This window comes from Stegastes partitus, unplaced genomic scaffold, assembly GCF_000690725.1.
Source record: "Stegastes partitus isolate 25-593 unplaced genomic scaffold, Stegastes_partitus-1.0.2 Scaffold630, whole genome shotgun sequence".
NCBI lineage: Eukaryota > Metazoa > Chordata > Actinopteri > Pomacentridae > Stegastes > Stegastes partitus.
The window spans coordinates 281,249-353,337 of NW_007578361.1; the positions used below are offsets into that span (position 1 = coordinate 281,249).

A 72,089-nucleotide genomic window follows, 5' to 3' on the forward strand; every position below is an offset into this window, starting at 1 on the left:
TTTATCTGACCTGTAAATGCTTGTTATTTGCATTGCATAATGTCTGAATACAATGCAGCTTTGCTATAATTACTATACACATTGCATAATATGTATTATTTGGGAGTGCAGATGAAAATTGGCCTTTTGGGGTAACTCAGGTACATTAACATTTATTTGAATGTTGATTAACGTACACTGTCCCTAATCAAATAAATAAATAAACTGGGGAAAAAAACAATATCTAAGTGAGTGGGTTGGGTACATTTACATGAGCAGCCACAGGCTGTAATATTAATAGGTTCCATTCTGCAATACCATGGAGACAAATAATTAATTGTATGAATTCCGTATTTCAGAGGACACCGGAATGAAGCTGCAGAATATCCCTTTATGAAAACTTTGGATATCGCAGGAGATCCTCGTCTCCAAAGGGAATTAATGTCACTGCAGTGGGACGGCTGTTTGTCAGCCAAGAGCCTCTCACCCTATCAGCCTCCCATTCATTATCTTGAACCCTAAATAGCATTTAAAAATTATTTAATATTCACTCCGCACAGTGCCATGGCAACAGCTGTTTCTCCAGTGGCATTAACACTGCTCCTCCACTGAAGTCACATCCACAGACGCTGCGTGTCGGTGCTGCGTGGGCTCCACCTAGTGGGGTGAAAGAGCAGCTTCAAGAGCAGAGCTGCAACGCCGTCAGAATGGGCAAATGATCAACCTATCGATCAATTAATCCTATAATCTGCTGTAATGGCCCATCTTTGAGAAGAAGTCTCCAATAACAGCGCCTTCAACACTCTACAAATCAGCTGTTCTCATGTGCTAACGAGCAACCGCAGCCTACGATCAATTTCAGATAAAAACGAGCTGAACTATAACCCTATGACGTGAATATACAAGTTGTTTAAAAGATTTTTTAAAAATACTGGATTGCAATATAGTCATCTCAAAACACACCCTGTAGAAATTTATTTCCCAGTACTAATATAAATAATAATAATCAAGGTATTCTCGTACTTTGCAGTCACTCATGCATGCCTGGAAATAACTACCTTTATTTAAACAAGCACAAATCTAATGGAAATGTCAAAACAGAGCAGCAGCATATCTCGAAGCATCACGCTCTCTCTTGTATATTACACATTGTTTGATCTTTTCACTTGATGTAGTCACCATCAAAGAGCAACCAAGAAACAACTCCTGAACTGTAAAAATCAAAGCTCAGAGTCTGCATTAAGGTAAATCAGAGGTGATATCTGAGGTAAACGCCGCAGCCGCTGTTTGATATTTACGATCGTACGCAGAGGATGACGCTGAGGCCGCGACACAATGGACAAAGAGGCTTTTCTGCAGTTCAAAGTAACAAATTTATTTAAATTAGAACCTATTTTATCAAAAAAGTTTCAAGTTTTCAGGACAAACAGCAACAGTGCAATCAATGACAGATGATTCTCTACAAACAGGACACACACAGAAAACTACAGTCACAGACAAAAGGCCACAGTTTCAAGTATTGTGAACATCAACATATATACACACACACACTCATGTAAAGCAACACAAAAGGCATTTTATATTCTTTACATTTCAATCCAAACTATACTATACAAAGATCTAAAAAGATTTCATTGTATCCCTGCCAGCACCAAGTGAACGTAACTTTTCTCAGAGTGTGGATGCTCCCCAGAGAAGAGGGAACATATTTTATAGGCTGCAAAGGTAACCTATGAACAGAATGCTTCACATGACACTTTGCAGTTGATGTTAAAATGCCATGTGAATAAATAAGAGGTTTTTATTGCATTTCCAACCATTTAGAAGCTGGTTTTCATTACCTTTACAAACCTGCATTGTGTGCCACTTATTCATTTTGCACTTGCGGCCGTGCCCTTTGGAAGAATACTGGAGTGGGGTTTTCTTTTTTTTCTCCAAACAAACACAACCATGTAAAATGTTTTGGTTGGCCCATTAACACACATAAATCACTGAGCACACTTTTCACTGGGCTGAATCCAGCTGCTGAGGTGCTTTCTCGTATCATTTTGTATCCATGGATGAGTCATCGCAGCATCCCATAATCCTCTGCAACTCCTGAATACAGGGAACAATTGACTGGCTATGCAGCTGAGCCATCTTCAACCTTGAGGGAGGAAAAATAGCGGCGCGATTTGTTAGTCAGGTGTGATCAAAAAAAGCATCGACCTTACTATCAATAATAATGCAGCATCTGTGCTTTCTGACAAACTGATTGTATAAGAAAGGAGGAAGTGATAGAATTATCTTCAAGTGGCCTATCTAGCTCATCAAAACGGTCAGCAGTGTGCTTCCACGGACCATACATTAGCTGCTACCTAGTTTCTAAAAGAATTACAACAACAAACAAGCATATTTCAGGACACAAATGCATCCCAGGGAGAGCTTAAGTAAAGGCATAAGTTTGGGAAACTTGTAGGAAGGTAAACCCACCTGTGGTGCAGGGGCTGGTGTGCCAACCCAGGCCTTTAAAAGGTGTGCAAGCTTAGACTCAACAGGTGCTAAGATGGGACTCCAGTAGGATGTCCGTGCTGCTTTGCGTCAACTGGATATTGGCAACTTGATGCTAACCCATTAGCAAAGAGGTTGTGGTAAGCGTAGCGTGAGTCGCGATAGTATATTTCTGAATGTAGTCAAAAACGGTAAATGCTGCTGTCGCTTGATTTTCCCAGCAACCTGAGTAAAGCTGCTTTGTTTTTCAGAGGGATGCAGGTAGCACACACACGAGTTAACCAGTGTACACAAACACTAAGTATCTGGTTCACTGTGACCTTTCAGATGCATGTATATTTAAAAAAAGAATCAGCAGAATGGGAGTGTTATTCTGGCAACTGCTCACATCGCAAATTCTTTGTATTGCCTTAAACTGATTACTACACTGAGTGTGCACGGTGGCAAACCAACTGTATTAAGTCTGCTCATGTGGCATCGAGAGCTTGACGTACCTTCTGAGCAGCTCGCGTCCTCGGTTTGGTTCGTAGTGCTTGAGAGCGGTGAGGCTGTGGGCTGCCAGGATGCTGTAACACTGTTCCCGGAGAGCGTTGTGGTTCGCCGTGTCCCACTGCGGCAACTCGCTGGTGTATCGCCACGCCATCAACGAGTGCTCCAACACGGCGTCCCACTCTTTGTTCCTCAGAAGAACTTGGCCCCACTCCTGACACGAAACCTGAGGGGGAGGATGTGGAGGTGACAGATTAGCATGGCACAATGAAACACTCGGCTTACGGGGAGGCATCCTGTGGAGCAGGGCTTAATCTATGTGACAAAAATGTCCTTATGCAGACGAAAAAAAAAGAAGAGCTCAATTATATATATGAAAAGAAGAGATGTGTTTAAAAAGAAAACAACTGATTTTGTATTTTAATACAAGACCTTCTAGCAAAACAAATTGGACAGTATACAAGAAATTGTGCACATGTATAAACAACAGACACTAGGGAAACAACTAGTGAGTGTTTTCATTGTCATTATTCGACTTATTTACTTGTTCAATTATTAGTTAAAGGCCAAAGATAACAGGCTCAAATGGGTTGTTTTGTCCACAACCAAAAGCTATTCCTGTTACTGTCATAAAAGGAGTAAAGACACCAGAAAATATTTTAACTTAACCTGGAATCAGGTCATTTTGACTGGTTTTTCCTCTTTAAAAGAAAAAATGACTCAAACAGATTAAAAGAGACAAAGATGTACTCAGACAACTCATCAGTTAGTCACTGCAGCTCAGCTACACACCACCGATACTCACTTTGAACGCCACCAGATGAGGATAGGCCTTCCTGTAGCAGTGAGCGTCCCTGTTGGAGCCAAACCGCGAGTACGGTATGGACCTGTAAACATTTGCCTTCTTTAGCTGCAGGTCTTCCTGAATATATTTCAGGTCTGAAGCCATGGTCCTGGGCTCTTGGCTCTGGAATAAAATGCAGCGAGTTATATTATATGCAGTGGTACATTTTATTTTAATTTGTAGAAGTGTGTCCATTTCATTAACCTTTATTTAAACACTGAGGGCCATTGAGAACCAGCTCTCTTTTACAAGGACGCCCTGATCACAATATATAAAACACTAAGAGCACACAAAGAGGTAATGTCTATGTCAGGGGTGTCCAATCCTGGTCCTCGAGGGCCACAGTCCTGCATGTTTTAGATGTGTCCTTCTTCCAGCACACCTGATTCAAATGATCAGGATCGTTATCAGGCTTCTGCAGAGCTTGATGATGAGTTGATCATGTGAATCAAGTGTGTTGGAAGAGAGAAGCAACTAAAACATGCAGGACTGTGGCCCTCGAGGACCAGGATTGGACACCCCTGGTCTATGTCAACACTTTGTACAACAAACAGATCAAAATAAAGGGCAGCATCGATTCAAAGAGACATTGACACTGGTCTATGTCAGTCAAAAGGGATTTGAAGTGATCACAAAGTAATGGCTTATCTAATTTTAGTAGCTTCAGCAGTCTGTTCTACTTCTGTCGAGCGTAATAATTAAAAGCCAATTTCCCAATCCCAGCATTAACATTGTGATTCAAGGACCAAATACACTTGAGACCTATAACAATGGAAAATTGATCTACAGTTAAAAAGACACGAGACAGCCCTGAAGTGTTCTACGAGGTGCGTCAGGGATAAATAAAATGCAGTGCTGCTCTGAGTGCTGCTGCCAAACTTTGTCACATAGAAGACAATGCAACAATCATCCATAACATGAATTTGCTTTTTTTGTATGAATGTATTTTTAAAGACCCAATTGTCATCAAGCCAAAAAAACAAGATTCTTATGAGATGACATGCTTTCCAAAAAAGTGGCCACATTCACCTCAGTGTAGTCACAACCAGTTTTCTAGTAAAGCACATATATTTTGTTTTATCTGACTTCAAGAGTATTTTAAAATCAAAAAGCAACATGTGCATTTATTGCCCCAAAGACTGTCATCATGCTAAACTGGGTGCAAAATTCTCTCAAGATAAAGCACATTGAGTGTTATATTTAACTGGACAGTACCTGTTCAACTGAAATAAGGGATCTGATTAGTTGTACAAGCTGCTGATTGGAGAGCGGTGTATGGTGCTCGTCCATCTTCTCGCAATGCTCTTCGATGCCTCCTCTCCACACGCCGCCAATGGACAAGTCCACTGCAAAACAAACAAACAAACACAAAAAAGATGAGATGAATAACAGACCACAGGAAACAGGTGGGAAAACAACAATCACTGAAATGCTTGCAGCTCCAGCAGCTACATGCATGTAAATGGGACTAGAGATCAGTTGGCAAATATTAATATTCATGTGCGTGGGTTTTGTTGGAACATTCTCCAGCATCAAAAACAACATTTAATGCACCCCGGTGAGTTTTTAACGCAGCAATTTGCACCTTTTCTTCTTCAATTTATGGTGGAAATGTATTTATTTATGTAAAGGAAAGAGACAAAATTCAAGCACCAGGTGGAAATCAAACACAAAGACACACGTAGGATGTTTTTTACTCTTCTGTTGATATTGGTGTCTTTTGTTTGGGGAAGTAAGCTCTTTGAATGTAATATTTGTTGTCCAAATATTGATTTCCCAAGTCACCCCTTGAAAAGTAAACCTATGGTGTCACCCCAAATAGTTTTTTATTGGACAGGTAAATAGAGGAAAAGCTTTTATTGCTTTCAACATTGTTATTTGTTTTTTTTTAGTTCACTGACAGAACACTGAATGGCAAGGGAAATGAATGTGGCACTAACACACCCTTTCCGTTGTCATACTAGATTTCTTTGGCCATTTTGCTTCCTATAGGGGCAGCTCACAAAACCAGACACACCTTAGCTTTGCTAGTAGAGCTTTAATGCTTTAGCATTTGTACTTACATGACTGTACACGCTTTGGAGCTGCGTTTCTCCCTCTTGGAAGTGGAGATGGAGCCAAACGTGCACTTAGAATTTCCAAGTAAGACCTCCTCATTCGGGCTGTAAATAAAATATGAACATTAAAACTTCTTCAGTCCCGCTACAAAGTCATTTGCTACTCGCTGCATTAGGCAAAAACACTAAACAGACAGCAAAAAGAGCTTTAACTCAAATGCATACAACTTTGCAAGCTGCAAACACTGGGTGCTAAATGACTGTTGGGGCGCGCGCGGAGATAACGTTAGCATGATAGCAAAGTGGCGCCTCCTGCACAAAGAGTTACACAAACTCAACACAACGCTGTCATATTCGACACTTACCTGCAATTTTGGGCTGTGGTGCAGGTATTTCCACCAGGACACGTCGCGGCTGGCACACAGCTGCCATTGTGAGCCGACTAACAGGTGAAGATAAGAAGCTAACTACCTGCTACTAGCTCGTGTCGCTAGCTGAACTTTAAACCCCACGGGGCGCCGCGAACAATAACTTTTCCACGGCTGCAGTTTGCTCCTGTGGGACTCGTCAGTCTTCTTCAGAGGCGTCGGTGCACTTTGTCGTCCTCGCTGGCATCCACTCTCGTTTTACTTCAACTCAGCACGACAAAAAAAAAAAGAGCTTCGTATTTGCGCGGCGAAGAGAAGCAGAAAGTTGTAACTTTTGTTTGCAGCGCTGCTGGTACTACACTGATGAGGCGCGCGACACGAGTTGCCGCGCGGGCGTGGTTTGCCGCATGCGTCGTTCTGATTGGTCGAGCGTCGCGGCGTGCGTGGAACAGGCGCCCAATATGCAAATGAGGCGTTGGCGGTCCTCCCCCGTCATGTGTCCCCCATGTTACCCCTCTGCTGCTCGGAGGAGGGGGGAGAACACGCGAATCACGTATGATCACGTAGCAAACGTCCACAGGAACAGCAGCAGCGGCAGATCTCACCTCACTGCAGTGTTTAAGTTGTTTCAGAAGCATAACAGAATCCTTTAAACTCAGATAATAGAAATGTTGTTTTCATGTCATGGTGTAAACTACATATGAAGAGTTCAATTGCAAAAACAGATAACATAACTTTTTCTGTTGTTTGCTTGAGATAATAGTAATCAAACTGAAGCTGAGTGGATTTGACTCAGTAGAAATGACATGACAAAAATAGAGATAAGTTTGATTGGTATTGTCTCAGGTTGATGATGGAAAGGTGGGTTTTCTGAAGGTTTGTGAAGGTGGATTTATCTGTTCTTGCAAATGAACTCTTCTAATATAATCCAATATTCACTGCTTGCAATGTTCATACTGTGTGTATTCTGTATATATACTGCATTTACATCATTGTGTACACTGGTAATACAGTTTCTACCACGATTTGTCCCCATCTGTACAGTTAGATGATATATTTTATGTTGCATGCACATCTATATATTCTACAGTAAACACCAAACTGCATATCATGTAATTTACTGCTACTTTTACAAATCTAGTAAACTGTATTTGATGTCTTAGTACTTGTACTCTATGCAGTGGCAATAAAACTGAAGCCAATCTAATCAAATCAAAGTTTTTTTTAACATGAAAATAATTCATTCCTGCCTTAAAAAGAGCTTATGAGTCATTCCATCTCAAATCATTAAATTTTTAGAACAGCTCCTGCCCAACCACCTCTGATTTGACTGAAACTTTTAGAGCATTACATAGTGATATTTATGAAGATATTTGTGAAGTTTTAGTTTGACATATTAAACACATTTTGAGATTTAAAAAAATAATGTAAACATTGTCCATAGACCTAGAAAGAAATAGTCCATTGTTATATTTATAGAACTCCACAACGCTGTATTACTCAGATTAGGCCACCTACATTGTAGTTTTTGTGGTACAACTTGTCATATATGCTCAATCAGGTCTGAAAGTTCAGCAAAAATAACTCCTTTTTTTGTGATAAAGCATTTCATATTAAAAAGTATTCTATATTGTGACATGCAACTGCATTTTTTTCTTAATTCAACTCACTCATCATTGGAGATTATTTTAACTACTTGTCCAATATAGAAAGCAATGACATGAAGAGAAATAACTGATTTTATCGTTAATAGTTTTTGAGACATTGTTGTTCAAACATGGCCTCGAATTTCATTGTTTGAAACAACGTGCTAAAAGTGGGTCAACTGGCAATTTCTTTAAAAAAAAAAAAAAAAGCACAAAAACAAACTCAAATACTTGACATATCAGTCTAAAATGTAACACACCATTTTATATGTCTGTATTTTATGATTTTTAAAAAAGTTGAGCTGGTCGAGCAAAAGGTCTTTTATGATTTGAGGTGAAGTGGCCCTTATGCAGAACTCTGTTGCTTCATTTAAAATGTGCAGATCTATGAAGTTCCTGCCTCTCTCTCTGTCTCTCTCTCTCTTTCCACTCACCCGTCCCCTAAATTTTCACCACAGGGGGTCTTTAATGCTCGCAAGCCAGCTTGGCCCAGGTCAATGATAATAGCGTTTACGCAGAACTATCAGAATGTTACAGCTTCGCCAAGTTGTCCTTCATAAAAGACATGAAGCCTGGACTGCGAGACCATCTGCAGCTTTTCAGCTGCCATCCACGCTGATATAGTGCCGTGAAAAGGCCAACTGGATCCTCCTTCCTGCTGTGTGCGGAAACATCTGGAACTTAGCAAAGGAGTTTATAGATGCCAGTCAAAGATAGTTGTCTAAATGCATGTCACTGTTGAAAAAGTGGATGTTTTGAATCACAAAGTGTTGTGAAAGAATGTTAAACATGATCATTCATATGTAAAGACTGTCTTGAGTCATTGATTGAACCCCTAAAAGCTCATCTCTATGCATCAAAGTCACACACTTAGACGTGTTTTCCATGATTATAATCCCTTGCTGCCTTAAAAAACGACTTACATGTAACCCTACACTGATGCTTACCTTGCTAGGATGTGCAGATCTATGAAGTCCCTGCCTCTTTTTCCTCTTATGCCTGCAAACTAGCTTGGACCAGGTCAAACTGGACCAGGGGAATGCTGAAACCACATGATCCTCAGGTGGAATGACTTAATTTGTATGTTGTTTAGTGTGCAGAAGCATCTCCATCTGAATAAAGGTGATAAATAAAGACACTGGTCAAAGAAAAATCAAGCTTCTGCAACATACATCAGTGACACACGAACTTAGAAGTCTAATCAAAATGCTGTCTCAATGCACGTCATGCTACTCTAGGGTGCATTTTATTAAACATTTGTTAAAACTATTGGCTGTTGTGTTTTTATTCTAAGATGAAGTACCTCTCAAAACACATTGGAGCTGATTGTCTGTCACAGTAAAGCAATCAAACCAAAACACACACTGAATAAGACATTAAAAAAAATATCTGTAAAATGTCTTTTAATAGGTTGGTGTATTATTGAAAAAAGAAAAAACAGGAATTGAATTTCTTCTTGAGACGTAACAGCGTCTTGATACATAGTGGTGGAATAATAAATCATTCAAGCACAAAAACTTATTCCAAAACAGATGATAATAAAACACACAAACTTAAAAAGTCGATATAATGAACACAGTGGTCAATCTGAAAGACTTCTTCAAGTTTTCTGAATTGTTAATATAATAGTAGTATCATCTTATATGTATTTACCATTTAGGGAAATAAATTACTATTTACTGCTTGTTAATTTTCTCTGAAAATAGTCTAGGTGGTAAAATATGAAGCAGTGGTAAATGCAGTGCAATTTTAGTGTCCCTGTATTTTAACCATTTCTAACAAATGTTCCTTTTGTCTTGCAAAAAAGAAAAGAAAAAGAACTGCATTGAAATGCGACAGGGTTGAAATCAGTTCACTTTAAAACAGTCATTCAGAAATTCGACCTAATATTTAGCACGACAATATGATGCAACTGTTTCCCCACTGGACTGACCATGTTACTGACACTTCTACAGGTAAATTATCATCGATATAATTATAAATATCTGTAGTAAAACTGCACTTCATGAACTGATTGAACTGAAAGTGAATTCACTCCAGCCCTGCACAATATTAAAGCAAATGATGCTGAATACTCGATGGCTTCTTGAAACTGCTACGGCAAATAATATAATTATATTGTGTTTATGTACATAATATACATCTTTTAAATAAGTTACATAATGCACAGGTAAAAGGGTATAGTATCTATTAGGTACATATCATATTACAAAGGTCTGAGACAGTATGGCTTTGTAAATATACATTACAATATTGTCATCAGAAAAAGCAAGTGCATTCAGAGGACTGTCTTTTAGCATCTTGCTCATCTTTCAGTGTGAATGCCATTAATTTTAATAGTAAGTCTAACTGCTACAAGTCTTAAACTGTTTTAAATTTTGATATGGAGACCTTATATGAAAAATATATGACTCTTCCAGCAGACTCAGAAACAACAAGATGCTTGAAAGACAGACGTCTAACTGCATAGGCCACACTACAAAGCATAAGGAGTAGCCTCTACTTGCTAAGCAGCGTTTTAAGGGAGCGGGTGAGTGCGTTAGCAATGGCCGACATGGTACTGGAGTGGCGGACCAGGGCTTTCACGCTGTGCTCCCCTGGTGCTCCCACGGTGGCAGCCTCAGCTGCTTTGAGCAAACAGATATAGTTCATGACGACCTCGTCAACCTTTGCCACGACCTCTCTTTGTTGGTGTGAGGCCGAGGGTCCGAGCCCCCGAACCAGACACATACAAGCTTCGCAGAGACAGCATAGCACCTGAAAGCTACAAGTTACAGCGAGCAGCATTTCCTCAGGACTACTGTGGGCCTGTGCCATCCTCCGACATGCCCGGCCCAGTTCCTTCGACTCGACAGAGAGGAGCGTCTTGTACTGGGATACATCCTGGATCGGCATCTGGACCCCGCGATCGCAGCGACCTATGCTGGACCTCACCAGTGCAATGAGCTCGCTGGCGTCACGGCGGACATCGCTGAAGCCAGATGGGAAGCCATACATGCGGTCCTTGAGGGCGTTGATTCTTGCCAGACGGTCGCTAAAGCTCATGTTATTGAGGACCTCCCCGTACAGCTGCTCCCCGGCAGCATCCACTGCTGAGCCGCAGGGTAATATCGATGATGCAGCAGCATCATTAAAATCATTCCCACCTCGGCTTCTTCTGGGCCTCTCCCACTCAATGTCGTCCTCTTCGCCCTCGCTCTTACGTTTGAAGAAGCAGTAGCTAAAGGGCCCATTGCATCTCCAGGGGCTGGTGTCCAATTTTTGAGAGCCCTTCATGTGTTTTGCATCTTTCTGTAATGGAAATGCTACAGATGCTCTTCTACTGTCGACCCTATTGCCTGTAGACCAGCATGTAGTGTGGGAAGATACAGAGCCTTGGGAGTAGCTCTTGGAGAGCCGCTTCCTCGTTGGTCTTCGTTGGACTTTGGTGTCACCTTGCTGGGACACAGATGGTGATAAGGGCTGCTGGCTCCGGCTTCGGGTGGGTTTATCAAACAGAACTTCCACGCTACCAGAACTTGCGGTGATATTGCTCGTGCTGCGTTTGAGCTCCCGGCCACGTTGCAGGCTATTGCTAAAGTGATCCGTCTGCGGCAGGGTCGGGGTGACAGCCTGAATGTGGTTCTGATTCTGCCGGGACTGAAGGGGATGGATGGAATCTTGTGGGCATCCTGAGTTGCTGGAGCTGGTGTTGGGCAGAGACAAAGGAGGAGGTGGTGGAGGTGGCGGTGGAGGAGGTGGACATTGGGGGTTTGGTGTTGGAGATGTAAGACAAGCTCTGCTGCCAGTAGACGCCTGCCTGATAAAAGCTGAAGGGTGATCTCCTCTTCCAAGTGAGAGGGTGTTGAGGTCCGCCCGCTGACCACTTACACCGGGGACGCCAGAGAAACAATCATTCGGACGAGAATGAGGGGACTGACGAACCGCATGTTTGGACCTCGGTTCTGATTTGAACCAGTCCTCTGAGCTGCTGCTTGGTTGGCTTCTTGACCGAGGTGGCTGCCTGTTCATGGTACCTCCACCCTCACGGTTTCCTCCTGTGATGATACCCCCGTCACGACCAACGCACCCCTCTCTCTTATAGAGCGACAGGAAGTGCTCAGGGTCCATACCGCTCCTCTCTAACTCACTTTCTAGGCCAGAAAAGGAGCTCCTCCTCTCAGAAGTAGCTGGCCTGAAATCTGAACTGTCATTTGGCCTCTGAGCATGCATGTCAGGACTTCTCTTGAGTTTGGCAGGAAGTGTGGCAGAATGATATGAACTTGAATTTCTATTAGACATCTGCATGGCAGCTGCGTTAGGGTTTACCATATTTGGGCTAAGAAATGGGGATGATATGGATGAAGGCATACATGGACAACGAGCAATGGTGTTCCCCCGATTCTTAACCATTTCAACAAGCTGTGGGTTGCTCGTGATAAAGCGCCTGGTGTCCTTTTTCACTGCCCCGCCCATGCCTGCACTGTGCAGCTTCCCTCCCTGATGCATCTGGCTGACTGTTAGATAGTTAATCAGCTGTCTGTAGGCCTCGCTGCCTTCCTTCTGGTTCAGACCCTTCAAACAGGCCTGTTGTTTCGCGAGCAGATCATTGTGAGACCTCTTACTTCCGGAACCTGACGCCTCTTTATGCTTAGATGGCGTGGCTGAGGAGGGTCGGCTCTGCTCGGCGGGGGCGTGAATATTGGGCAGCATTTTCCGGAGTAGGGCAGGGTCTGCGTGAGGGTGGAGGTCTTTTCCCTGAGCGCTCTGGCCAGCGATGCCGAGAGGGACTCCAGGTTTGTTATCTTCGTAGTTTAGCACCCTGAGTAACGAGGAGGAGGAACTGGAAAGCGGGTGCCTTTGCAAATGATGGTGTTTTGATTCAACCGCACCAGGGCCGAGTGGTGAGTCTGTTGGAGTGGCACAGGCACTACTGTTCGTGCTGCCACCGGCATCCAGTGATGAGCACAGAGAACCCTGCAGTGAACTGTGGGCTTCTCCTTGCAGACTAGAAATCCTCTTTGCTAGATGGTACTCACATAACCGTGCAACACTTTGTTGTCTCGAAATTGGCTGATGGTCACTTGGTACATCTGAACCCTGGTCAGACCCCCCAGATCTGGATTTTTTTGTAGGGGACAGCAATGATGCTACGACTAAATGTTCATCTTGCTCTGCAGCTGCGGCTCCATTATCTGTACCACAATCCCCTAAGTTGGCAACGTCCAAGAGGCGATCAGAAATAGCAGAGGAAGGGCGGGGACTTCTGTGGTGGTCACGAGGGAGGCTGTTCACTCCAAGGCCCTCGGCCACAGAATTTTCTGCCAAAAAAGAATTCTGTCTTCTCTGACTTTCTCCTTGCTCGCAGAATGAAGTGCGCTGGTCCAAGTCAAAATGTCTGCGGCTGTCACCTCTTTCAAATCGATGTCCGTCCCTTGTGCTGAAGGTGTTATACTTTCCACTAGAGTCTGCAGATTTTTTATGGTGCTTTCCTCCTGGCGTGGTGGAACTTGGACGCTGGAGAGTAGCTGAGAGATTAGTCTGGGACCTTATCTCCAAGCTTCCTGATGATGTAGTGTCCAACTGGGGGCTCCGCCTTGGAGGAACTGCAGGAGGCTGAAGGTGCCGTGTTGGACTTCGGGCTTTCTTCTGTATTGTTCCTCCTGTGCTGGGGGAGACGGGGAATTCTGTCTTCTCCTCAAGTAAAGGTTGGTAACCTTCCCTGGTAGCCACCAGAAGACGCATGTGGCTCTCGGTCAACCTGTGGGTAGCAGCTAGTTCAGAGATTTCAGTCATCTCTGAGGAGTTGGTCTCATTTCCAGAATCTGAGGATGACTCGGGGCTAAAGCCACGAGATGCGTAAACACCTAGAAGACAAGAGATACAAAATTAAATATCAATCGCTCAACTGAAAGTTAATTTCTGTGCACCAAAATAAATGTAATACAGATAAAAATGTGCATTATATGAGGGATGGTCAAACATTTTAGATGCTGTTAGTAGTGCAGGCTTAACAATCCTGTTTTTGTGACTTCTGGCAAAATTAAAATCAGTTATGGTTTTTGATTTTTATAGGTTGAATTTTTTTGATTACCCCTCGTACAAATGGTTTTTGTTCTAAAGTCATTGATGTGTTTTGGGAGTTTACTCACATAAAGAGGGCAAGAGCTGAAAGTTGCTGGGAGAGAGAAACTGCTTTTTTTCTGATGAACCAACACAAATGAAGTTGTGCACATTTTATGGTCTGAATGATCAAAAGAGAATTAAACAATGTCGTGTGAAGCTCCCTGCTTATTTAGTGAGGGTTAGAGTGAGTACAAATGAGTAAAAATCAATGCGAGACAAAGACATAAAAGACGGGGATCAAACATTATTGTGCTTGCATTGGATTACAACAGACCTGGATTGTTACCGCCGGGTGGAGGAGGAGGGGGCGGCCTGTGTTCAGAGACGGAGAGAGCCTCCAGTGCTTGAAGAGTATTCATGGCCGCATTCTCCCGCCTTCTCTCCCCTCCCCTGCTGCCCTCCCCCTCCCCGTGTGTGGGAATGGCATCAATCAACGACACCGGGATATCGTCATTTTCACGTGTGCTTAGAGGCCTTCCCTCAGGCGCCGCGTCCTCGTCTGAACTGTCCCGAAAGCCAGGCGGTGGAGCTGCGATCGCGAGGTTGAGCGTCTGCAGCAACGCGTCGTCTTCGTCGTCGTCGACGCCGTCGTCACCCTCGGGGGGAGGCAGGGAGGTCAGGTCGATGATGTCATCGGTCGAACCGGAAAGTGAGAGGAAGGTAGCTTTGCCGGCTGCTGTGGGTAATCCTCCACCTTGGTTTGCACCTTGTCTCTCGTCGCCCACAGGTGTCCCCCCGGTGGAGTCTTCCTCGCAGGAAGCATCGTCGTCATCTTCTGCGTCGTCCGTCGTGTCGCGGTAAAACAGATCCCTAAGCAGCGGCTCCTCGCCACCTTCCTCGCTTATAATGTTACTATAGACGTGTGTGAGACCGCTGAACTGAAATGGCACTCTGTCCTGTTGCCGAAAGTCTGTGTTGTTGTGCAAGTAGGGTGGTCTGTGCTCGGGCACCTCGGGGCTCTCCAACAGTCTTTCGTAGCCTAAGTTCTTGGGCTTGTTCAAAGGCGGGTTCCCCCCAAAAATAAACGACACTTTGGAGCTCCGAGGTGAGTCTTGAGGTTTGTGTCTGGTGGCGGGGGGAAGAGGAGGCGGCAACGGACTTCTTCTTGTCCCAAGGTCTCTGTCAGGGTTTTGGGGTTCGTGGAAATAAGGAGAGATGCTGTTCTCCCTCTGCCCATTATCGGAGTACTCAGAGTCTCTGTTGTAGACGTCTCCTTGGCTGGGTGACGGCTCCTCGTTGTCCCCCAGAGATGTGCTGTATGGCCACTCCAGGACACGATCCTGACCTGCAGGCAGCAGCAGCAACGCAAGACTTTTATTACTTTATGTGTTTTATATTTTATTTTGATTAAATTTTAAAGCATTCTCTTCATCAGAACTCTGAGTGCTCTACTTCAACATGTTTGAGGTTTCACGCTGCACTGTAAAGCATCAATTTTTAAGTCTTTTTCTTCCACAATGTGTCAGAGTCAGAGTGATCATCAACTTCTCAACTTTTTTTCAGTTTCATAGGGAGTTTTCTGCCAGAACAAAGATCTTGCTACTGTTTCAAATGCACTTTTTGAGAAATGACCAACATAAAGTGTCCTAAACTAGTGACTTAGAGCGATTGATGCCTTTATATATATATTTTTTTAAATCTGTAGTATCTTGATTACACAATGCACACAATATATCATAAGAACTCACTATTGTCGTCCCCTCCTGTGCTGTTGCAGTGGGCCATGCTGAAAATAGATCTCCTTGAGTCCACTAGGAGGCGATAGTAGCCTGCTGTTAGACAGGCAAGGTTCATTGCATCACTGGACTCCATGATAAGTGTGATGGGCTGTGAAAAAAAAAAGAGGGAAGGAGGCAAGCAAGGGCAGAGGGAAAAAAAAAAAGAGGAAAAAACAACAGATGTTAAAATTATGCAGGGCAAAGTGGTGTTTTCTGGCACTTCTGTTTTCTGCGCTCACCCTGACATCCAGAACATGCAGCTCCAGTCGGACGTTGGTCTCATCCTCAGTGAGAATCTCAATGCGGTTGACGTGGCTGAAGTCGGCCAGCAGGGCCACGAGGTTGGTTCGGGCGTTGATGACGTGGCTGATGCCGTAACGTGGACCCACTAACAGCGTCACCTCTGTCTGTTTCTCACCTTGCTGCAGACAGGAGTGTATATGCATCACACAGTTAAAAAGGATTTATCGTCCAGAAAGTTGCCGGACAAAACTGAAGTTCATTCTCAAACTTTTGCAGATCCTTTCTGGAACTAATGTCCTTACCAAAAGTATTGATTTGAACTCCCTCCCTCCGTAGAGTCTGAGTTCACTGAGGTACCTCAGGTAATGCACCTTGGCCTGCAAAGCAGTCAGCTGGGCAGAGAGAGGTGAAATACATTAGTAGGCATCTAAAACAAAATTACTTGAACAGATGCATTTGTCTTCTAATGTCAGGATGTAAAGCACTCTCAAGCCATTCTGATCTGGACCACTGGTTTTCCATTATATTCCATCATATCATTTAAATCAGATCAGAATCTGAGGAGCGGCTCCACTGCAGCGCTCTGTGGCTTTGCCAATGTGGATGTGTGCCTCTTCAGTCATTTAGGGCCAAGAGGAGTTTCAAAATTTAAACGTACAATCTTTTTCAAATTACCGATGTTATCACCTGAGTGAGATGCGATTGTGTAGGTGACCTTAAGTTTTATCCCTTCACTCTTAAGTCTTTACTACACCGCCTAATCCACAGTAAAAACCCATTGATATTTAACTCACCATTAATCTCACAAACAAAAGGCTAATGGGATGTTTGACCTTGTCGGTTAAAACCTGACGTCTGCATTACAAAATGTGTGTTTTTGAAATTGTTGCTCAGCCATTTTTTTGTGTTGTTTTAGCAGAATAGAGTCTACTGATGGAGGCTGAGTGATAACTTCAAGACTGTAATGAGAAAGGTGACTTGGAGCGTCAACGGTTTGAATTGAATGTCAGTTTATTGATGCTGCTTGGCTGTATTTCTCCCTAATGAATAGGCAGGACAGTAACCGCCACTGTGCATACAAATGATTAGTCAGCGCGTCATGCTGCTCAGGCCACAACATTAAAACCGCTGGAAGGTGAAGCGAATAACATTGATCACCTTGTTACAATATTCTGCTGGGAAACCTTGAGTCCTGGCGTTTATGTGGCCGTTACTTTGACATGCACCACCCACCCAACAGCACTCCCCGAAGGCAGCGGCCTCTTCCAGCAGGACAATTTACCCCACCGCACAGCAGAAATTGCTCAGGGACTGCTCACGGAACACAACGAAGAGCCAAAGGCATTGACCTGGCCTGCAAACTCACTGGATTCCAATCGCAGGAACACACCCCCTCCACTGAGGCCTCGCTCCGCAAAGCACAGTACCCAAAGGATCTGCTGCCAATGTCCCAGTGCCAGACACCACAGGACACCTTCAGGAGGTTCTGCGTCCATGCCCGGATGAGTCAGAGCTATTTTGGCAGCACGAGGGGGACCTACAGAATATTAGTGATTGTCGTACATAACACAACCTCAATGTCCTCATTTTTCAAATCTCTTGAACTCCACTGAACGGACGGAACATTATTCTTCCAAGCAATACTTTCTTCCTTTGGTGTTTTGATGATGGAGACGCTGTCTAACACATCCGTCTAAAGTCTCCCATTGGTGTCCATTCGGGTTGACTGTCAAGGCCACGGCACATGATTTACATCGAATCATTGTGGATGGGTGTGGTGTCATCCTGAAGTAGATAGAAATGCATCATCACAGGATGAAGGTGATCACATAGAATTGCTTTGTATTGATTTGGCCAAACGATGACCTCCCGTTGCATAACGGAGCCACTGAGTCCTTCCATGTAGGGGTGAAAAGTTCAGAGTCTTTTCCTAAAATTTGCCCCCGAACATAACGTATAGGTGTGCTTAACCTTGACTACATTCCTTCATCTGCTATGTAAAGCTGTATCACGTAGATTAACACGGAGCAATGCCGTTTTGCATGCCGACATCCAGCTTCAGCGCATGCTTCATGGCTCAGAGGCTGCAGCCATCATTTCCCGGATAATAAATAAATATATTGTCACTATAAAGCAACACATTAGACTATGATGTGTATCGAATGTGAGCCATAAAACCGACAGAGGACATAATTTAATTTGTAGTGACTCTTTCACATTCTTGTCACATTTATTCTTTTTTTTTTTTGGAATACTTTGTAGAGAGTAAAACAGCAGAGTTCCCAGCAGAGCGCTCAAAAGAAATATAGGAACAACATGAGCGTACATAATGTTCAGTCAGGATTGGTACACAATATATATGTTTGTTGTGATGAAGGAGCGTGTGTTTGTAATTGTTTTCTGGAGCTCTCTGTCTATCATTATTGATGTTTTAATGGGATTTGTGGACAATAAGAAAAGCATCTTGAGCTTAATCTTTGAATTTTGTGGCCTTATTTGTTGCTTTAGTATGTTTTTGTGCAGCGTGAGAACTCAAGAACACAATATCTCACGTGCATCAGAATTAAACATCTCCGAGATAAAAAGGAAAAAAAAAGTCCAGCCCCATCGCTCATTTCCCTCCTCGACAGTATATTAAAATCTACAGCAGCAGCTCACAAGCAAGTGCTGTTGACTTAACATAAATTCAATCTGTCTAACTCTGATTCACTAACCACATTTGCATGACAGCCGAAAGTAAATCACAGGCTACGGTTAAATCTCCAGCATAGGTTAATTCTGTTTTGGTCTGCCGCCGCTGATTTGTACTTGCCAGAGTTGATATGCAGACAAGCTGCTTGTATCATTAAAACAGTTTCATAAAAAGCTAAAAAAAAAGTTCAGCCAAAGTTGGATTAGCAGCCCCTGACTGGGACATGTGTGTGTGAATATGAATATCTTATTATGCACCGAGCTTGACAGTGTTATTCGCATTAGCATTCAAGGCCTGGCTCGGCAAAGGTCTTAAGTTGACGAGGGTGGGAACCTTTACAAGGTTGAATATGGCAGCGATGCTATTTTAGGATATTGCATCAGAAAACAGATAGACTGTGTGTTTGTGTGTGTGTGCGTGTGTTTTAGAAGTTTATTAACAAGGGCGAAGAAAGACAAAGAGCGCTGGTTACTTTTTTCCCTGGAGGCACGAGGTTCTGGTTGGTTTTGAGGATGTGTGTCAGGGCCTTCTTGATGTTTTTCTCCTTCATGCTGGACAGCACAGCGGGAGGCAGGAACAACGACAGACCCCACTCCTTTCTGTGGAGAGGAGATTGATTTCAGCATAAAGCCGTCCTTGGAAAAAAAAAAAAAAGCATTTCCACCGGACCTTGGTTAAACACTTTGGGCCTAAAGCTGGGAATCGGATGACGCTCGCTCTCAGACAAGCTGTCAGGAACAGAACAAAAACACTGAGTTGACTTTCAGGAGGACAACTTTCTCTGTGGAGGATGGTGGAATTTTTTCTGTGCTGAAAGACTTTGCGGTGCTGCAATATGCCGACGTAGCGTCTAGAAAAGCGGCAAAGTGTAGACAGAATATTGATTTTGCAGTATTATTTTTGGTACTATTTCATTTCAGTTTGGTAAGGCATCAAAATCAAATTAGACAAGTATGTTTTTCTCTTGTGGTGAAAAACCTGGACCAATAGTGGATTTTTCTTGTTCAAGAGCATCTATGAATGGAACAAACTCTCTCAACTCTCTGTACGCCAAGCGGTTTCTGTGTATTTTCTTTTGCTCGTGTCACCTTTTTACTCACCGTGGCCTCATTTTTCACTGCAATATAAAGCCATGCTTCTCTATGAAAACAGCATAACCATGGCTAGAAGGACAGAGAACTGAAAACGGCCTCTGTGCAGTATGATTAGGTTGTATTGCCAGAAAAAAATTAAGTTTATTTGATAACTTATTTTACAATATTAATTGAAAAATTAAAATAGAATCAACACGCATAGCATTTTTCCAAGTGCCCAAAAGTGCTACCGATCACAAAAAAAAATGTACTCCCTATATACTTTAGATATTTTACTGCTTGTATTTTTAATTTGAGTCTCATCTGCTCTGTGGAAACACTGTCTACAGTTCAGCCAACTTCCATGTAACAGTCCCTAAATTTTTTGTCATTTGACTTGTGGTTGCACCTGAGTCACTCGTGGCTTTCTGGTTGTAACAAGGAATGCAGAATTTTTTGTTTTTCACAGAATCTGTTTCATGCAAACTGTTTATTTTTGGCAATATTTTAAAAGAGACAAGAAGTAAAAAGAGATTTTGATGGTTTTAAGCCTAGATTGGGATTATTTTCCTGATGAAGCCACATTTTTCAGGCGATCACTTCTATGGCTATCCAAAAATTAAAAACCAAAAGATTGTTTTTGTTTTTACAGTGTTTGGTTCTGATAATTCGTGTCACTTTAGTGTTTTTAAAAAAAACAAAAAATGGCTTTCAAAGATGCTGGTGAGTTTTGGGGTTAAATCACTAGATGCTAGAGAAAAATTCTTGATTGTGAAACCAAATATGTCCAACCAAGTAAGAAACAAAAGGACAAAGTATTCAACTAAACCTGACAAACTCCTTTGAAACCATCAAAAAACTTCATTCATTGATGATTCAGCTCCAGGCAGTACAACAGTTGAACATTACAGATCATGTTGGCAGTGACAAAAAACTCACACGTACCTATACATTGCAGTTACACACAGACTTACTGGATATATTTGAGTGAGACCTTCTGACTCTGCCTGGTTGTCATGGTGAGGATGTACATCTGCAGGGCAGCCAATCGCAGCGCGGCGTCGTACTTCAGCTCCGGGCCGAACCGTTCTAGGACCACGTCGTTGCAACTCTGCGCCAAAGCAGGAAGAAAAGTTTACGTAAGTAAGCCCAAAGTCAAGTTTGTGGTCTTGTGAGACGCATTTTTTATCTCTCCAAAGAGCAAATGCAGCAGCAGTGCATCCCTGCTGAGCTGAAGTAAGTTGTTCTCAACCTTGGTGGCTTGAGATCCCTTCAAAGGGATGCAGCTTCCAGTCGGAAGCACATAACGGTGAACTCTGACAAGAAAAGATGATTAGCGTTCCTTGTTCCAGGCTATTTCACTTGACTAATTATCAGAGGAATCCTATGGGGAAGCAATTTATTATTTTTCAGGGAAGGAGTTTATACAAGAGTTTATTTGAAGACTTTATTTGCACATGAGGATTTTCTCTTGAAAGGATTAATAATTAAAACACAGTTAATCATCAAAAGTCATTTCCAAACCGTTTGGTGACATTTATTTGTTTATACTCTGGAAATTTTAGCTTATTTACTTTAAAAAATGCTCATATCGGCACTGTTTACCTGAACATAGAGGTATTCAAATGCCACGGCGTCTCTCCGGAGCAGCTCCACAGGGTCTCTGGGCACGAAGCTGATTCTAAAGAAACACTTCATCTTGTCAGAACCGGGCCTCTGGGTCACCTGGGGTGGAAAGAGATAGACAAATAAAGACAGAACAAAACCAGTTTTATGCAAAATTAGAACTTAACTGAGGTGCAAGTAGGGATTATTATGAGTTTGAGGAATAGTGGTCCTGGAGCAAGTAGTGATGAGAGGTGAAAGTTAACAGTATTAGCAGCTGCAGTGGGAGTCAAAGTATCAGTAAGAGCATTACAAGTAATTCAATACTTGTACAGCTACACTTAAAGACAGAAAGGAGGAGAAACAAGAGTTTAATGAGAGATGACGTTGCATTGTGGAAAGTGTAGGATTCAGAGCTTCGGGTTACTTACATTCTATATATAAGTAACTAACTGTACTAAGTATAAGTAAATAAATAAATAAATAAATAATAAGTAAATAACTTGCATGGATTTTGTGCAATCTTGAGAAAAACCTCACTCTTGTGATGCCTAACTTTATAGAAGTGCTGCTAGAATGTCACCATAAAGTGCTCTTTAAAGATGAAAGTACATGGCCGGCTTCCTAGATTTTACTTCAGAGAATGCACAGATGTAGTATTTATCAGCAAAGTATACTAAAGCATCATGTGTGAAAGTATGATAGCAACTTAGAAAAATGAATTAAGTGATTATTATTCCTACTACACTGCCACATAGCAGCATTTTAATTATAACTGGTCATGAGTATAATATACCAGGAGTTGATCCACTGGTTTGCACAACCATCTTTGACCCACAGACTCCCTAAAATAATGTGATATTATGATATTACATTATATAATGTCATATAATGTGATATTTATGATGTGGTTTATTTTTTTCTTTGTGTGTGTGTTTTATTTCTATGTCTTTATATTACTAACTCAGTGAGCTTTTGAATTGCTCCAAGGGGATAAATAAAGTTATTTGAATTGAACTGAATTGAATTCCATCCGGGCTGCAAGGTGGCTCGGTGGTTAGCACCGTTGCCTCACAGCAAGAAGGTCACCAGTTCATGTCCCAGTGAGGACACTCAGGATCTTTCTGCGTGGAGTTTGCATGTTCTCCCTGGGCAGCGTGGGTTCTCTCCGGGTTCTCTGGCTTCCTCCCACAAGGTCCAAAAACGATGGATGAATTGAATTGAATTCCATCCCAGTTTCTTTTCATCCTGCTACTGAACATGTGACCCTCAGCCCCTTTTTGTAGAGACAACTGTTTTAAAGAGTCCCTCTTGTGCACATGTACAAGTTACTAATTTTATTTTTGGAATCCTCTAAAGTATGCTGACATGCTTTAATGTTCAAGGAACATAATATTTTCCCTCATACTGTACATACTGCTACAGCAGCTCTTCTCTCACTCTGTTTGAAATGCTCAGCTTTAGCTCTTGTCTCTTTAAGGCTCCTGCAAAGTCCAGTCTGCTCTGATTGGTCAGTTGGCCTGACAAAGGTGAGACAACATGGAAGAATGAGGAAAGGTAGCCCCAGCAGAGGAGGCTCAAGTGAGGAAATAACAGACGACAAAGCTGCTCTGCTTTTTGTTCACTGTTAGGCAGTCTGTTTCTGTACATTGTTTGTGTACTTCAAACAAGTTTTCTGTGCGGGGAGACAAAATCCCTGTTGTATGTGCTGCACTTATCCTCTGCACCCCATTACAACTGCTTCATTAGACCGACGCCATTGTGCGATTAGTCAGATCGAACTAAAAATATCCTGCGTGTACAGCTGGAGCAGGTATTTGCCAAAGTCAGCTCGGAGCTCAGACACGCTGACACACGGGTGCCACCTCATCAACCGATCTTCAGAGGCTCCCAGAACAATCTGTCTTTAATGCTGCCGGGCGCTGCCTCCAGGTGGAAGACAAGAGCTCTTAAGGAGAGTGAAAACCTCTTGCTTGTCTTTTCCATTCACAAGTTTGCAATCCTTTTATAAACACAAAAAAGCTACAACACACTAAAAAAAAAAGGGAAAAACTCAGAAAGCAGAACAGTAGCTTGTTAATCAGGCTTATTATCATCATGAGCATATAAGGTTTTCTTCGTAAAATCTGCTAAATAACTGTCAAACAAACGCAGTGGAGGAAAAGGTAGTAGCACAGGTGAACCACATGTAGCACCAGCAGAAGCAACATTAATAGTGAAACTTAAGTGGCAGCAGCTTTCAGATTCATAATCACATCAGAGCTCTTCAAGTCACTACAACCCGAAGACACGGTTGTGTAATTCAGCAGCAGTAACCCAGAAAAACTAAACTTGCTTGCAGGGTCATCTGTGCATTTGATTCCATCTCTTATTCAAGAGAAAACCACAAGACCAGCATCATCTTTAAAATATTGATCGTATTTTATACATTATTTAATATCTGAGAGCAGAGAGGGCCGATAGAGAAGAGTGAGAGCTGATTTTCCATTTCAAGCACTACCAGCTTTCTCCAATGCACCTGTCGCCGAGATTGACGCCCAGGTGTATTAAGGCGCAGTGTACGGTTTAGCGGCTCTGTCATAGAAGAATGACTCTTAAACATTCTTTGCCATTGTGTGTGCCACATGCAGAGCTTCACATCTGAACTATGTGGTATGAATATTAAAACTGTCCTCTTGTGATCCTGCTGCCTCATTAGAATGTAGCGGGCACTGTGGGTGAGTGTGTGTGTGTGTGTGTGTGTGTGTGTGTGTGTGTGTGGGAGGGTAGGTGTAATGTGAGCTGTCGCCCCTGCTGTGCCTGTGCTGATAAATGACACTGGGGTCTAAATGCTGCTTGAATACTGAGCAGGAAATGTGTGTGTGTGTGTGTGCGGATGTCGGCGTATGTGTGCGAATCAGACGTAAAAAAGAGACACCAAAAAAAAAATAAAAAAATGAAGGAAAGAGGAAACATCTACCTGAGTAAGCATCTCCTGTTCGTGCAGGAGAAGCAGTTTGCTTCCAGAGCCTTCAGTCCTCTGCTCCAACATGAGGGAGAAGTGCTCGATGCATTTGATTGACAGCTTCTCTTGCAGGGTCAGGATCACTTCCTGAAATGACAATGCAAAGAAATTCATCAAAATAGTTTTGTACTATTATTTAATCGAGATGACATATGCCTTAAGAAATAGACTCAAAGAAGGAGGACAACTTTTGTTCCCAGAGCTGTCCTCCTTCTAAATGCACAACCATCTCTGACCCTCTGACTCTCTGCCAATGCCAATGTAATATAATGTAATATAATATTTATGATGTCGTTTATTGTTTTAGGTGGTGGTGCAGAAAACATGTTGAGGATGATTCTAAATTGTCCATAGGTGTGAATGTGAGTGTGCTTGGTTGTCTGTCTCTAAGTGTAGCCCTGTGATAGACTGGTGACCTGTCCAGGGTGTCCCCTGCCTTCACCCTGAGTCAGCTGGGATAGACTCCAGCCCCCCTGTGACCCTAGTGAGGATGAAGCGGTGTATAGATAATGGATGGATGGATGGATGTCTTTATATCAAATACTCAGTGAGCTTTTGAATTGCCCCGACGGGATAAATAAAGTTATTTGAATTGAATTGTATTGAATTTTTCAGCTACTATCAAAGAAATCAATGTATTTTTCAAAACATAAAATCCAGCAATGGGCACCAATAACTTTGGAAAACCACTGCTGATTAAAGATGTTATTATGAAAGTCAAATGTTTTTACAGTAAAGACATTACTGCATATCTAAAAAACGCTATTAGTCATGTATTTGTATTGTGTGTTTTGTGTCATTTTTGGTAAACAAAATTCCACACATACATGTAAAAAGCTAGAAGCTTTTTCTAAATACTGTCACCACATACGAATGTTTGTGCACAAAAGGCAACCAGAGGAACTGAATCCTGAAGATCTGTGAACTCAGTGTCAGCTGAAACCAGCCACTATGTTGGAACTTCAATGAAAAAATACCACAGTAATCATCAATACTAGTATATGACGTTTTGTTCTGTTTTAGATCTTTCTCAAGCTGTCCCCCTGACATCTTCAATTTTCTTTCCAATCTTTTCATTGTTGTAACACATTCTGGAAAAACATAATGTGAACCAGCAAAAAAACCCCAAACAAATACTCCTTTTTTTAGTGTGAATACTGACTTTCTAGAGCATACTTCATTCCATGACACTGCATAGCACAGTGGGCCCCTCACTGGATTTAATGTTTTGTATGGAACTGGGCCACAACTATAGAGGTCCATGTGGGGAAACATATGCCTAATATATGAAGGCATTATGCATGAACTTGGTGCAGATTTACACAATATGGCTTGAGTGCCTGCAACAGAAGCAAACAGAGAAGTTCTTCACATTCATCTGGAGAGGCAGTGAAACAGAGGTTGACTTATTGAGGTGATAACTTCATTTTTTTCCCTCAGTTTCCCTCAATATAAAAACATGTTTTGGTAAATACGTTTTTTTGTTTTTTTGCTCCCTGTCGCTCATCGGATGATTTGCTTTTTGCTTTATTGAAGCTTAGGTAGCTTACATGAGCATGAGGAGAGAGCTACAGTGCTTAGAGGAGCTCGGCAGCAGAGATCAGATGGGTGAGCTCAGTTTAAGGTGGAAGGCAGCAGCTGTGACTGAGTTCATCACTGAGTCATGAAACATCCACCTTGCCAATTATACAGCCTCACGCTGAGCCTCGAAATCTTGTTTTCAGAAAATAAGAAGTCCTGTCCTGAATAGAATAAAAAGCAGCCCTTGACTGACTGTGGCTCACATCTGAACTGTCAGTCACCTTTATTATAAATACAGATAACTTACAGGACAGCTTTTGTGTTATCTATGTACTTCCCTTTACTTTTTTTTAATGATTATTCAAAGATTGCTATCAAAAAATACCTACTATTGCACTTTCACATTTAAACAAACAGAGCGCTGCTAATGCACAAATCTTTGCTGCATATTAAAATAAAGTTCTCTGAATTCAGTGCATTACTCGAGGCAAAATATAAATAAAACTGAACCCAAAACCCCTCACTTGCTGAACACCAGCTTACCGATTGACACTACAATGTTCCCTGAATGCATCACCTGTGCACAGAGAAGCCTCTAGTCTCCACTTAGTCACTGCAGCACAAACAACCCAGACAGGTGTGTGATCCAAAATGACTTCTAATGCTAGATTTTGCAAAGTTGAAACCCAGAGAATGAGTTTTCTTTTAAATGTCAATATCGCAGTCGATCATGTAATGACGGGAAGCCAAAATCATGATGATGGCTTAAATCTGATTAGCTGTGCAGCCCTCATCGATTGGGATGAAGTTAGTGGCTTAGCAAGGTTCCTCAGTAGCATAACTCAGATACTTTAAAACCTAAATTATGCTGGCGAGGAATTAGCAAAACTAGAAAGACAGCATGTAATTCCAGTTGTCACTGATGTCCCACCGACTACACAATGTTGGGTTGAAGGGTCGCAAAGATACAATACAGATTCTGCTCATCAATATTCAACCTAAGGCCTTATTAAGATAACGTTTTTTTGCACTGAGGCTAACAAGACAAACTCATTATGCTCTCTTTCTTTCTAAACTCCACACTGGGAGCAGCCGAGGATCACAACTGAATGAAAATCAACAAGTGGAGAAAAAAAAAAAAAAAAAGCTCTCCGCTACGTCGACTGAATAAATAAGCTGCTCAAACAAACGGAACTCAAAAAGCGACTGAATTTCACGGTCGGCGTGCGTATCCAGACGCACTAATTTGAACTTTTAAATGAATTTCTGTGTTTGTAATTATAGATTCAGCGGAGGCTCGCTGGTTTCGTGAAGTGCGCCCTGAAGCGCTGAAAACACACCTTGATAGAGGTACTGCTGTCAAAGCGAAAAGACTTTGTCTGCCCGTTCTCCAGGTAGACCTTCAGGACATTTGGCATGAACAGAAGAGAGTTGTCCTTCACCGGGTTCTGCAAAAGATGGAGTGTGATCAGTGGTCGGTTGAAAGAACTTCAATGTCATGTCATAACTCATTTCGGTGATTTTCTTATCTGTCTTGCGGTCGCTGAGCCGTCTGTCTGAGGTGAAAACCATCTGGCAGGGCCTATATAGGTCATACATAAGTGTGTACGTGTGGGAGAACTCACTGGAACCTGGCCGTTTATAATGACCTCCTCAGCAAAGCGCACTTTGACCGGATTGGACTTGAGCATGGCTTTTTTGGCTGCACTGATGAACGCTGATTTAGGGGACTAAGAGGCAACCGTCCAAAGAGAGAGACAGAAAGAGAGAGAGGGGGTGGAAGAGGAAGAAAGAGATAGACAGATGGAGGGAAAGAGATAAAGAGAGGCATAAACACGTGCTCACATGCAGAGAGGGAAAAAAAAAACAGGTCTCCAGCACATTGAAATTTGTGGTTTTGAACTAGATCTATATTTAACATTCATATGAAACAAGCACTTTTACCTCAGACTCCTAAAACTGTGATTCATTTGACCAAAAAATTAAAAATGAGGGAACATAGTGTAATTCTTTCATCTTCTTCAAAAGACAAGGTTGTCATTATTTTATAATTTTCTTGATAAAAAGACCAAAACCAAAACTGAAAAGGCTTTCTCTTCTGCTACATTTAACCGAATGGAAGAACTTTAAATACACCATTTTACATTTTCAAAATGCTCAGAAACTTCACAAAACAGCTGGGCACTGGAGTTTTTTCACATATGTTACTCAAAGTGGGAGAAATAGTTTAATTTTTGGGTCTATTTTCTGAGGTGGATTGATACACAGGAGCATGCAGATTTCACTCAACACATAATTCAGATGCAATTTATTTATGAGCTCTTAAAGGACTTCTTGTCCATGTTGTTCTTCAAACAGTCAGCATTATTCTTAGCAAAAATTCTTGTAGTTGATTGTACTCGATTGATCTTCAGCACTGCTTCTTGGCTCCACGTTCAGGCTTTACAAAATCTAACCAGTGATGCAAGATTTCAGCCGATCACACGTATTTTATCAGGTGAGATAGTATAACATAAGGCATAATAATTAATAATTTGGATCTTTCCCACTGTTGCCAACCGCTTGCTCAGAGGAAGGCAACTTTGGATTGTTGAGTTCTCTGTTTAAATTTGTAAGGTCTATACCAGGGGTGTCCAATCCTGGTCCTCGAGGGCCACAATTCAAATGATCAGCTCATCATCAAGCTCTGCAGAAGCCTGATAATGATCCTGATCATGTGAATCAGGTGTGTTGGAAGAGGGAAACATCTAAAACATGCAGGACTGTGGCCCTCGAGGACCAGGATTGAACACCCCTGGTCTATACCTTACTTTGTTAAGCGTTACGTGTGATAACATATGTTGTAAACTGCGCTACACAAATAAAATTGAATTAAAAATTTAATTGAATTTTAGCTTCACTATTTCTGAATTGCATGCATACGCCCATGCTCGTCTGGTGGGAGGGGCTTAGGACTTGGCCGGATTTCTGCCTTCTGTAGCTCAAAAGCCTGAGTTTAAAAATTCAGTATTTTAGCTGCTGGCAAGAAATTATTTTACCGAAAGCTGAACCAAACGTACACATGAATCATCTACATCTCTTTACTGTTGGTTTTGACCTTTTTAAGGGACATTTTGACGAAAGTAGTAATTCTGAATATCGCTAGATTCAACCTTTAAGTGCAGGAAAGAAATGAACAGGCCTGGAGGAGGGTTTTGGAAAGCTCAAACATCATCCTTTATGCAGATGGATATATTTTTCTAACTCAGAACTATGAGCTGTCATCATGCTTCTGAAATCATATAGAAACATCAGTTATTGTGACAAAAATGATATTCATCTGAACCCTCAACATGTTTCATATATGAATATACGGCATATGGGGAAACGCTATTTTTAGATTCTACATATCAGCACAAATACATCTCCCAACAAGTGCGTGATCTACTCACAGGATACGGTTGGACAACAGTCAACATGATGGATTCTTTGCAGCTCCTGGAGCAAAAAAAAAAAAGACAGCGAAATCACAGTCATGAAAAAACAACAATCGCAGCGAACAACAACGGCAAATAAACAAGAGGAACTTGATTAGCTTGTGTGAAATGGAATGAGGTGCCTCAGGCAATCACCATTTACAAGAAGACGCAGTTAAAACCAGAAGCATGAACACGCGTCTGACTCATTAGTTTTCCATTCGATTTAAAATCTGAACAAGTGACCATATTTCCTGTGAAGTGTCACATAACTCCGAAAGAGCACACACTTTTTAATTCTTATTTCCTCTCATTAATTCTGAATATTTATTATATTTGCGCGATGAGCAGAACTGTATTAAGCACGCATCAGGCAGACGAGTGGAAAGCATCGCGAAGAGTTGGCAAGAACTTCATCGGAGTGATATTAATGATGTTTTAAATAGCAAACGAATGATAATGACTTTAATTAATTGTTGTTTTGTTGTTGCTGTACTGCTGTGATTAATGTTGACGCCGCTGTTTAAAATGGTTCAAACGGCTTTAATTGGAATAGAAAGTTAATTTATGTGAATGTTGCGCTGGCTTTCAAGGCAAGGGATTGGAAATAGTGCTTTTTCATGCAGGATTATCATGTGACACGTAGCTAGCCTTCCACCCACGTATGTTTTTATGGTTTCCAGGTGATTGCCTGCCTTAAAGTTCATGGGGTGGAAGCAGGAAGCCTAGATTTATGTGTACCATCAATACTGAAACCAATGCATGTATTTTTTTTAAATCAGTGAAATGCATCTTTACATTCCAGTTGTTTCGCCTGTTTATTTATTTATTATTTTTATCTCTATCATCTACCACCTCCTGCCCTGATCTGAACTATTCCAGCTCCGTCCCTGAGCTTTTTTTTTTTTTACCTGACGAGATCGATGACCCGCTCTCTCGGCGCCGAGCTGACTGGCTCATCGTTGATCATGATGATCTCGTCGCCCGGCAGCAGCTTCCCCTCGGACGGACCACCTGCAAACGCATGCAAAGGGAGCCATTAAACCTCTGTATCAAAACAGCAGCTAGAGAGAGAGAGAGAGATTTACTCTGTTATCCAAAGATAATCTGCGAATAAAGCAGCTGAATGAACACGTGTATTTGTGCTTTTGTGCTGCGTAAACGTGTCGCCGGGCAGGTAATTTGGAGATAAATCCACTTTGTTGAGTGTGTCATTTAATAAGTGTGAGCATTAATCCACTGCCTGCATGTATTCCCTTTACTTGGGCAGCCAGTCTAAACAGAATATTCATTAGTTCAATTGTCTGCTTAGAATTCAGCACTGATTGATTATTGAGATGCCTAATCACTCTGTGTGTCTGTGCAGCCAATAGAGCTGACAGCTGATTGGAGTCCGTAAGCAGCAGTTTGGCAGCAATTTGGCAATCAGCCAGTCAGCCAAAATAGTTCCGCAATAATTTGTGTTCGTTTTCTTTCTCGCATGTGGTCAAAACTAACTAACGTGTGCAATCACAGGCTGTAAAATCGAACAGTGTGCAGTCACGTTAGCAGCTGTTTGAGCTGATTAGCACACTTCAAACGGTGAAAACGAACTCATAAACCCGCTCTCTTTCAACGTGCACACGCTCAGATTTGTACTCGAGCGTAGCTGGAGGTGTTAGTACTTGTAGTTGTGTTATTTTCTTTTATGTAGCTTTATCACATCTTGCCAGAGTTGAATGTTTTTCTTCTTGCTTTTAGCCATTCAGACACCCAGAGGAACGACCGGATGATATAACGTCGGTACTTCACTTAATGAAGATTTTTTTTAGATGGAGAAAAGTTTGCAATGTGATGGCAACAGCTTTAAAAAAGTAGTTTTTCCTCAAACTGTGATGGCAACTGCTTTAAAAATAAAACATTCCTGCAATCCTGAGTCTTTTCTCATGCTTGTGCACTGAACTACTGCTCTAAAATGAGATTTTCTGGTTATTACATGGCAAAGACTGCAGGAAAAAAAAAAAAGGCATGACCTAAACTGTGGTTCACAGAGGATGCGACATGAAAGAATTTTGTGCGCCTGTGATGATTTGACAGCTGACTGACAGCAAAGCAGCTGGCCCGCAAGGCATGCTGGGCAGGAAAGGCAAAAGCGAATCAAAACACCCTGAACACCATGACAAGTCCGGATGATATGAAAAATGTCTCAACTTGGAATTTCTCTGCAACAGACAGTGCATCTTTATAAGAAATAATGTTGGGACATGATGTGTTTATTGTGTATTAGATTGTATAAAGCTGTGTTCTACATGTGCTTGATTTGACACCCACCTGGTGTGACAGAGCGGACCACCACCGGTTTCTCGCTGCCCGCCACAAAGCCGAAACCCAGGACCGGGTCCCGCCTCATCTCCACCAGACGGGGGGCGGGAGGGAGCCCATCCAGGTGGACCTCCTCCAGGGAGCTGCTGTGGGACACTTGGCTGGAAAATATGAGAAAAAAAAAGACAGATGAGTTCAAATCCATGTGGCAAAACAAAGACAGGAGAAGACGCACATCCTACGTTTAACTTTAATTCACTTAAAGTTCAGACAAGTTCAGAGGCGCTCGATAAGGACAGCAGCCACCCTGAGACGCTGATCAACCTCATCGTGCTGACCCAGCACCTGGGCAAAGCTCCCGAGGTAACCAATCGGTATCTCTCCCAGCTGAAGGATGCACACAGAGCTCACCCCTTCCTCAAAGACTACTTAGCGAAGGAGAATGAGTTCGACAGACTAGCGATGCAGTACGCTCCCACCGCTACAGCGTGAAGCAGCTGCTTCTACCGTGGAAACGACTTGTCATCTTACATGTGTAAGATCGCTGACTGACTTGCTGATCCAAAGTGACGTGAAATGAGTCAGCAGTTACTTTCAATTCACGATGACATGCAGCTGGTAATGGGCACAATGACGGATCAGATCTCTCCTGCTGGTTAAAAAAAAGGCTCTCTTGAAGAACTAAGTGCAAATTAGAAGCCGATCAATGAATTCATTCCTACAGAAGTAATAGTTTTAGCTGAGACAGATAACATTAAACTCGGAATGAATGATTTGAGCCGTTCGATCTGCTGTTCATAAATCAGAGCTTTGGCTTGGGTTTACAACATTTTATGCTTAAGAGCCACTTATAACAGAGAGCACAGGTTCTGCATTCATAAAATGCCTCGGATTTGCAATCTGGAACCTATTTGCCTCTTACAGCCACATAAAAGTCCACAGACTATTCAGAATTAAAGTGCACTGATCATTTAATGAGGTCACAATTATTCATTTTTCAGTGTGTAAAGGACTTGTACATCTTTTTTATGTGGGCTCTGCAAAGGTGCTTTTTCTTATTTTCTGCAGCAGCTGATTGCAGTTATCGTCATTATAATGAAATCCATTCCTCGTTCTGCACTTTTTCCAATTAATTCCAATTTAATTGATTCGGAGAACTCGGCATTTGGCTGGTCCATTTCACAGACCACCTGAGCTTTCCTGAACGCTGTTTCCTCCTGTTGCAAACTAATAGAAGTAACAGAGACGCACGTATAAAGGCAGGATGTCTGGTTTTTAAATGGCAAAGACGACGGAAAAGATAAACACTCCTTTGAACTGTGATTGCTCAGTCATAGCTGAGCAATAAGAAATGACTTAGTAACCAGTCAGTATTGCACAGACGGTTGCAAATGATGTTAACAAGCGGCAATCAATGCAGAAGAGTCAGAAACTGCAGTTCCTCGAATGACCACTAGAAGCTGGCTCCAAAAGAGAGTCATCCCCATTGACCTCCATGTTAAAAAATCCAACTTTGCAGCTGAAATAAACACATTCACAGCATGGAACAGCCTGAAATCTACACCTAATTTCCAATTTCTTTGGTAAATTTTTCAAAAACTCACCCATTTTAATTGTATTAAAGTTGTCAATAATTAAGGGCGTGGCCACTTTGAGGAACAGGAGAGATGTTCTTCTGCTCCACCTCTTTGCCTATTTGGATTAGCTTGACGTCAATGCTCGGAGCCACCACACTGAGCTTCAAAACAACTCTTTGCAAACCCATTTCTGTGATATTTTGGCTCCGCTTTTGTACAGTGAGAGGAGGTGGCGGTGCATCATCCATCTTTATGTACACTTAGCGGTAATTAACAGCTTGCCACTTGTAAATAAGCGTTTAACATCCGAGTCACAATTGTGAGTGGCAAAGACATTTTCTGACGGCTCCAAATTAGCCAACTTTGCACTAAAAAGTACGGAAGTGCCAACAAAGGCGAGTAGACGTGGTTGTCAGCGTGACTTCATCGTTAAAGTAATTAAACACCTCCTCAGTAAAGCATTATTACACTTTGTTTGAATTGCACTCTTGGTTAGTTGCCATTAATACTGTTTTCGACACGATTTGCTTGATAGGTATTCTGACGTGCTTTGCAGAAATGTAGTTTGACGTTGATTTTGTTTTGGGTAGAAGACGACTAAATTGAACCTAAATTCAAAGGTTTTCAACACCAATACCTTCTGTTCTACACAACACAAACATAATATCAATACCCGCACCTGTTTCCTCACCAAAGGTTGCTTCCACACCTTTTCTCTCGAACAAGTGTTTTAAAATCTGACCGCATGTAAGCTGAGCAGCCAAACAGTGCTCTGCTTTTATAAAACATGAGTCAGGTCTCAGATTTGTATTCATTAAGCTTATAGTACTAGGATTAAATAGATCAACCCGGTCGAGGATAATGATGATATTTCTCTGGCGATACGTTCGTAATGCTCTGGCACCAACTATTGAAATTTAAACTAAAACATGCAGATGCTCTCAATGGATTCCCCCATCAACTGGCATAACGGAGTCACTGTTTCACTACTTAACAAATGAGGGTTAAGTGATCGTGAGGGAACTAACTTGCAGTTTTTAAAAAAATGACGGAAACCGCAGACAGCTGGGAAAAGCAAGTCAGAGATCTCTTAACTGAACTGACACATTTAAAAAAAGGAATATTAATGATAATACACAAACACAAAGATATGACAAGGCAGTGAACAATTACATAATTCCTGGTTTGTGCCGTTTTAGGGTTATTTTTTCTTAAGTTAAACACATACAGTGATGTGTCAAAGAGGTTGTCTTGCAGTGTATCGTGATAATATTGTTTCATAATTTACTTCAACATTGGAAGAACAAGATTGTGCCTTTACTTCCATGTATTTTACATGGATTATCAACCAGCAAGAATGCCAAGAATGAGACACTTATCTGGATACCATGCATGCATCAGGAAACATTAAGAACGTAGCTCAGTTTTAACTGGTTATTGTACCTGCTTTAATCTTTAAACCACCATAAATCGTCATTTTTAGATGCAAAAATTAACCTGTCTGCTTTTATATTTTCCCACATTTCCTGGGTTTGCTGATATCTTCTCTCGGTAACTTTTAAGTTTGATGCTCTATGTGCTATCCTCTGGACAGTTCTAGCTACATCAATACAATTTTTATATATGTGGATATGAATCCCTGAGGCTGTTGGTTCCTCAGCTTTATGCTTAGGTGGATAAAGTGCTATCAACAGTGATGCATGGCCAGAGAAAGCAACCAAGGCACTTCCAGTTGAGCAAAAGTGGCTGCATTGCATTTTTTGGCCTTTTAACATTGCAGGATCTCAGGTAAATTCCCTCAGTCTGACTGCTGAAGCGTGCAAAACGGTGAATCCTGAAAGAAGTTTGTGCTCCTTCTAAGAGATTGACATTAAATCACGGCGGCAAATTTCCTAATGAATGATTTTTATGAGTTGCTGGCAGCTACATGTGGCCACCAATCTTTTGTGCAACTTTAATACAGGTTAATATTGGTGAAATTTAACGTCGTCCTTTTCTTTGCCTTCCTGCAAGTCACTGCACTCAGGATGAGAGCGCCGCTAAAATTTAAATGTACCATATTAAATTACTTCCTGCTTGCTGAACCTCAGACGTCTGTCTCGACTGAGACATTGAGAATGCAAAGTGCCTGTTAATTAAGAGGTGATATACACTTTCAGTAGGGTTAACTCATTCGCTCTGTCTCTCTATTTCTCCCTCCTTCCCTCCTTTGCAGCTTAAAGAGCTCCCTTGGCAGCTGTTGCTTCCCTTCTGCTATAAAGTCCAGTACAGGGTGTCTTTTGTGGCCTGGCCAGCATCCACTCCATTGTCGTGTGCCTTGACTCTCCACATAGGACATCTTATGAATTTCCTGCCTCATCCACCTTCACAACGCCCCAGATGTGTGCAACCATATGATTTTATCTATGAAGATATTTATCTCGTTATTACACAATATATATACCTGCGGCTTTACCTAAATCTGGCCCCGATGATGAAACATGTTCCAACTGCACGGGATTCAACTTTATCTCCAGCCAATCCAGATCAATCTCAATCTCTGACCCACTTCCCGACTTTTTTTTTCCCCTACCCCCCTTGACTCTTGCGCTTTCTCATTCTCCCCGTGGTTATCACATTGATCTGTATTGTACATACGGCGCAGAAATCTCGAGCTAAATCTGTCTGTAATGAAGCGTGTTCCAATCTGTGACGCTGGCTCATCTTCCCTGTCAGGGTCGGTGGGATTTAATCCTGCAGAAGGACAGTTGCGAGGGTGATGGGGTCAGGGGAAAGCTGAACACCAAAGGTCAGATCCTGGTAATGCTGCCAGCCATGGAAGAATGGAATTGAGGAGAGTAGCAGCTACGGGTCGACTGATATGTTTTGTCATTGTCGATACTGATACCGATTATTAGCAACGAAGGGCTCCAACATAGATACTTGGAAAAGATACACGATTGCAAATAAAATCCAACATGAAACTCAAACAAAATGATTTTGCCTATGTTTAGTTAAAAGAAAACCTAAAAGAGATTCGTTGCGATGTAGGAAATCACACAAAGATGGCGACTACAGATAAAGAAGGGCCTCATCAGAGCCAAAGCAGCACATTTTTAAATTAAATTCTTTTATCGGGAATCTATTAGAGAACAATAATGATACAGATATTTTAAAAAAAATGCTGAATATCGGGTTTGATTATCGCCCAAACTGATATCGTTCAACCAAACTAAAATTCCCACTTGTCCAAGACAGTTTATTCCTATCACATAGTCGTAGTTGCTGAGGTTTCTATTGTTCCACCATGAGCAAAATCATTCCCTTAACCAACTGTAAGATGCATATATGTAACAATAATACAGTAGGACGGTTCTGTTTAACTGAGCAGCCGACTGTGAGAGAACATTAAATTTCAAATGTGACCGCATAACGAATCTAATGAGCTCATAAAAACACAATTTATGGCACAAATGGTTGGTTCACTTACTACCAAGGTCAGGTTTAAGTTCACAAGTTCATGAGATAATTTCAAACTACTTCAATGGACGCCTATCGTGAGTCAAAAAAAAAAAAAAAAGATGTAATGCCATCAAGAGCAAATCGGAGCACTTTAGAGTTATATAATGAGATTAACAGACCTCGCTAACGTAATCTTAACTATCAGGCACCATAACCTTTAACTGTGCATACAAGCAGGGCCGAGTGGGTTCATGATATCTAATGTGAGATGATGTTAATTAATAAGATTGTTCTGCTCCCGTTAAATGATCAGGACTGATTTATATATGTTGGAGTTGCAGGATTTTTTTGGCCTCACTTGTGACCTTAAAGCTGTACATCAGCGGTGGTGCCAACTAAAATAAAGCAGACCTTGTGCTAAAGGTGCTTGTCCTCCACCACCTGGACTGCTGCAAGTCCTTCTACACTTTCTGAAAGTCACTGGAAGTAACAGAAACTTTTCAGTGAACCTATTCTCAGTTGAAACAGTAGGAAATTTTTATGCTATGTATAAAAATGTTACACAATATGTTCAAGAATGCTATCAGTGTTGTCCAGCTGTACATCCAATAAACAGGGTTCAATATCGGAGTGTTGCACCCCGACAGCTGTAAAAACAACAGCCGGCAGGGTTTACACAGAGCACATACGACGCTGCAAACATGCCAAGTATACGTTTGACAATGTGGACAAAGTGATTTGTCATTTGGACTTCTGTCACTATTTTTAAATTTGTTTCGAGAAGACTCGAGGAAAGGAAAGCAGGCTTTTTACGGGTGAGTGATGGCTGGGTTAAAAGGTATCTGCAAGCTGTCAGCTCTTCTCATAGCGAGCCACAACTCTTCTCTTGACAGGCCCAGACGTCTACGAAACATGCTCACAACTAAATTTTGATTTATTTACTGTAATCAAATGACAGAATTCCAGACGGTATATATAAGGAAGGGTGAAAAAGGGCAAGGAACGTCGCAGGACGACATACATTAAACATGAAGAGTGATTGGTCTTTAACCTACCTAACCTACCAGAGAGCAGTGCATTTTTGATTACCACCACCACCGCCGCACACAAAAAAGTAATTTATCACTGAATCTTTTCACAGCGACACAGAAATCAGAGCCTGTCTCCATGTCGCCGTACTCGTTGTGCATAATGTTCTGTACACTAACACCTCAACCCCAGACCAGCATGAGCATTTGCATACTTATATGGCAGATGATTTCTTCCTGCATGACAATTTTACGGCGACAACGGGCCGCGCATGCATGGAGGCAGTGCGAAATTACCTTAACAATGCCTGCTAGTGATTAAACTGGGATGATGGCTTGGGGGAATGGTGGATGGGGGCTTCATGAATACTGTATTTGCAGGGTATCATACATATTTAACTTTGTTTGTACTCCATTATGACTCGAATTTAAAGGTTTAATTGTACATAATTGCTTCTTTTTACACTGTAGACCTAGCTTGTTATTCACACTGGGCAAACTTCTTGTGTGTGTAATATTCATTACCTCCACAACTCTCTGTGTCATTTCATTTATCTCTATGCATTGTTTTAACTTCATGGTTAAATGCGGAAATGCATCTCACTGTACAACTCTATGCGGTGATAATCAAGCTGAATTTAACTGTCAATCCGTCCAGAGTATCTCAGAGTTTCCTCCCAGTTGAACTCACGCAGAAGGAAGGAGGAAGCAGGTCCCTGAATCACCTTAACTTCAAGCTCCCTACGGATGTCTGAGCTCCTCAACCTTCCTCTAAGCCCAAGAACCCGAGGGATGAAACTCATTTCTGCCACTTGTATCTGCAATCTCACTAACCAGAGTTCAGGACAAAAGTTAAGAGTTGGGATGTTGAGATGTTCGCCTTTCGGCTTAGCTGCTCGGTACAATGCCCACATTACTGCTCAATCAGTCCGTCCATCTCACGCTCCATCTTTCCGTGAACAAGATCCTAATACCTAAACTCCTTCGCCTGGGGCAGCAACTTATCCTCAATGGATTTGACAGAAGTTAGTGGATTGAATTTAACCGTTTAATCTAAAGTAACGCGTTGTGTGACCACAACACCGCATCCAAACTGGACAAATTCAGTGTGCTTTAGGCTCCTTTAGGGATTTTCATCTATATATTTGGTTTTAAAGCTATTATTTCCATTTTATTACATTCGAGGACACCTACTTTGATGAGTTCACAGGTGTAAGACGAAGCCATGCCATGACAATCTACATAAAGCAACCTGAAACATGTGGGGATGTGATTCTATATTCAAATCTACACCACAATTCTCCAGTGGGCTGCCATGACGCAACCAGATGTGATTGCGGGAGACTATAGCTATTCACTCGAGTGCATGATTGTGCATTCACGGATTACTTCCACATATTTAAGCACATGCATGCCACGTGTTCAGCATCATACATACTTGGTGAAGCAGTCCCGTCCTTCCCTGCTGTGGTTCATGCTGTCCCAACTGTATGGGGGCCCCTGCAGTCCACCCCAGGAGCCTGGGCCAGGGGGCGGCCAGCCCGACGTTTTGTTCTTATGGCTGAAAGGTAAAGGACATTGGAATCACCGTTTGGTCATCGTCAGTAAATCTGTTTAATTGAGGAATAGAATCACTTTAATTTGTGGGAAATTCACACAAACAAAAACAGGCCTCTTGGATCAAGACAACGACCAGCTTTTTTTTAATAAAGATGTCTCCAAGCTTGAGAATCAGTGGAAGGTTTTTGCATAGGAGTCATCTTAATTTATAAATCCCACCACCCCCAGTATAGATAAAGGCACTCAGAGACACTCTGTGCACCTCTGGTTACATTCCTCTCAGTCCAATTAGTGTGACTTCTTGTCTCTCGGTGTGGCTCGCAGTGTGAGACAGCACTGCTTAGTGCAATCGACCGCAGTCAAATAACAGCTCATCGGCTCCAGAGATGGCCAATCGATGGCCGCATGTACGGGCAGCGCCGTGGTAGCAGCTCTGGAAAAATGTATTTATGCGGTGAGGGTCGCACTGATGTGACGGCGGACTCTGCTTATTGCAGATTACAATGTCACTGAGGATTCCAGGAGGATGGGAATGGAGACAGAGAGAGAGAGGAGATGGGGTGGGAGAAGAAAGTGGCTCCACTGTGGCACCCCAGTGTGAATTATGCAAAAAAAAGTTCATGTCATAATGAGAATTAGACGTATCATCACCCCGAACTGAGTTACAAGCCTCTAATGTCTCACATGCTACAAGGGACTAATCATGCACAGATCCTACAGCATCCAGCCCATAACTCTCTACAGAAACAATAACAAATGCATTAAAAGATCATTAAGTAAGAGAAATGCCGCTGAATGTAAGCATCTGTGTACTTCATTCTTGCGTTTGATTGATTTTATTCAGAGCGCTTCCTCCTTCTACTATAGAGTGTGGAGCTCCTGCCTGGCTGATGCACAGCTGCAGTAACAATTAAAGGATTAATGGCATTTCAGAGTCAAAATGTAGACTAATATTCTATCACACAGCTGATTCTTCCGTGTTTTCTCGACATTAGAGGTTTTTAGCTCTTGGGTCTTTATCATTGTAAGCAGCTGAAGGGCCTAATTAATCACTCACATGCTAATAAAAATGTTTAAAATAGGTGAAAGTGCATACTAGATAAGGATGTCATCACCGTAAGAATCCAGCCGATCGATTCCCATGTTGTGCTGTTGATGGGTTGGATACATCAGTCAGTCATGTCATAGCTCGCAGTGTATGAAAACGGAAATGTGTAACAGGTTTTAAAAAAAGCAAGAGAAAAAACAAAGCGACGTCTCGAGAAATAGCTGCCGTGCTTCCATGAATAAAAAGGCATCAAAACAAAAACCAGACGGCATTCAAGTTAAAAGCAACAGATCCATTTCAACACTGTTGGGCTTTGGAGTTTGACTCCTCTCTATTCTGTTGCCATCCTCGGATCACGCTTCGATGCTTCTGCTGATCTTCAGTCATCTGAAAGCAAAACAGATCCACCGCCACTTCAGAATTCCATTCAGAGGCTCTTGTGCGCGAAACATACAGTAGCCATGGCGTTACCGGCTGTGCAGATCTCCAGTGTGCAGCCAGACATCCATCTGCGTTTGTCATTGTGCTGCTGCTGAGAGCAGCTTTGGTCCAAACTGAACTAAACTGCCGTGGCCTCGCCTCCTTTATCCCATAATCCCTCTCATCACAGAGAAAACAAATCCACGCTGTGTGTGAGTATGAGTATTTCTGTGTGTGTATGAGTGAGTGTGCTCAGCTGTGTATATATACGTGAGGATGTGTGTGTGTGTGTGTGTGTGTGTGTGTGTGTGGAGTAAGAGGATTTTCAGAGAGCAACAGCGTGTATGGAAACACTGCTCCAGCTCAGAGGTGGAATCTCACAGCAGGAAATGGGAATAGGAAACTGATAAAGTTCACCTGAATGGGCCGGCTGTTTCACTTATCACTTTTTGTCTTCATTCAGAGAATTTAATCAGAACGAGAGAGAAAAAAGTGAGTGGTTCTGTCAAGAAAACAAAAGTGATGGCTTATTTAAGAAAATGGATGTAGATGTGAAGATCTTGATGCTAACATGATGACATTAGGCTGTTTTACTCTTGTAAGGCATCCTAAACCTTTGTGTGTGTTCCAACCACAAGAACTGTGTCTGTGGAACCTCTTTCAGGGCTTTTCAGGGGAGAAAACTGTATATGTTCCAAGGTAGGTAGTCCAGAGGCCCCCCCCAAAAAACTGTGACACCTGGCTGGATCTTGAGAGAGGTTCTCGGAGAGTCTTCTCTCCAACATCGGCAACAACATGATAAAATTTACCATAGAGGCTAACATAACAGGTCCCATTTCCTGTGTGCTCATAGAACTGGAGTTACATCATGAAAAAGGTTTATTACGGAGATGTTTTTGTCGACATTTGAAACATTTACACAAGGTTCTGTAGTGAAAATAGCCCAATGAGATTGCTAATACATTGATGTTCAGCATGTAATGTTTAACCATCCTAATTTAATCCCTCAGAATGCTAACCTATGCTAATTAGCACAAACACAGAGTACAACTAAGGCTGCTGGGAATTTTGTTAGTTTTTCCAGATCAAAACCAAAAGTTGGTCCGTTACGTAGGGCGGAACCAGATCATGGTGTGAAAAAAAAGGTCACATTATAAAACCTGTAGATGCTCAAGGAAAAGCTTCATTCATCTTTTGGAAGCAATTCATTTAAAACCAAATTCTGAGTAAAATGAAGTCCTTTAAGGATGCACATGTTCTGCAACAGTATGGTCCTTTGTCTTCAAAACGGTCTGTGTTTGCATTGAGGTCAGGTAGAGACATACATGTGGAACCAATCTGTTTCATTCTCAAGGAATCAGACACTGATATTATGTCAAAGCCGATGGAATTTGAGAAATAAACACAAGGCATCCTTTGGTTTTAGAGTCACTCATCTCAATATTTGATGCCAATAGATGTAAAGGAGTTTTACCACTTTAAAAGACCCACATAAGGAGGTTGTCAGGGTGGCGGTGGCAAAAAATGCAGGACCTATGACTCTGAAGTTTATGCCCTGTGTCCTATCATTCTCTTCCAATTAGTTTCATTTTGAGACTGAGTGCCATTTTCACTGCTTGGTTAAGGATAAACACCAAAACTACTTGGTCAAGGTTAGGAAAAGGTTAGTGTTTCAGTTTCAACACACACTTTCACAACATTAACCACATGCCAAATGGCAAAGGAGTGAAAGTGACTGTACCATCAACATTTGGCTACGGACTCATGGCAACTATTTCTGCTGTTCACAGATTTTTATCGGTCTACTGGATTACCCTGCATGTTGAAAATGGTGCTAAAAGTGTACCAAGTGCATCCAAATGTGACGCCAAGTGGTTCTGACAAAGCAGCAGCATGGGGCAATTTGGTCGTGAGGCTAAACTTGTGGAACGAGAAGGGCACAGTACCTTCTGCCAATGCCCTATCTCACAATTTCCATGAAAATAACCCTAATCCACATCAGCATTTACAGACCTTCCTGTGCCCATTTCCTACCACTTTGAGTTTCACAAAATTCAGCTTTGTATTTTCAGCGTAATCTTGCTGACAAACAGGCAGATGGCCAGACAGACGAACAAAACGCTGATCAAATACAGGAATCGAGCTGAGGAATTCTCAAAATGCAGCGAAAAAGAGCACAAATCCAGTGACAAAAGCATTCAATCTACAGCAGTAAGTTTAAAAGACAACAACAAACACTGCTTAAAACTCCAACCTCCACCTTTCAGGATGGTTTAAGCTTCTTCGTGGCTTCTTTTTTCTTTTTTACCTCCTCCTTCCATATATTTCTAAAATGCAAATAATTACTGACTAAAGAATCTCTGTGCAGAAACACTTGGACAGATCTCAACACAAACTGCTAGAAATGACTCCGCATCACTGAAAGTCGTCTTCACGATGAACTATGCAGCAGAGTTTCATTCCATCTGAAGTGATACAAACCTCCTGTGTTGACACACGGCCTTTTCCCTGGTCGCCCCCTTTGAAGCATTTGCCTTTAGCATACCAGCAATCCAATATGCATTCAAAAGAATCGGCAGGGTGCTTTGTTCTTAGGGTTGCCTTTGCCCAAAAGGACAGCGTATTGACTTCAAAAAGTACTCGTTTCTTTCAAACTGATCAATTCATGTTACTCTTGACAACCTGATCTCAAGGGATCAATGTCTCCCAGTCATTCACACTTCAGCACACAAACTCCATCAATGTCTTTTTCTGCCTTTGACAAAAATGTGCTGAGAAAAAACGATTTATTTTTTTTAAATGAATAGGTTAAACACAATAAAATGGAAATTTCTACCTTTACTGGCAAATTTAATGGCATGAGGCACATTAGAATGACATTAAGATGACACCACTTAATATATAGGCTACCAAATAAACCTCATTTGAAAGTGAATTTTTAAATGAGAAGTTGAGGGCTACCAAATGGACATCACGTCAGATATCAAAGATTAAAATAACAGATTACAGCCTATTATTTGGTCTGTATAGGATTATACTGTATGCAAACAACCTGTGTTCTGCAAAGCTGTACTTCAGAATAGTGCTAAAGGCCAGTGTTAGCACAAAACATGCATTGCTTTTGGTGCATCATGCAAAATACATTTGTTTCTCTCTTTCTGTAAGTCAGTTGTGAAAATGACTGACAGTCTGATAAAGAAAAAAATAATAAAAATTGCTGGCACAGTCTAAAAAAAATACAAATCTGATCTAATATTTGACAATATGGCAACATGCTCATTGCTGGTCAATCACAAAGTAGCTACACCTGAAAGCCTAACCTGATTTATTGTCTATTTTACTCAAAATGCAGCCATTTATTGCAAAATGAACATCATTTTGTATTGAAGGAGACTCAAAACTAGCAACTGAGACCATAAACTCATTAGGAAAATGTTTACTGAGGTCATAAAACAAGTGAGAATTTAAGTCATTTCATTTTTCATGACATTATTTCAAAATCAGAGGAGTTGCCCCTTGCTGGCTGTAAGAAAGAAAGCAGCTTTAAGGCCCTTCCATGTTGTTTTCGCTTTACAGACTGTTTCAGATATTCAGTCTATATGATAAACATAGGATATGGTCACTTTGAAACACACTATTGGTTTGTGGATAACAGTTTTGAAGCCGTCGGTCTGGAATCTGATTATCACCAACTTGGTCTTTTGAAACCACATTTCAGGCGAGGGACAGATTTGTCCAACAACTCAAGGACATTGTGTACTATACACTATATTGCTACGCAAATGGAGCAAGTTATCAATCACAATCCAAATTTAACACCATGCTGTATTGAAGAAGACATGAAACTAGTGACTGAGACCATAAACTCATTAGGAAAATGTTTACTGAGGTAATAAATCAAGTGTGAAGTATGGTCATCTTATATACCGGAGCCAGTGGCGTTGCCCCCTGCTGGCCATTCAACTTCACTTTTGAAACAGAAACTATGTCCATCTTTTATATACAATCTATGTCTGTAGCGCATGCATATAGCTTAACTTACCAAGTGAATTTTGTGTGTTTGCATGCTAACAGTTGCTAATCAGCAGTATACAGGTATTTGCTCTAAAACCACATGGGATGAAATGAAATGTAGCCTGTGGGAGAGCATCTAGACCAAATCTATGTTGAGACATTTCACCAATAATGTTGATTTGCAAATGACTTTAGCGGAAAAGACTTCAGAGCTTCAGATTCCTCCTTCTGGACACCATTACGTCAACCCAATTTAATGGGAATCCATCCCACATTGTGGAGACGGTGCACTTGACAAATGACAGGCTGCTAGAAAGGATGAAGCATAACACGCACTTGGAAATAAATTAGCAAAGACAAATGAGTAAGAAAGCCTATTGATAGACTTTTTTTTTTTTTTTGCAATTTACCTTCTCAAAGGAATATCGTATGTTTTACTTTAGTGCTTCTGAGAAAATTACAATCCCGATGGTTGCTTTTCCCACAAACCAGCCCCCCGTTATTGATTTCTCATGACTGGTCCTTCATAGACTGTCATTAAAGATATTGATCCTCTCTGTCTTTTCATTAGCTTGTTTGAAACACCAAGAACAAAGCTCGGATCCCGGTGATGTACTGCACAACAATGCCTCTCGCATAAGCAGCCAGTGTGAAACAGTCATTGAATTTTTATGCCTTTTTTCCCCCCCACACATGACAAACACCCGTCGTTACGTAGTGACAAACACGGCGGTTACTGAGGTTAGTCGGGTTGCTTTTTGCTGCATCATATGTCAAACCTCCACGGAAAGCGGTCGAGCCAGCTGGCACGGACCCTCCCTACTCAGCCACATGCTCCAGTCAGCAAGAACAGCACAGCCCCAAACACTGAGCTCCGGGTGCATCTCAACAAATGCCTCATTTCTCATGTACTGCAGCTTTGATTTGGATTATTACTGTCCAGTAAAGTAATCCAACGCAGGGTTCATCCAGGGTAACATCTATAGCACCGCATACACATGTACGCCTTGCATGTAATAGTCCATCAGAGTAGATTAGAAATCCTCCCCCCCCTTTTTTTTCATTAGTAAATATGATTGTTGAGGCATTTAAAGAGAATTCTGCAAACTCATGGACTACTGGAAATAGATCTAATGATTACTCATGTGTGTTTCCACAGAGCTCAGCGGGTGTCTGGAGGATTTTTCTTACCAACTCATGTGCGGAAATTAATAATTCATACTCTCTAGAGACTGTTTAGTCGCTGCAGCAATAGATGGAATAGACCGTTGGCTACTTTGGAAATCGATCAATTAGTGTTTTCCAAAGACCAAAGGGGTTTCTTTAGACGTCTTCTTTTGTCGACAACCCAAAGATATTCAGTTTATTGTCAAAGCGGAGCAAAGAAACCAGAAGATATTCAAATTGAAGAAGCTGGAATCAGAGAATGCGCCTCTACTTTGGAAGGAGTGTTGGTCGCCTGTTTTATAAATGTCACAGCATTCATAACATCCAACGTAAAGGTTTTAGTCACTTCAGAGGTTTAGATTCTTAGTCACCAAGCGGCACCATCAGGGAGGCGTCTGACCGGTCCCAAAACTCATTCTGCAAGCATGACAACAACCCCCCCTCCAAAACATACAGTCAGAGTCATAAAGAATTATTTTCAGCGACGAAAAAGAACAAGAAGTCCGGCAACAGATGGTATGGCCTTCCACAGAGCCCTGGTAACATCAGTGAGTCACTCGGGGGGATTACACGAAGAGACAGAAGCAACCGAGACAGCCAAAAATCCTCAGAAGAACCGCCGCGGCGACTTCTCAAGGCATTTGAAGGCTTTACTGTGACATCTGGGCTGCTGTGACTTTTGATTATCTTTTCATATTTACATTATGTTCTGTTTACGTGAAGGGTTTTTTGTTTGTTTGTTTGATCTGTTGTGTGACTAATTTCTAGTTTGAAGTTATCAGAGTGGGTCCCTTCAAAGAGGGCCACTGAGCCTATTTCTACTTTGTCCTTTATTGACACACATTTTCAATTCAGAGTTTTGACTCAGCAGAATTGTAATTCAAACAAGATGCGGGAGCGCTTCAAAGATCCAGCTTTAAGAATGAGGCCGTTTGAAGGACTGTCTTTGCCAGTGGCTTGGCTACTTATTACTTCTGGGAGTGAAAATAATTCCGTCTGACCTTCCTTTTTTTTTTTAAATATACCAAGCACGTACACATCGGGAGACATTAAATCGTGCCCTCGAGATCTTTATCCGGACTGATTGAACTTGCACAAAAGGCGGAAAAGCCTCCCCAAGATGCTTTAGCCTACATTACGACAATGCTTACAGTAGCTAGCGCAGTAAAGCCCACTACTTTACACTCTAAGGAACAAGTAGGGTAATTTGAGATCAAACAGAGCGCTATAGGAGACTTATTTTCATCCTTTTACGAAGCCGGCTGCTGGAGCCGAGGACGGAACGTGTAGGTTAAGTGGTCGGAAAGAGCAGTGTGAAATATACATGAAAAATGTAAATCAGGGTTTGGGTCACTTCCCTCTCACTTTAACATGTCAGCTGACTCTCCAATAAGAAGAAAAGTGTTCACTCGCTCCTTTATAGACTGATACAATGACCTGAGTGCTTTCGGGAAATCTTTAGACGTCTGATTTCACACGACTGAACACGTAAACGCAGAAAATAAAGAAAGAAAAGGAGGAGGGGGGGGAAAGGAAAAACTCTTTGTAAAACTTCACAATTAGCCTGAAGTAACTTTTAGTGCGCGTTCGTCTTGAAACTCAGCAGGACGCTCGGTTAAAAACACTCCGCTCCTGATTTAAAGGTCCAGTGGAGAAGCACCGGACGGAGGGCGTCGCTGGCTGTCTCTCTCCGGTTTTGATTTAAAGCTTTAATATTAATAAAGAGCAGAGGGTGAAGCTGAGTAAGAAGCCCATGCAGACTGAGATAACGGCTCTGTAGCGTTTTATAATGTGTGATTGAGCAGGGTCTAATAAAGTCTTGGTCACAATCTGTGTCATGTTGTGAGCTATAAATTTTCAAGCGTGTCACATTGTGTGATGAATGCCCGGGGTGTTATAGTGGAGACATCATCAACTGGGGTCATCCATCCGTTCTCCAGCAAAAGCAAACAAACAAAAAGAATCTTTCGACCTCAAAAATTACATTCCTATATATCTTGAATGCATCGTAGGAAAGGCTGAAAGAGCAACAAACTCAGTCGCTGCACCTGCTGTGATGAGTATACCAACTACTTGTCCACGATTTTCCACAGCTGATTCCTCATCGCTTTGTTTGCCGTCTGTAATGCCATGTAATATATACACAATGGCTCCTAGTGTTCAATACAAGGAGAAACACAATTAAGGAAGACAATCTAATTATATCCATTAACACCGCCCAGTTTTGTTGACTATGTGCAAGAAAAAGGATAAAAACAAGATGATGCAAGGTGAGAAATATGTGGGGATGTGTCCTGCCAGCTGTGTTGACACATTTATGAAATATTTTGTTACAGGACATATAAGCTACTACAGTATGTGTGGCTGTATGATACACAGCTAGTATGTATTAAACTAGCTACTGACAGCTGTTGCTATGATTGTACGATACATAGTCAAGCCACAGAATACCCTGTTGGCTCATTTGTTTTTCCAACTTCCTGGTGAACACAGTCAAGACTCTCCATAATCCATCAAGGAATTTTTCAAGGTAAATACTGTGTGGACAGATGGACTTTTGGTTCCTCCTTTGTTAGGTCTAAGGACCAAAACCAACATCACGCTTGGGTTGACCAGTTACTACAAGCTTGACGAAGTTTAGGCACCAAAATTACTACGTAAAGTAACACAGTTTTGGTTAAAACATTTTCTCCATTTCCTGTGTTACCAGGGTGATGAGGGTATTATCGAGGTGGATCGGTGGTTAGCATCGTTGCCTCGCAGCAAGAAAGTTGCCGGTTCGTGTGCCGGTGAGGACACCCGGGATCTTTCTGCATGGAGTTTGCATATTCTTTCTCCAAGTTCTCTGACTTCCTCCCATACAGTCCAAAAACATGTTGAGGTTAATTGGTGATTCTAAATTGTTCATAGGTGTGAATGTGAGTGTGCTTGGTTGTCTGTCTCTAAGTGTAGCCCTGTGTTAGACTAGTGACCTGTCCTAAGCTGGCTGGGATAGACTCCAGCCCCCCTGCGACCCTAGTGAGGATGAAGCGGTGTATAGATGATAGATGGATGGATGGATAGATACCTGATTGGCTGGCTGAAAAGTATTTGTGATAACAAATATAGTTTGCCTCAAAACTTGACTGAAAATTGTCGTTTTGTCGTCTAGAAACTTCATTTTTCAGATATAACCCTGGTGCTGTTACTTCTAATATTTCCAAAAACCCATACCATAGAGATATACACACCACACAAATGTGTTCGACCGACAACATCATGTTACTTTTACCACTTTTAACACTCTACTGGTATTCACTCTGGTTAACTCCGTGTTCCTAATACGTTTTAATTGATGCCAGTAAATATAAAATCTCACTATAGTGTCATAAAATTGTGCAGCTTTCCCACTTTGTGCCAAAAATGTATTTTGCTACAGGAAAGCAGCACAACAAACTACTTACTCCAGTCTGCTAATCCACAGTCTTGTTGTACACTGGAGTCAGGTTTACTAACATCTCACCTGAATTAACTGGATTTGTGCTGCTGTCAGTAGAACAGGGTCATCCAATCTGGCATTGACCTGTCACTTGAAATTTCCTAATTGGCCCGCTAATGGAGGTCCTTCCCCTTTCCTCATTACGCTCATTAACGCTCCAACTTAACACGATCTCAGCTCCTTGCAAGACAAATCTAGCCCGACCTTCCTCCCGTCCAGTCCACTTCCCCTCTCCTCTCTTATTCCATTTGCTTCCCCCCCCCTCAGTCTTCATGCCGTTCATAAATGAAACATCGGCGCACGTTGTTAAAAGTTGGCCTAGAAGTGCTCTCACTTTATATAGCTTTACGATCTGACGACAACATGCTTTGGCTCTCAGTGCGTTTTTACCACAAGAGCGTGCACACACATACAAATGGTCTCTTTTTATGCAGCGCCTTGAACATTAGGTTGGTTCTGCAGGCTCTATGAACATCTTGCAGAGGGAGAATGTTTGCTAAACAAGCATAATGGACGGAGAAAAGTGCAAGAGTTTCACAAAGTTGCTAATTTGTTGCAAAGGCTTCGGAGCCTCTTGAAAATAAAGCAGATGCAAATTTAGTGAATGCAGTAAAAAAAAAAAAAAAAAAGATTTCCACATTTACTCATAAACTAAACGGTTATTAAATCCATTGATTCAGCTGATTCCTGCTCACCTTCTCCAACAATCCACCTCAAGACTTTTGTATTTACTGTATAAAGATCACATTCAGATTCAAAACTAACACAAATTGGACTTTGGACACAGTCCATCATTCCTGACAGCCTGAAAATCTGAATTATCTGGCTTTCTGCTTGATTTCATTATTCAGTCTGACACTGTATTCACTTGAGCAGATCTCTGTTTGTGAGCGGGATGGGGTGGTGGGGTGAGGGGTGTTTTTAAGTCTTGGTCACGCCATCCTCCTGAGACATCGATTAAATCACTAATAAATATATTTAGAGGTTTCTCCTGTGAAAATAATACTTTCTTGCCTTTAAACGGTTTAGATTTAACTCCACACCACTGATTGCTTCAGAATGTGCAGAACTCATTGTGCCATTAAGTTATTGTCTTGTTAATAGCCTTGTTATTTTCCAAGCTTGGTGGGTGTTAGTTAGCTTTTTCTCTCTGTTTGTTTTTCTCGCTCTACAGTGACTCTTCATTTAACCGTCTGAACACCAAGCACTTTTAGGCAGTGGGTTTTTGCTCACTGTGGGATGACAATATAAAGTTAGCAAAACCATACCTAGAAGTAAAGAAAACTATAATTAAAAAATGTCAAAGTTATAATTCCTAATCATTAAAAATAAGGAAAGTAAAATTTATTCGAATATTTATTTTGTGAAAATCAAATAAAACCAGGAATAAACGTGTTCAATATTTTTCCAAGTCTCCACAGCTGTGATCAAAATAAAGGTGACACTACATGCCATACATTTTTTTTCCATTTCCATTTTTAATGTTCACATACTTGTCTTCTATCTCCGAATTTTTGTCATGTGACTCTTTGTCGCAGCTGAGCCACTAATGGCTTTGCAGTTGTGCCAGAAAATGCATATTTTTTTGTTTTTAACAGTTTCCGTTTGTCAAAAATGGTATATTTTAAAATAGATTTTTAAATGAGACGTGTAGAATAAAGTTTTAAGCTTAGATTGGTTCATTTTCTTACCCTCCTATTATCTTTGGGATCAGTTTGACTCCAATAAATGTCTAATATCTCTAAATAAGTCATTGACATTGTTTTTTTCAGCTATATTTAAAGGGCTATTTACACATATTTGGATAACAATTTGATTTATGATATTTTCTGGAGGTTTAAATTGCTGGAACCCAAGGATAAAAGATGTCAGTCAATTTGAAGGTAATAGGAGGGTTAATGGAACTTAATTAGTTCAACTGCGACTGGAAAATTAAAAGTCTTACGATTCTTTGTGATTTTACAGTTTCTGGCTCTGATGAACGGCGTCATTTTGCAGTTTTTAAAATTTTTTTTTATTGATAACATGCCTTTGAAACCAGCTGTTTGGTTTTGGGGTTTAAGGGTTAAGAAAATAATGTATAATTCTCAGAACAAAAGACTAAGGAAACTACATAATATGCAAACAAACAAAAAAACAGACGCTAGCTTGGACAGGCTGACGAGCTCACTACCTAGCAACTGCCCCATATTTCACCAGGCCTCTTGCACCACATCAAGTGATTTATTTAGCCCACCTTGATCTTTCATGCCATTCAGAAAAATAAGCAAGTGCGCTGACAACAACATGTAAACCAATCAGTCTCCCCGATGCTTGTCACCATTATGTGCAGTTCTTCTGCCACGATTTTTCATGTGTCTACTTTCAGGGTCTGGCACAGAAAGATATCACCGTTCTAACTTCCACCGACAACTTCTGATTGGTCGGTTGTTTGTTCGGCCGGGGAAACAGCTGTCAGCGAGCGCAGCACCGTATAAATCACTGAAAAAAAAAAAAACACAAGTGATTCTGAGCAAGTGGAAGAGGCTAATTCAATATCCAGAAGGGAAATCTTGTTAAAACATGTTATTCATTTAGTTTGGGCCCCCGTTTCCTGTCAGGAAACCAAGATTTCAAACCACCAGATACAATCATTTCCATTTCCCTGTCAGACACCGGGCTGCTAACTCCATAGCCGAACAAGCACTAACCGCAGAGGCAGTGAGTCACCGCTGTTCTGCTGCTTTATGGTTGCGGGTAAATGTTGCATTTCTGATGTTGCACCGCCGCGCAATAAAGTCCTCTCCCTGCAAATTAACTGTTCTCTGAGCTCATAATAAAGGCTGAACTGTACTTGAGGTGATTAGTGGGACTTGGATCGTTATAAGCCTCCAGAGATAAAAACTCAGCTCCTTACAAACACTCGCTGGTCTTGCTGATGTGGAAACATGCCAGCAGTGTGTGATGATGGAATCAATTAAAGCTCACCATTAGAAAAAAAAAGATACACAGACTTCAAAGCAGGTGAGCGAGGGAGCTGTTTTACTTTTGCGCCGTTGGTTTCAGCACCATGGACAACTCCCTTGGTTGCAGCACCACGGACAGCTCTTTGGTTTCAGCACCACGGACAGCTCCTTTGGTTTCAGCACCACGGATAGCTCCCTTCTTATTATACAGCACAACACTGATATTCGAGTCACACGCGTGATATATAAGCAGACAGACATGTCAAGGTTATGTCAATATGTACACATTCTGCAGCATCAATCATAGCTGTTTGGCCTGGCTACACCTCTGGTCACTGCGGACGCATTTAATCCTCTAAACTCCAAGCACTGTCTCTGTGTTCATATTTTCACTCACTATAGGCTCATTTTTCACTGCCGTATAAATTCCTATGGAAGCAGCACAACCATGGCTAGAAGTAGAGAGAACTCAACTATGTCTTCTCCACAGTTGTAGTGAAAAAGATGAAGCCTTCATCAATTATTTATCTTACACAAAAAGTTTTAAAGAGAACAGGAATCAACATGTACAATATTTTTTTCTGAATTCCGCCTGAAGCAAGTGGAACAAAAGGTTGCTCTCTATATCGCTACTTACATTTTTCTTATTTTTCTGTATTGTGTCCTCTTTGCTCTGCCTGCAGTCCAGCCTAGTTCAGCAAAACACTCCCTGAATTTGAATCAGATGATGGTTTTTCACTTCTGATTCGCTAATAATTCACGATTGTGACAAGAAGCGCAGAATATTTTGTCATTTTTCTAAATCTGATGAATGCAAAATGTTGATCTTTGTTGAATTTTTAAATGAGATGGATGAGGAATGCTACATCACAGATAAGTCAAGAGTTTTTGATTCTTTCTGTTTTACAGTTTGTGGCTCTTTTGCCTTTCAAAAGGTTAACAGTAAAGCACCCACACTGGATAAGAGGACAGCAGCATCACCGCAGACGGTGTAATAGTATGAGACAAGCATGAGTGTGTCAAAACACCACATTAAAGCAACAGAAGAGCTCTGGTGGGAGGAGAGCAGGTGCAGCTACAAGTGTGTTAATTTAGGGACAAGTTAATAGCAGATGAAGATCCCACAGGGGGAGACGGAAAATAGAAGATTTGGCAGAGAATATAAGGAGACCAGAAACCGTTAAAGAAAAAATAAATCGATGAAACTTATGTTTGCGGGGTTATAAAAGGACAGCGTTAGACTGGAACATAGAGAAGATGTTAATTATGCAAATACAAAGTAAAACTTTAAGTTCATTCAGTTTAGAAATGTGAATTTCCAGCACTTCAGATTGATAATTAATTGAATTCCATGTATTTGAGTTGTGTATGTGGGGCTGCAAGGTGAAGCAGTTGGCAGCACTGTTGCCTCGCAGCAATAAGGTCGCCAGTTCGTGTCCCGGTGAGGACACCCAGGCAGCGTGGGTTCTCTCTGGGTTCTCCGGCTTCCTCCCACAGTCCAAAAACATGTTGAGGTTAATTGGTGATTCTAAATTGTCTGCAGGTGTGAATGTGAGTGTGCTTGGTTGTCTGTCTCTAAGTGTAGCCCTGTGATAGACTGGTGACCTGTCCAGGGTGCTGTGTACGTGCAAAATTAGCTGAGTTAAATTAACTAAACTTGATAAAACAACTTGAATGAACTCAAGGTATTAAGTTAAATATAAGTGGTTGACTTGCTTTCCTTTTACATTTAAACATTGTGAGAAGCTTCTCAACATTTAACACGGAGAACTTCGAGCCACATTTTTGACCAGAGTCGGTAAAAAGACAACCTGTGAGACAAGTCTGTGCATGTGAAGACTGAATTTAATTCTAGGCCTTGTCATAGTTGAATGAGAGAATGATTATTAGGAAAAGAAACACAAATAACTCAATGTAACATGTATTAAAGACACACAGCAAGTTTCTACTATGTCTGGTAACAACAAACAAGAGTCTCTTTGGAGCTTTAACACCCTTGTCTGGACAACCTCCTCACTTCTTTACTCTCCAGCATTGCATCCTGGGTAAACTCTTCATTCATTCATCTCATCATTTTAAGTCGAAATGCCTCGAGTCGTGAGCACCTGCAAAACTCCTATATTTACACCAAGGAAACTAGAAAAGATGAGTTGGTTTAATCCAACTCTATCCTGACGTTTTACAGTGTACGGCTCATTATCTGGAGGGGAAGCTAAAAGCAAGTCAAGCGCTACGACCTGGTATAAAAGGGGGGATGAAACCTTACCTGGGCTTTTACTGCTATATTGAAAAAGCTATAAACTATGTGTTCTTCCCTGAGGTTTTAGTCAATATATCTGTATGCAGTCATCACAGATTCATCTATTGTAATTATTTAATGCATCCAGGCCTCCTGTTGGGCCATTTTGGTGCCATTAAATCAACAGATTTTAATTAATTGTAAATAACACATAACACCCGTGGCTATTTCTCAGTTTAAAGATAAACACATGCTTTTAAATATGGGTGTGATTACATACCGCGCAGATGTACGTGTTTAATACTTTGAGCCAATTTAGATGTAAAAAGACAGTCGCCCTTTGGGAGCTATTAAAGTCGGAGCTGTGATTGAGTGACAGGATTGCCTGGTGTGTTGGAAGTAGCGGTGCCGAAATCAATAGGTAGCAAGACCCTTACAATACAATAAGAGGTCATGCTTGTTCAGCTGGAAGTATTGCTTCGGAAGATGTATTAGATTCAGTCTCGAAGTGAGCAGAAATTTAACAACAGAGGGGTGATTCATTCTGACTTAATTCCTTGTGTGAATGAAGCTATCTGGAAATCTCACAAGTCGTTTAAAGCATCTCTTCATAATCGTTGTATTATCGGGAACAGAATGAATGACAAAAACAGACGACAGGTGAAAGGGAGGAATGCAACAGAGGTGAGTAGAGGGCGAGGAAAAGCCTCGAGCTGTATCAGGACAAGATAAAGGTGATGAAGTCAAGCAAGAAACATTACTTCTAACTTGTACCTCTCTTGTGTCTCCATCCGAGAACAGAGCCACACACTGATAGTTCCCGCTGTATCTGTATCAGCGGCAGACCTGAAAACACTTTACAGCGTTGCTTTTCAACCTTTGCTGCACAGCGGTGCTTCTCTGTGGGCCAGCACAGTCCGCGACACAACACCTCATTGATTCTTTGTAAATGTCACTTAAAGCTGCAGCGGAATCGCGGGGCAGAAAATACAAAAGGGCAGCAGAGCAAGTTATAAATGATGTTTTTAAAAAAGATGATTGTCTGGTTGAATTATATTTATGTCAACACTTGAACTCGCTGAGGGGGGGGAAGCGCATACCAGGAAAAGAGAATTTTCTTCTGTTTCAGTGAAACCAAAAAGCACCACCGCAGTAAGATATTTGTCAAAGTCACAGCTTATATTCAGCCAATAAACTCCTGCGCCTCAGCAGTACGTGCCAAAATAAAATCCAGTTGTTGCATCTTGAACCCTTTTGGCTGTAAAAGAATAAACTCTTAGATGCAGCTCAAAGGCTCAGATCAAATGGATGGATCCCCAGAGAAAGCCAAAGGCAATTACTCACCAGTCAGTAATGAACAAAGAAATTCGGGGCATAGATTTTCCACTTTTACCCGTTTAGTCGCAGAAAATATCAACGAAACCACAGTGGGGCTTTGGCAGAAATCATCTCTCAGTTTTTAAAAAATGTCTCAATTTGTGCACATTTACTGATTTAACTTTTTTTTCCTGCATGTTCATGTTTGGTAGTAAGTGAGGACAAGCCTATGGGGAGTTTCACTAGTTTCTGGTTGGCTGAGTGCACTCGCGTGATGTAATGACAACCAAAGCATTGACTACCTCCGTGTATTTGGTTCAAGTCAATCGGAAAGGTTAAAAAAAAAAAGAGCACAGTGCGTGTGTACATCTGCTTCCACAAAGCGTGAATATACTTGTCTAAATACACTTTACACATTTGTCGCTCAGTCTTCAGTCAAAACACATAACATTACAACCGGGCGAGAACATCTGCACCTAACGCCGAGGCAATAATTCGGCGGGGGGCTAAAAATACCGCAGCCGAACAAGCGTCGCTAAACGATCCCTAAATAAGATTACTCAGGAGAATGGTGATCATTAGGATGAATGAGAAACACTTATGCTCACGGTTTGCTTCTTGAATCATAATGTCGGAATGAAAATCTCTTTACTCTGAGTGCATGTAGAGCAGAAAAAAAAAAAAAAAAGAGAGAGAGGAGAAAATAAAAAGCGCTGTAAGGGAGGATATGCCACAGATAAACATGTTACCACAGCATCTCAAACCTGAGCTTAACTTCGCTAAATGCAGCTGAATATTTAACCATTGCATTGGGGGTTTCTGTGATATTAGAACTTAAATATTCCACACATGTAACGCCGTCTTACTCGGCCTTATTAATGTGTTTGGTGTACATCCCTGCAGCCAAACACCCTTGCTTCACTGATTCACAACATTGCTTGAAAACAACACATTTTTAATTCATTGCTTTTTCATATGTTATCTGTGTTTTCTTTTTTCCATCCTAATGTAGTTTGCTTGTAAACCGCTTGCCAATTTTATAATAAAGGCTTAAAAAAAAATCCTGTTGCCAAAGTGTGTGCAGAAATAAATAATTGAGTGGAGTGAATTTTTTTCATATTAGCTGCTTTGTTGTGGAGTTGACCCACAAAAAAGGGAGCAAATAGCAGTGACTGGATGTAACTCCAGTTCTATTGCTTTTTGGTGCAACATCAACACATTCATAGGAGTGACTTGTGAATGTTTTGCACATTTTAAAACCCTGTGCAATATCAGTTTTGGTTCTACGTACACTAGAATATGTGCAATATTGTTATTTTGTCTACTTACGGATTAACCTGTGCAATATTGACACTTCTCTATCTGTATTTGTATTCATGAAAGAATCTGTGCAACACTACTGATATGTGCAATACTGTTATTTGGCATCCAGAGGAATTGAGCAATCAAAATTAGCATTTATTTATTCATATCTTTATCCCTTTTGCTGTTGTAACAATGCAGATTTCCCCACTGTGGGATTAATAAAGCTCAACTCAACCTAACCCAACTTAATTTATCTTAACTCAATTTAAGTTAACTTAACGTAGGACAGAGTGGTTACGCATTGACTTGTTTTCTTTTTACATTTAAATATTGTAAGAAGTTTCTGTATTTCTATTCATGGAAGAATCTGTGCAATACCGCTGATATGTGCAGTATTGTTTTTTTTTCCATCCAGAGGAATTTTTGCAATATTATTTATTTATTTGTTTGTTTGTTTGTTTATATGTTTGCATTGTCCCTTTTGCTGTTGCAACAATGCTAATTTCTCCACTGTGGGATTAATAAAGGCCTATCTTAACTCAGCTCAACTCAACCTAACTTAACTTAACCTAACTCAATCTAACTTAACTTACCTAGGACATAGCAAAGTGGAGGGTTTGCTTCATTAGGCTATGTGAAGAACTCCATGTTGTTCAGAGGAGAAGATTACTACTCAACAAGGGCAGAGAAAATTGCACATTTTGTCAATCGGCTTCAAGACCTGCATCGTAGTTTTTCAGGGCGGCTGACAAGTATCGACCCCGTAGGTGTTTTTTTTTCCCCCCTCACAATCTGTCTTGACGCGGTTCTACAGTTCCTCCAACTGGACCGCACTAAAACATTCTGGCAAATTCAACAACAGCTTGTTGCATAAACCTGCAGTTTCCCTGCAAAACAGAACCAGTGACAATTCTGTGCTTCCAATTTGTTGCACTTGACAGATAAATAATGCAGTGCTGGAGCTACTCATTTTCAATCCGGCTTCACACTGCTACGCTCGGACGACCAGAGGGGGGGGGATCAACTCGTGTTTGGCTTTTCAATTTACTCAAAATCGAATTACTCAATTCATTTCAGCCCAATTAGGGGAAGTAACAGCCGTGCTCAGCCAGTGGGAGGCTGGGTGCAGGAGTCTTGACCACACAGTGAAGTGTGCGAGTTCTTGTGGACGTATATGAGCACTGCACCGTATGTTTACAGTACATTTGGTGTGTGTGTGTGTGTGGCTCTGAAATACACATTGGCACTTAAGTATTATGTGCTAGTATTTGGAGCAGAACTAATCCGTCCACTCGCCTCTTTAGCAAAGCAGATGTATCAGCAAACGCACAACTGGCTGAATTCACAGCGGGCTCGTCCATCACCTCCTTGTCACTCACTCATCTTTAGATACATTTTTGATGACATGAGGTTCAATAACACTCATCAATCAGCTCAACTACTCGCCGACCAACTCCTCTCCCTTATTTAACCTTCGATCTATCAGGACCAAATGAGGGAATGGATGAGACTCTGAGCATCCACTCACTGCAACTGACATCTTGTGTGCGAAATCAAAATTGACAAGAAACCATGTCTTCGATACAAAACAAATTTATGCAACAAAACAACATTTCCCAGCTTGGACAAGGAGTGACATTAAAGATAAATGACAGGGATTCATTAATTACGCGTTTTTTTCTGTCATGTTCGATTCATCTGTTTCCCAGTGCTGCCGCCGCCGCTTCCCCGTCGCAAGCCTCCCCCGGAACACCAGCAGCGTGTTTGTGCGTGTGAATTTAAAATGTAAGAAAGATGTAGCAGATATTTTTAACTTTCCTTCTGTCCTACAACCACAGAACTGCTCACTGTATGTAGTAAAAAACTGAAGCAATCAATTATTGAGTACGCTGAGAGACATGTACAGTAGGGTTGTGTTCGTCCTCACTCACTGGGGGAGCCTGTTCTGCTTACTTCTGGAGGCTATTAGTGGACACGTGTTTTTAAGATTGCATTTAAAACGAATGCCAGAATTACCAATGTGGCCTTACATGATGTTAGTGAATGCATACATTTATCTAAAAAGGGAAAAACTGCAACTGTGAGACTGAGAAAAGCCCTTCGTTCTAGATTTGTAATGTAAGATTTGAGACCAAATACATACAAAAATATGCCTCTTCCTGCAACAGCTGCAATCGTAAATTTCACATTTATTATTCTCATGCACAAATCTTTTTTAAAGCCCTTCTGCAGTCGATGATTTCACCCCTAAAAACCTGTGTGCAGAGCTACATATTTAGACACTTTATTCCTCCATATGGTGACGCCGATTTCAGTCTTGATCTGTGTTCCTCTATATATATATATAAAAAAACCCAGGCATGCTAACAAAGTAATGAAAACCGTGATCTTCACTTGAGAGGTGAGAGGAGGAGACTCTCTTTCTCAGATCAATAAATATGAAGCTGGAGCCATGAGACCGTTAGCTTAGCTTAGCACAAAGACGGGAAGCAGGGAAAACAATTAGCCTGTATTTATCCAAATGGAAAAGATCTCGCTAAAGCTCTCTAATTAATGCTTGGTTAATCCCTACAAAAACCACTGTATGAAGGACTAGCTGTGGTTTCACATGGGGTTATACTGAATTGTATTTCTTTAACCTCTTAAGAGCCAAGCTCTTGCATGATGTGCATTTTTTATATAGAATATTTTAATATGTAGAATTAAAAATAGAAAAAATGTAAAGAAAATTAAGAAAAATCTTTTTAAAAATCTAAAAAATATTTTTAAAAAGTAAAAATAAATAAATAAATAGATAACAATAATAACAAAATTATTAAAAAAAACAAAAACAAATTTTTAAAAATTAACTACTGTGGTAATATAACCCAAAATGTGATGTTCATGCATGTGGACGCCAGGTCTTAAGAGGTTAAAGGTACCGTCTTTGCCTGGAAAACCTCATGCGAAAGACAAGCAATTCATTGCGATGAAGGAAATGAGAACGAAACGCCTCAATTTTACGTTGTCAAGATTCCACATCACGTCTTTTAGACTGCGAGGTGCTGATCCTACTCCAAGCTCTACCAAGCCATCCCATTCACCCTGGCTAAACATGACTGATGTGTCAACACCGAAGAAATTTTGACTTGATGACCTTTTTCTGGTTATTTTCTGAGCTGTGCTAAAGAGAAAAAAAATGGAAATACGGGGTTGTGGATTGACCTTATCACCACTATAGTGAGTCATTAGAAATTTTCCCAGCAGAGATCAACAAATGTCTTAGTAAGATGTCAGATCACCGTGACTAGTAATGAGTAGTATCATATCGAATCGCATCGAACTCTCGTCTCTTACAGAATCACAAAACCCAACATCAGAGCACACTGTACTGCCAGAGTGGTGCGACAAGCTCAGAGAGAAAGCAGATCAGTCAGTGGCATGAGTGGTTTCGGTGCCTTTGTTCTCGGGGATTCTTATGGGTTCACCCCGAGGCCAAACACCATTACATGCCTTGTTATAGTGGGGATTAGGGACAAGAGAAGGTTGTCTCAGCAAACAGAAAACACTTTGAAATAGAATTCTGCAGCCACATTATGGGATGCAACAAGGCAGTTATCCGCCAATACAGCGAAAGCGCCTATGTGTCGCTAAATAATGCACCGGGCAGCTCCTTAGCGGTGTCTTCCATGCAGAATACATGAGACATGAAAGTGCTATCAGAGGAATACAAGCGGTACGTCACATTTCCCGCTAGAGGACACGTGACGCTCTCCCCTGGGCGAAAAAAATTCAATGAGAATGTCACTTTGTGCATCGCTGATCAGCCGGCGTATTATCTCCGAAATTTCAGTGTGCTTGCGGTTTGAGAATGAGAGCGTAATTGGGAGATGATGCTTGCACTGAAAGCTATTTGTTTTTTTTGCGAGACGGAGGGGAAGGGGGGAAGGAAGTTGGAATCTGAACAGAGCCCTAAAACAAAATGGGTTTTGCTTCATTTGCATAATTGATCAAATTTAGTCTCACGTTCAAAAGGAGGGGGGGGAAGCGGAAGCCGGAGCGCGTCGCCGTACAGTCTTTCGGTGTTATCTGGTGTGAGAGATGACTGGAATTATAAGGAAGTAAAATGTGGTAATCATAACATAACAGAATATTAGCGTTCGCCAGGAAATGAATCCCCGGAGAAGAAAGTGCGAAGAATGCGGGACTGATTAATGCATTTCATTTCGGAGCTGGTATCTTTCATCAAATACGCAGCGAGGGATAACAAATGTGCATTAGGCCGGGATGAAATTAAACTTGCCTTTACACTAAAAAGAAAAACATCATCACTTTTTTTTTTTTTTTTAAGGCTAATGCATAAACAAAATCTTAAAAAGTGTATTTCAACTTGCTGATCAGCCTCAATTTGACGGATGAACCGCAGCCACGAGGCGGACTGTTCCTGGTTTAAATTACGAGCAGGGACAGTACAGAGATAAGTGGATGGATGTGCTGCCATATAAAGCAGACAGATAGGTAAGGGAGGGAGAGAGAGAAAGAGTGAACGCTGAGAGATGTGTGATGCGATTTTATATACTGAATGAAACAGCCAACAGAGTGTTCGCCCTGCCAGCCCCCCCCCCTCCTCCTGCAGTGATCACCGACCAAATCCCTTAGGAGGATTATCCAGACTCAAATCAAGAAAATCGTGCAACTTTAAGGGTTACAGACAGACAGAGAGTGAGAAAGAGAGAAACCGAGCGGGGGGGTGGCTGCCCTGGAGCTTGATGTTATTTTATTTCGACATATGTGCTCGGTGAAGCGACATGTCCATCAGATAATGATGCCACTCCCGTGTATGTTAAATATGAAGGCAGGATGTGATTGGATTAACTTTGCACAGTTTAACATAAAGATGAAATATTGGGAAAATGTGAGCACTCGAGCACTTTCAATTCATTTCCCGTTTATTTATATGGCGCCAATCAGGAGCATAAATCAACGCGGGGCACTTCACATAGTCAGGTGAAGACCTTACAATATTATATTATGGAGAGAAGCCCAACAAATTCCCGTTGAACAAGCTCTTTGGCAAAGAAAAGACTTTGCCTGCTTTTTTTAGTCAAAACCACTTTTTTTCCCCCTTAAATCTTGGCATGACATGCTTCTACACTCTGGTGAGTAAAGAAGCACACAAGGAGGCCAATAAATTCAAATTGAGTCTTGACATAGGTTGGTCCGAAAGTGGAGGGGAAAGAAGTGGTAATAGGTGAACATCAGCTGTACTGGTCGGCTTTTTTTCTCTCTCTCTCTTTAAAACTTTTCAACAGAGACAAGGCAGCTTTGTCCCCCTTTTTCATGGCTTTATGCTAAGCTAAGCTAACTTTGTCATGACAGTAGCTTCATATTTAATGCACTTGTATGAGTGTCTTATTAATCTTCTTATCGAACTTGATGCAAGACAGGGAGATTTTTTCAAGAGTGCACTGTCCCCTTCCTGATTTCCAAACAACTAAACCACAATCTCAAATACATTTCTAATCAATATATCTTTGCTGTTTGCTCCCTTGTTTACCAACTGTTGCGCCCTTTCAGCCAGCCAGTCTTTTCGAGGTACGACTACTTATAACAATAATAATAATACATTTTATTTAAAGATGTCTTTCGCAGAACTCAAGGCCACCGAACACTGAGTTAAAACAAGACAAAACTACTCCAATGAAATCATGTTCAAGCCATATTGACTCACAGGAATTAGTTTCTCTTCTCCAAAGTGGTAAGATAAATTGCAGATTATTTTATAACTCACAGAATAAAAACAAGTTCTAAAGGACTTGAAATTCTCATCTCAATGTAGACAATGAACCCAATTTAATCAACTATCTACAATGTGAATCTTGTTTTAAATAAATTAACACTAACATTGAAGTTTAAATTACACACACAGTATGAAGTCGGTGTAATTAGCAGCATTATTAACTTCATCACAACTCTTCAACACAATGTTTATCTAAATGAATAAAATTTACTTTACTTAATTCTCGAGTGTAAACCTTAGCAAGCTCCTGACATGTAGATATTGTTGTAGATTGTATTCCAAAGCATGATATTTTTCTAAATCTAACCAAGTTTTTAAGGCACCTCAACTGAACCAAACAATAAATTAAGACAAAACATAAGTCTTAACATCACAGCCCCACACCGGACACAAACTGACTTCTAAGTAAAAGTCCTGCCTTTGATTTCTGGCACCATCACTACAATTAAACCGCCTAACATGGACTTTGTTGGGCGGTTGTAGCTCACATGGCGGGTTGTCCTCTAATCCCAAGGTTGGCTGTTCAATCCCTGACCCCTCCTCATGTACAAAGTGTCATTGGGCAGGAAACACACTTTAGAGCACTTTGTAGAACTCAGCAAAGGTTACTATAAGTCTGGACTGTTTACCATTTGTGGAAGACAAGGTGGCCCCATTCACAGTCATAGAAGTCGTACATTTCCAATCAATAACTTTTTCAAGACACACTTATAATAATGACAAAGCAGCCTTTAAAAATGTGTGTATCAGTCCTTTAAACCAACTTTTTGCAGGCTTATTATTATGGCTACAAATGAACCCTCATGTTTTATTGACGTTGCCTTTACTTTAACCATAATAATATCAAAACCAACCATTTTCCTGCTTCTTCCTTGTGCTGTGACTTTAATCAAGACGGTAAATAGTGAAGCCCTGAAGTTTTAACTTCCTTTTTTTGCCACAAGCAGAACCTGAAGAAATATGGACGTATGGAAATTGCAGCCTCTTACCTTTAAATTACAGCCACGGTGAACAATTCAGCACCTAACGATTTATATCTAATGCCTAATTTCAGTGCCGCTCAAGAAAGAAGGTGCTTCCTATCAGTAGCAAGGCGAGTGTGAAGGTCAGGGAGAGCATCTACATTAGTACGTTAGGCTTTAAAATAGGAGACTAGAGTCACAACTCATAAGACAGTGACTGATAATCGCCTTTTTAACAAACATTTTCACAATCTTTAGCTGCATAAACACGCTTATTTGCCATCAATAGTCGTATGTTAACCTTAACCATACAAGGTTGCTATGTGCAGATCTTGCAGAAAGGGAAATTTCTAGGGAAATGGTTGATAAATAAGATGATACTGCATCCTCTGTACAGATAGGCAGCACTAAACTACAGTTTCCACATAAGCAGCAGACAATGATTTAATCATGTCATCCAAACATTATGAAATACTTACAGGTCATTTTACGTAATGAGTCCCCTGAATTATGCAAAATTGAAAATCACTGTTTGGATGCCATGACTTGTCAGATGGCTCTCAGCACAATGGAACCTGCCTCTGAAGTAGCAGCATGCATTGGCAAAAAACAGAAGGTAATTTGGCACACATTACTGTAATCTGATATTCAGAACACAAACAAGCCCTGTTGGCTAGTTTCGCTGCCAAATGCCAACACGCTAAAGCCAAGGCTTTTTTTTTCCCACACCACAAATGCTGATACAGGTCCAGTCTTCAGGCTGCATGTACTGGAGTGGATAAGAGAGATTGGGTTAATGTCCCTGAAATAAAGCCAGATGTGCGACGACAAAACCCTCATTAGGCCACAATTAGACGGAAAAACAACACGCACGCACAAACAGAAAGATCGCAAGCCCCTCACACCTGCCGCAGCTGCTTGAGTTTCTGTCTTACAATGACTGATTTATTACAAGCAATTAAAGGTGGTGAATGATCCACAACTTCTCATTAAAGTTTATGGAGCAAATTTGGCTTGTACACCATCTGCAAACAGAAGGCTTCGAAATTGTATTATGACAGCTCATGGATACACACCGGCCATCTGGGCACTCGCAAAGTGCGGCTAACTTGCCATGCAAACACTCTCTGGGTGCCTGTTAGCATTACGCCATTATTAATTTTTGCCATTTTACAGTCTGTCGACGGCGGACGGGGCCAAACGTGTAAAAGTGGGCGTGGCTGGCGGACAAAGCAGTGAAACAAGGCGAGGTGTGCTTCTGTGAGGGTAAGACTCTTGGAAAAGAAGGGGAGGGGAAGCGCTTCTCATGAGAAATTGAAGCTATTTATTCAAATTAGAGCTCCTAGGAAGATAAAAATGTGATCATATGCAGCACATTCGCACTTCAGACACTTGTTTCCGTACTTGTGTGGCGCATCCATCTATAGTAATGTCCCAATATGAATGTTTTCCATCTTACGTGACGTTTTGAATACTCATGAGGGGCACTTTAAACTGTTTATCTCTCTTCTCATGACTTGCAGGAATAGTTGAGAATTTGGTTTACAAAATCACGTCCAGTGCCTTGCCTTGGTTTTTCATGATACTGTATTGACATGGTGGGCACAGAATTCAGCTTCGGTTAACTTAGCTTAGCATTAAAACTGGAGGCAGGTGGGAACAGCTACCGACTCTACCAACTTTGAAGCTGCAGCAGTCATTTAATTTTCCATTTTTGATTCCCTTCCACCACAGAAGCAGATGCTTCAAACCTACAATGATAGTGAAAGTAAAAGTCCAGATGAATTTGTGTCTTCACTCAGGAACTAAAAACTTGCTTTACCAAGAGAAAATCAACCATCTTCCTCATCACACCTCCACATTCTCCTTACATCTCACATTTTCTAGGTGAAACGACCTGTGATTGGCTAAAATCTGTTTTCTAAAGCCTATAATGGAATCAAGAGGAGGTGAAGAAGCGCAGTTTTCTCTCAGACCTCTTGAAATACAATATGGTACGGAAAAAAGGTTACTATTGCCCGATGATGCCAAAAATAACACTGCCTATCCCAGCTTTAAAGCTGCTTATCAAGCATATTAAAACTTGCTTTTGAAGAGTTGTGTGCTTCTGAGAAAACTATTTTAAAAACTCCAAATTACAGTGGCTGTGAGGATAATCCAATCCAAAAAATGTTCAAAAAGAGGCGTCAAACATCTGAAATTTTAATGCTGCCTTACAGTGCCTTAAAATATCTGCTAAGAATATGTACTTTTCCTTTCACACCTGCACATTTCAACATCAAGCGCTTACTCAGTCTGTCTGAGATTCAGCCACAGGTAAGCTAGGAGTTGGCGACTTACTTTCCTGCTGAAGTTGTTTTGTGTGTGTTTTGTAGTCTTCTTAATCTAATCCTAACAGTATATGAGAGATCAAACACAACAGGCTACGTCTGTGTCAGAATGGCTTCCACGGGATTCTCAGCGTAAGTCTGGACTTAAAAGACTATGTAGAGAACACAGGAGCTGAATGAGCCTCAGAATGTGGGGAATAAAGACTTTGAATAACTGTCTTAACTTAGCCTTTAGCTTGCAGTGCAGCTGCTCCTGCTATAAGCTCAGATGTGCTCCCTCAAACTTTGCGTCTTTTTCCCCCCCATCTTCCATTGCACTCCAGATGTTAACCTCCGACTGAATGTGTGTGTGCTTGCGTATAGGTTTAAAAGATTTGCCGCGAGCCACGTTTAGCGGGCTTAGCAGTGCGGCCGCATATGAGTGGAGGATCATGCAAACATGTATTTACGTACATGCGTGTCAAGTAGTGTGTGACGGGGATTGTGTGGCGAGCTTTTCATCATGACGTCCTCCTCTGTCTTAAGTCTTCTCGATGCTTCTTCACGTTCAGTTCGAATCAGACAGAAAGTGCTGCATCGGATGGTGCACTTGGAATGAAATACGACACCTTTGACACGCTGTAAAGAGCAAAGGCACATTTACCTTCGGGGCAAAACTTTTAAACTGACTGATGCACATTTCTTAATTAATCAGAGCCATTACATTTCTGAAGAGCTGGAATCATTGCCAATTAAGCCGCCTATTAGTCAAATCAAACTGATAAGCTGCATGCAGGTTTTTCCAATCATCAGATGGTGTCAGAATCTTCTGGCCATGAACTCCAACGAGTAGCAGCTGTCTTTTTAAGTAGTTTTGTGTCAACACTTTCTCTACTTGTGTTGCCATTTTTTGTTCTTTCACCACTTTCCAGTCTTTCTTTTTTAACTCTCTTGAATATCTTGTAGCATCTTGGACTTTCTGATTTGATTCTGATGAGGTATAGAGCCCCACATGGTGGTTGCTTAATCACTTAAACAACACATAAGAAACACATGCAGACCCCTAGTAGCTCATGAAGACAGAACAGAGTGCATCACGGTTTTTCTCAAAACTTTTTAGGTAAAAGAATTGAACGTCATCATTCCTACAGGTAGAAAGACATGACTCCTTTTCCTACTATTACCTTGGATTCATTGTGTTGGCATTGTTCCCAAGAAATTAGAGCAAAAACTTTAAAAAAGGGCAATAATCTATTCACACTCATAACATTCACACATATAAATATGCACACGTATGTTCCATTTCCCACACTTGTCAGTTCAGGTCAATATGTTTCCACACAAAAAAAATACATCTTGAATTCCCTTTAAGGTTTAAAACTCAACACACACACTCACCCAGACAGCTTTGGCATCTTGGAGAAACCAAACATTTCCATGTGCTCCTGCTACAGAGCGCTACGTCCCAGAGCTCAGGTGCTCCACATCAGCATTCTAATCCACATCCGAATCCCCTCACAGCTAAAACCGAGACAATCCAGTGTCAACCCGGATCCATACCAAAAGTCAACAAATGTCTGCTGAGCACGGGATTCTCGCAGTGTCAGAAAATAAAAGTCAAATAGCAGCAAGTATCACTCTTATTGAAAGCCCCGTCCGGTGTGCAGACAGTCCAAATCCCTGCCTCTCAGAGACAGCGAGGGTCACCCTCCACCTCTCTGCTCTCTGTAGGACGAGTCAGTCCTTTCTGCTGCCTTCCACCTGGATCAGTTGGGCTGCAATGAGCCCTCTGCATGTGCTCTCCATCTCAGCCCGTGGAGAAGTGCAGCGATCGCAGCCGCGGCAAGGAGAGAGGGAGAGAACGGAAAAGGGAGGGAGGTGAGAGGGAGGGAGTGTCAAAGCGAATGGATGACGGATGCTCTCTGGCTCCGGCTTTGCCCTCCGTTCAGCGGGACCGCGAGTCTCTTTGCAGGGCAAAGAGAGGTGGATGCAGAGGGAGGAGAGGAGGTGGTGGGGGAGGAGAAGAAGAGGGAAACAAGATGAAAGATGGAGGAGGGACAAAAAGGAGAGTAAAAGTGCACCGGTTGTAAAGAGAAAGCAACTGAAGGGGAGACAGAGGGAGGAGGAGGAGGAGGGGGTAGAGTGGTGATGGGCAGAGGAATGCTGACTCTGCAGAATGGGACGCTGATGGGAGCAAGACCCCGTCTCTCATGTTGTTTTTCCTTTTTTTCTCTCTCCCCTGTAAGTGAGCTTGTGTGAGCGTGCACACTCATACATCCCACCGCGACACAAACATGCTTGTTGACCACAGACGTTTTCACTTGTTACTCATCCGGAATGAACATTTGGCCGTGCATCATGCTTCATCCTGGAGACGTGACTGCATCTCCTTCTTGACACAGATTTTCTCTCTCTTTCATTTTCAGACCTTATCTAGATGCAAAGCAATTAGGTGATTTAACAGTAAATACAAGACCGGGCTTGATATTGATCAGCCCGCTTATCGTTTTTAAACAAGAACATTCAAGGACTCCTGTTTCTTCCCCTTCTCATTTGCCGTCATCTATCAGGCCTGAGCCTTGTGTGGCTACATGCGCACAGATGGCTCAGCCTTTGCAAGATGCTGCTGCTGCTGGCCTCGTGCCACAAGCGGTCAAAGACCAACCGCAAATGAACCTTGGGGGTGACGATAAATTTCCGTTGAATGCAAATGAGGTGGAAGTATGTTTGTATTCTGTGCCGTGCAGGTTCCAGCTCTTCTATCAATGAAAAGAACATTAGATAGTAATTGCATTCATCTGTCATATTGTCCACTGATGGCATCAAAAGTTGGTAATAGCTGGATTGGATTCGGGCGTTTTCTTAAAAGTTGTAGTTGCTGTCATCTTTCAGAAGGCGAAATATAATCTGACGGGAATTTGAGGGGAACCGGACATCCTTGAGTTGAGATTTAAGAATTCATAAAAGTTACTCTAATGGTTTAGTCTAATCACTATTTATGAGTATGAACAATACTCCAGGGAGCAACGCAAGAGCGCATACTTGATCACATTAAAAGTTGGAGGCTTAGTTCTGACTTTGCTGTATACTAAGAGATTAAAAAGTTTGCAAGAAGCTCAGACCGTCTTTGGATATGGCAGCAACATGAAACTATTCCATCTTAAATAATTATACAGTATTTGTTACGATAGTTTTCTAGGATGACGTTCTAACACTCATTTAACACAAGACGCTGTAAGAAACACTTGATGTCATTCTGGTGGCTCCATTTCTTTATATTTTGTCGTCAGGATTAAATTACGTAACTATTTGCTGCAAGACGGAAAGTCAGAGGCTCTTGAAAGTCAGTCATCTTCAGGACACCATAAAAGTTTCACAGCAACCCACCAGATAGTTGTTGATCTATCATGATTTTGTAGATTACGTATTCTAAGCAACTTTAAATTCTCTGCAACACTGAAATCAGTAGAAAACATTCACTTTCTGGAAATTTAAAGACTGATTCGAACCCCTTAACCTCCATCTGTGGTCACTGATTTAACCCATAAAAACTCATCTCTGTGTATTAAATATAGCTGTCTGAGTCAGAAATAGATTCTGATGAAGAATATTGGTACAGGAAGTCCTACCCTGCAATCTGACGGGATTGGTTCCTTAAATTTGTTACGTATGAAACTCCCTGAAGTCTTAAATCATTGGTACACGGCAGTTTGAACGGGGATCAATGTTTTGCTCATGATATGTCTTCCACCATATAAAATACCATATCAACATGTCAACAAGGTAGAAAACATGATTTTCACCAGAGGGGGGTTTTAATGAATGGTTGGATCAGATATCGCAACCAGCGCCATTTTTCGAAGGTCGTCCAGAGCAGCATATTTACACACGAAACCACACTGCAAGAACCTTTTGAATAGGTTTACCAATAGAAATGCCACTGAGTCATTAACTAATTTACAGTTTTGATTAGCTGGAAGTAAATAGTTCATTTTAGCTGGAGGTTTTCAAATCTCACGCTGGCCTGGTGACAAGAATAAAAACAGACGTTTAGTGCTTTTAAAATTCATTTCGGGCTTTACAGTTTTGCTGCTGACACTAACGCAGTTCTGGGATATGTTTTCAAGTGGAAGCTTCATAAAGTAGCTCGGGGCTTAAGGGGGTTTTAAAGCACATTTCAAAACTACATTTAAATTGCTGAAATTAACCTTGGCCCTATCGAACTGCGCTTCATGTCGAGCGTACGTGAGCGAATAAAAGGCGTCATGCGTCCACTCGCTTGCTCTTGAGTGCGATGACAGAGAGAAAGCGTTTTACATCAGACAGCTTTGATGCAAAGGCTCTGATGAACCTCCTTGTCCCCGAGGCGCACATCGACGGACATGCATGCATACACATCAAACATACTTTTGTGGTTAGCGGGATAAAGAAGAAAAAAGAAAAAAGAAAAAGGCCTCGTTGCCCTCTCATAATTTCATACTGGTTTAGGCAGAAGCCAATCTCAGGACAAGAAAGAGACAAATGAATGAAGGCTCTTTTATCTGTTAGTGCGTTCAATTTCCTGTCTGCAGTTTATTACAGATAGAAGTTATTTTGGGATATCTAGTGTCGTGCATCACTGAGAGCTTTTGGATAACAGTTTCCAGGAGTCAATCCTGATCCCAGTTCTGAAATGAAGTGACTTTTTGCAGTGAATAAATCAAGTATTTGTCTCCTCCGACTGTGATCTCCAAATGGGATGTTCTTAGATTAATGGACATCTATAAGTCAGGGCGACAGCGAAAAGACAAAACGGCTGAATGTAATGTGTCATCTGCCGCAGCCCGGTTTCAAATGTATTGTTCCCCCCCGTCGATATATTTGACATGGCGCTCTGACAGAGTAGGAAGCAACAACAAACATGGATGGGGGCCCACAAAAATGAAAAGGACTGCCTGGTCTTCAGAATAGATACCAGTCTGTTGTTGCTATCTCGTGCAATGCATGTGTTCTGCAACGCAATGATAAGCTAGTCTGGCAACTTCTGTGGCACCAGCATCTTTCTTGTACACAAAGTTTCCTGTATACACCAAGGTCTTTGAATAAGCTCAAATAGAAGATGGAGTTTTGATGTGTGCAGCGGTGGCATCGCTTTCAGAAGATGGAAGCAGGAGGAGCTGATTGGATTAGCGAAGGAATGGTGACTAATAATTGGTTCCTGTGTAGGGAGTGGTGCCATTAGGCTTAAGAGATTGGATAAAGTGATTGGAGAGGGAGTTGCCTAATTTTCAACTGACAGGAAAATAAAGCAAGAGAATGGATATGAGCCAAAGGGAAGGACAGAATGACGACGGGACAGGGTACAGTGAACATCACTTTTGCCAAGGACTATGAATTTACATTTTGTTTTTATGACTTGTTTCATAAGGGATGCAAAACTGAGCGAAGAATGTGGCGACGACCCATGACATTTTCCACCAGCCTCTCTTTGAACAGAATGTGAGGCGCTTTTTTTTTTGGCCTTGCTACCGTATCTGATAACTTCTGTGAAGGTTCAGACTGCAGGGAAATTCAATATATTTCGAAAAACCTAATCTTCTGGAGCAGGTACAACTGATGCTGATTTTTGTTGTGTCATCCTTCTTTTTCCAAAGTTTGAGAGAAGAGCAATTCAGTCCACGAAAATTCGCGCACTGACGCAGGAATGCATAAAATATACGCTAAAGAGACCAAAAAAGATGGTTTATTAAACAAGTCTGCATGCTTAACTTTTTGAGTGGGGTGTGATGAGGACATGTCGGACCTTTTACTTTTAAGCTTCTAATTTGCTTCCGCACTTCACTGATTCCATCTCCTGTGACTTTCCTGCCCAACTTTCCCATCTCGGGGGGGACTGTGAGTGCAAACTTTGAGTGCAATGTGAAAGATAGG

At 41.5% G+C, this 72,089-nt stretch overlaps 2 protein-coding genes across 2 annotated transcripts; both read right to left on the bottom strand.

Annotated features, from left to right (window-relative positions):
* Positions 1–1,840: 1,840 nt before the first annotated feature.
* Positions 1,841–6,557, bottom strand: LOC103363066 (uncharacterized). Its single transcript, XM_008289669.1, has 6 exons — positions 6,225–6,557; positions 5,866–5,964; positions 5,018–5,148; positions 3,764–3,925; positions 2,964–3,184; positions 1,841–2,125 (listed from the first exon to the last, which is right to left on the bottom strand). The coding sequence occupies exons 1-6, from the start codon at positions 6,289–6,291 to the stop codon at positions 2,023–2,025; spliced, it is 783 nt and encodes a 260-aa protein (XP_008287891.1). The 5' UTR covers positions 6,292–6,557; the 3' UTR covers positions 1,841–2,022.
* Positions 6,558–9,259: 2,702 nt separating this feature from the next.
* On the bottom strand, positions 9,260–39,197 carry LOC103363068 (FERM and PDZ domain-containing protein 4-like; the record flags this gene model as incomplete). The annotated part of the gene is made up of 16 exons (XM_008289671.1): positions 9,260–13,719; positions 14,253–14,874; positions 14,929–15,263; positions 15,667–15,805; positions 15,936–16,118; positions 16,242–16,331; positions 19,104–19,230; positions 20,679–20,815; positions 21,310–21,429; positions 24,269–24,400; positions 27,175–27,282; positions 27,460–27,564; positions 29,266–29,311; positions 30,201–30,303; positions 31,600–31,751; positions 39,075–39,197. Coding segments are annotated over 16 exons (5,869 nt in total), but the record flags the coding sequence as incomplete, so codon positions are not given.
* Between the last annotated feature and the right edge of the window lie 32,892 nt (positions 39,198–72,089).

Excerpts from the sequence above, each read along its gene's own strand:
- LOC103363066 (XM_008289669.1), bottom strand. The coding sequence starts at position 6,291 with ATGGCAGCTGTGTGCCAGCCGCGACGTGTCCTGGTGGAAATACCTGCA. Across the intron at positions 5,149-5,865 it reads TCCAAAGCGTGTACAGTCAT|TGGACTTGTCCATTGGCGGC; the intron begins GTAAGTACAAAT and ends TTTGTTTTGCAG. Across the intron at positions 2,126-2,963 it reads GGACGCGAGCTGCTCAGAAG|GTTGAAGATGGCTCAGCTGC; the intron begins GTACGTCAAGCT and ends TCCTCCCTCAAG.